We start from the raw sequence: 72,089 nt of genomic DNA, 5'->3' as shown, positions 1-72,089 counted from the left end.
GTTGTAAATAAATTAAAATAAACAGTAAAGAGAATGTCATTTAAATCAGAGAACTTTCTTTGACAGAGCAAACAACTAACTATACCAACTAAGTAAAATAGAGAATATTCAATACTAATATGAGGAATGAAACAAGCACATCAACACTGACCTTACAGAAATAAAAACAGATTACAAGAGACTATAGAACTAACCCTATATACTTTATACAATTAAACAGGGAAGAAGAGTGATAAATAAAATTAAACCAAGCTTGCAGCACATTCCACATTAATCATTGATTAGCCTGCTCTCAGATCTGCTTCCTCATGGTTGTTCACTGCCTACTGCCCCTCTCACCCCCTTAACTTCTTTACAGATAATGATGTAAACATTAGGAAACATTACGTTTTCCATTTGAGATATTTATTCAGGTCCTGCATATCAGTGGGATGTTTCGAAGTCAGATGGTCTGAAGGACTCCCTGAGAAACAGACTCACTAAAGAATGCAGTTTCCACATCCTGATGATTTTATCCCCCTTACTTCAACCAATCAAAGACCCCAATTTTCTAGCACTTTGTCCTCCACAATCCCCTCAAGAATCCCAGCCCAGAACTGCTCAGGAAGATGGATATGAGGGTCTCTTCCCATCCCTTCACTCAACCACCCAGACATCCTTAAACTCTTTCTCTGCTGCACATTCCACTGTCTCAGTATACTGATTTGTTACTACACAGTGGGCATATAAACTTGTGGTGCTATAACAAATACAGTGAATAATTGTATGCCAACATATCAGAGAGCCTAGATGACATAAAAATATATCCTAGAAAAGTAGAAACAATATTAGTCCATTTTCATTGCTTAAATGAACTACCTAAGACTGGGTAATTTATAAGAAAAAGAGGTTTAATTAACTAACAGTTCTTCAGGCTGTACAGGAAGCATGGCTGGAGAGGTCTCAGGAAACTTACAATTATGGTGGAAGGCAAAGGGGAAGCAGGCACGTCTTCACGTGGTGGAGCAGAAGAGAGAGAGAGTGAAGGGGGAAGTGCTACACACTTTTAATCAACCAGATTTAATGATAACTCACTCACTATCACAAAAACAGCAAGGAGGAATTCCACTCCCATGATTCAGTGACCTCCCACTGGGCACCTCCTCCAACACTGGGGATTAAAACTCAACATGAGATTTGAGTGGGGAAACAGAGCCAAACCATATCGGAAACTAATTAGAGAAGAATATAAAATCCAACAGACCCAAAACAACTAAAAATAATTGATAAGCAAAAAAAATTAAACAGAAAGCACATGAACAGATGTTTTCACTGTTTAATTAATTAGTTAATTAATTATTTTAGAGATGGGGGTCTCACTGTGTTGCTCAGGCTGGCATCAAAACCCTGGGCTCAAGGGATGGTCCTACATCAGTCTGCCAAGTAGCTAGGACTACAGGCACATGTCACCATGTCCAGCATGTTTAATTTAATTTCATCAAATGTTTAATTAATTGACACCAATATTTCACAAAATCTTCCAAAGTAGAGAAGAGAAGGAAACACTTCACAGCTTATTTTTTTTAGGTCAATATTGTCTAAATAGCAAAGCCAGACAAAGAAATTACATGAAAAGTAAAATACAGACCAATATCTTTTATGAATATAGATGTCAATATCCTCAACCAGAATAGCTAGTTTAACAACACACAAGAAGTTATATACCATGACAGAGCAGGATTCTTCCCAGCAACACAATGTAGGTTCAACATACAAAAGTCAATCAATGCAATGCACCATATCAGTGGAATAAAGAACAATAAAGCATGTGATCAATAAACACAAAAACTATTTGACAAAATCTATCACTTCTTCATAGTAAATACACTCATGAAAAGGAACTTCCTCATCTGATAAAGGACATCTATGAAAACCCCACAGGAAACATTATACTTTAATGTTTAGTAACTTTAATGATTAATAACTTTAAGCTTTCCTCCCAAAATCTAGAAGACAAGATGACCCACTCTCACATTCTGTATTCACGTTATGCTAAAGGTTGTATTCAGGAAAAAAAAGCAAAACAATGAAATAAAAGCTATTCAGATTAAAAAGTAAGAACTAACACTATTTACTTATGTAGAAAATTATATATTTTTAAAAACTCCTAAGGAATCAACAAGAAAAAATTTTATTAGAGCTAATTAAATTATAAGGTACAAGAACAATATATACCAAATCAGTTTTTTTCTCAACACTCGCAATGCATAATCCAAAAGAAAACAATTCCACCAATGAGATCAGCCTTTTACACTGATCCCTATAAAACATCACTGAAAAAAATTTAAGAGGATATAAGTAAATGGAAAGACATTTTGGTTGGAAAACATAATATTACAATAGCAATACTTGGCTGGGCATGGTCACTCACACCTGTAATCCCAGCCCTTTGGGAGACTGAGGCGGGTGGATCACTTGAGATCAGGAGTTTGAGACCAGCCTGGCCAACATGGTGAAACCTCGTCTCTACTAAAAACACAAAAATTAGCTGGGCATGGTGGCAGGTGCCTGTAATCCCAGCTACTCCGGAGGCTGAGGCAGGAGAATAGCTTGAATCCAGGAGGCGGGGGTTGTGGTGAACTGAGATAGTGACACTGCACTCCAGTCTGGGCAACAGAGTAAGACTCCAACTCAAAAAAAAAAACAAAAGAAAGAAAGAGAAGAAAAAAGAAAAAAAATAGAATGGCAATACTCTGCAAATTTTTCTATAGATTCAATAAACTCTCTTTCAAATTTGTGGCTGCATTTTTACAAAAATTGGCAAGCTGATCCTAAAATTTATACAGAAATACAAGCAACTCAGAACAGCCAAAAAAAAAAAATCTTTAAAAGAACAAAGTTTGAGAATTCATACTTTTCAATTTAAAAATTTAATAGTAAGCTACACTGTATGAAAAGACACATATAAATCAATAAAATGGAATTTAAATTCTAGCAATAAACCAATATATCTGTGGTCAATTGAGTTTCAACTTGTGTGCAAATGTCATTTAATAAAGAAATAAAAGTCTCTTCAACAAATGGTGCTGTGACAACTTAATATTCAAATACAATAGAATGACTTTTTCATTATGTATTACAGGAAATAGAAAAAATAACTCAAAATGAATAAAAAACCTAAATATAAGAGCTGAATCACTGAAACTTGTAGAAGAAAACACACATGTGGTTCTTCATGAACATGGATTAGGCAATGGGTTTTTAGGTATAAAACCCAAAGTACAAAAATATAACAAAATATGGATAAATCACATTTCATCAAAATGAATATTTTTGTACATCAAAGGACACATCAAAGTGAGTGAAAAGGCAAACCCATAGAATGGGAGAAAAAAAATTGCAAGTTATATATCGGATGAGGCTCTATAATCAAGAATAGGTATTTAAAAACATCTTGCAAATCAACAATAAAATGACAACCCAACTTGAAAATAGATAAATTATTCGAATAAACATTTCCCTAAAGAAGATATATAAATGGTTAATACAATATAAATATGCTCAACATCATTGGTTGTTAGGTAGATGTAAATCAAAACGGCAATCAGATACTACTTCATACCAACTAGGATGACTAGACATTTACAAGTGTTGGCCAGGTTGGGAAGAAATTGGTACCATCATATATTGCTCCTGGGAATGCAGAAAGATACAGTCACTTTGGAAAACAGTTTAACAGTTCCGCAAAATGTCAAGTACAGAATTTATATAAGAATTAGCAAGTCCATTTTAAGTATAAACCCAAGAGATTTGAAAAAATATTTTTACACATAATCTGGTACATGAATGTTCATTGTGAATGTTCATAGCAACATTATTCCAAATAACCAAAAAAATAAATAAAACTAATATTCATCAACTGGTGAATAAATAAACAAATGGTGACTTATCCATATAATACAATATTATCCAACCGTAAGAAAAGAATAAAGCACTGTGACATATCACACCATGCATGAATCTTGACAAGGCCATGCTGTGTGAAAGAAAGCAGGTACAAAAGTACAAGTATCATATGGTTCGATTTACTATATGAAATGTGATGGGCAAATACAAAGCTAAAGAAAGTAGATCAATGGTTTGATTTCTGCTAGTCAGTATGAATTTTATATTGGCGTGATGAAAATCTTTTAAAATTATATGGCAGTATTGGTCACACAACTATAAGTATACCAAAAGCTGCTGAATTTTACATTTTAAAAGGGAAACTTTGTGGTATGTGATGTATATCTCATACAACTGTATAAGTACAATATGATGAAAATTGTAGAGTAAAATATGATTAAAACACCTCAAAAAAGGATTTCAACAAAAAAAATAAACTGCAAATAGAACCAGATGGAAAAACTTACTAAACATGATAAAGACAAGATTTGAAATAATAAACAGTGAGTTTGAAATTATGTCAATAAATATTAAATAATATAAAGAACAGAAAAGAGAATAAAGAAAAATGAACAAAATCAAAAAGTCCTGTGGGAATTAATAAGCATATAAACGTCTATGTAATGAGCATTCTGGGAGGAAAAGACAAAGAGGGGAATAAAAAATATGTAAAAAAAAAATGGATAAAAATTTTCCAAATTTTATGAAAAAAATGACATTATAAATCCAAATGAGTGTGTCTTAACAAATTCCAAGTGGGTAACATTAAGAAATTTACCCTTAGATACATCATAATCAAATGATTTGAAGTGAAATAAAAACAGAATCTTAAAAGCAGGGAAAGAAAAACACCTTATTGTGTATAGAAGAACAGTAATGTAATTAACATTCAACTGCTTATCAGAAAAAGAACACAGTAGAATGACATTCAAAGTGCTAAAAGAAAAAATAACAGTCTATTCTCTAAAAAAGGAGATTAAATTAGGAAGTAATAACAAATATATTTAGCAAATATTCAAATGTTGCAAAATTAGACCATATTACTTAACATACACAATAAACAGAACATATAAATTTTTGGACTTCATTGAAAGTGGTCATTAGAGAAAATTTCATGAATTTATTCACTTATATTATGAAAGCAAAAGTTTTTCACATAAAAAATATGAAACAACTTCCTTGCTAAGAAACTAAAATTAAAAGAATAAATTAAACCCAAGGCAAGCAGAAGGAAGCAAATAAAATGATCACAGTGTAAAGTGATGAAACTGAAACAGAAACATCAAAACAAAAGCTGTTTTTTTAACTATCAAAAAAATTCATAAATCATTAGCAATACTGACAAAGAAAAAATGGAGGAGACACAAACTACTGAAACATAGAAAGATAACAAATCATAAATTTCCACTTTAGAGAAACTAAAAAGAGTAGCAGAGAATCATGAAATCTTTTGCCAAAAAAAATTAGGCAACTTAAACTTAAGAACTGGAGATATTCACTGGAAGAGAAAATTAATTTACTGAAACTGAATCAAAAATAAATAGAAAATCTGAATAGACCTATAACAAGAAATTGAATTAATAATTGAAAATCTTCTCAGAAGCAGGCTTGGTGCTGTGCATCTATGGTTCCAGCTACTCAGGAGGCTGAGGCAGGGAATCTCTTGAGCCCAGGACTTCTACATTACTATGAGCCACTGCTCTCTAGCCTGAGTGACAGAATAAGACATTATTGCAGTTAAAAAAACTTTTTTTTAAATCTTCTCAGAAAGGGAAGCCCAGGTTCAGATGGGCTCACTGTAAATTCAATAAAAAATATTAAGAAGAAACTAATACTGATATTCAGCAAATTCTTCCAGAAAATAGAGAAAGAACATTTCTCAGCTCATTCCATGAGGCCAATATTATCCTGATAGTAAAGCCACACATAGATGTCACAACAATGGAAAACTACGTCACTATAAATCAAGTGAGATTTATTAAAGAAATGCAAAACTGATATAATATCCAAAGATCATTTAATGTAACCTACCATATTGACAGAATAAAAAATAAAGATAAAATGATGATCTCAATAGTCACAGAAAAAGTATTTAAAAACTCAGCATTGATTCATCATTAAAACTCACACCAGGGATGGAGCCAAGATGGCCACATAGGAACAGCTCCAGTCTACAGCTCCCAGCATCAGTGAAGCAAAAGATGGGTGATTTCTGCATTTCCAACTGAGGTACCAGGTTCATCTCACAGGCGAGTGCCGGACAGTGGGTGCAGGACAGTGGGTGCAGAGCACCATGTGTGAGCCAAAGCAGGACGAGGCATCACCTCACCCGGGAAGTGCAAGGGGTCAGGGAATTATCTTTCCTAGTCAAAGAAAGGGGTGACAGTCGGCACCTGGAAAATTGGGTCACTCCCACCCTAATACTATGCTATTCCAATGGGCTTAACAAACCGCACACTAGGAGATTATATCCCACACCTGGCTCAGAGGGTCCTATGCCCACAGAGCCTTGCTCATTGCTAGCACAGCAGTCTGAGATCAAACTGCAAGGCCTCAGCAAGGCTGGGGGAGGGACGCCCACCATTGCTGAGGCTTGAGTAGGTAAACAAAGTGGCCGGGAAGCTCGAACTGGGTGAAGCCCACCACAGCTCAAAGAGGCCTGCCTGCCTCTGTAGGCTCCACCTCTGGGGCCAGGGCACAGACAAACAAAAGACCGCAATAACCTCTGCAGTCTTAAATGTCCCTGTCTGACAGCTTTGAAGAGAGTAGTGGTTCTCCCAGCACACAGTTTGAGATCTGAGAACGGGCAGACTGCCTCCTCAAGTGGGTCCCTGACCCCCGAGTAGACTAACTGGGAGGCACCCTCAAGTAGGGATGGACTGACACCTCACAGGGCCAGGTACTCCTCTGAGACAAAACTTCCAGAGGAATGATCAGGCAGCAGTATTTGCCATTCACCAATATCCACTGTTCTGCAGCCACCGCTGCTGTTACCCAGGCAAACAGGGTCTGGAGTGGACCTTCAGTAAACTCCAACAGACCTGCAGCTAAGGGTCCAGACTGTTAGAAAGAAAACTAAAAAACAGAAAGGACATCCACACCAAAAACCCCTCTGTACGTCACCATCATCAAAGACCAGAGGTAGATAAAACCACAAAGATGGGGAAAAAACAAAGCAGAAAAACCGGAAACTCTAAAAATCAGAGTTCTTCTCCTCTTCCAAAGGAGTGCATCTCCTCACCAGCAATGGAACAAAGTTGGACGGAGAATGGCTTTGACGAGTTGAGAGAGGAAGGCTTCAGAAGATCAAACTACTGCGACCTAAAGGAGGAAGTTCAAACCAATGGCAAAGAAGTTAAACATTTTGAAAACAAATTAGATGAATGGATAACTAGAATAACCAACGCAGAGAAGCCCTTAAAGGAACTGATGGAGCTGAAAACCAAGGCACAACAACTACATGATGCATGCACAAGCCTCAGTAATCAATGAGATCAACTGGAAGAAAGGGTATCAGCAATGGAAGACGAAATGAAAGAAATGAAGTGAGAAGAGAAGTTTAGAGAAAAAAGAATAAAAACAAACAAACAAAGCCTCCAAGAAATATGGGACTACATGAAAAGACCAAATCTGCATCTACTTGGTTTACCTGAAAGTGACGGGGAAAATGGAGACAAGTTGGAAAACACTCTGCAGGATATTATCTAGGAGAACTTCCCCAATCTAGCAAGGCAGGCCAACATTCAAATTCAGGAAATACAGAGAATGCCACAAAGATACTCCTCGAGAAGAGCAACTCCAAGTCACATAATTGTCAGATTCACCAAAGTTGAAATGAGGGAAAAAATTTTAAGGGCAGCCAGAGAGAAAGGTCAGGTTACCCACAAAGGGAAGCCAATCAGACTAACAGCTGATCTCTCGGCAGAAACTCTACAAGCCAGAAGAGAATGAGGGCCAATATTCGACATTCTTAAAGAAAAGAATTTTCAACCCAGAATTTCATATCCAGCCAAACTAAACTTCATAAGTGAAGGAGAAATAAAATACTTTACAGACAAGCAAATGCTGAGAGATTTTGTCACCACCATGCCTGCCCTAAAAGAGCTCCTGAAGGAAGCACTAAACATGGAAAGGAACAACTGGTACCTTTCAAGGAACAGTGGTACTGGCCACTGCAAAATCATGCCAAATTGTAAAGACCATCAAGGCTAGGAAGAAACTGCATCAACTAACGACCAAAATAACCAGCTAACATCATAATGACAGGATCAAATACACACATATAAATATTAACCTTAAATGTAAATGGGCTAAATGCTCCAATTAAAAGGCACAGACTGGCAAATTGGATAAACAGCCAAGACCCATCAGTGTGCTGTATTCAGGAAACCCATCTCACATGCAGAGACACAAATAAGCTCAAAATAAAGGGATGGAGGAACATCTACCAAGCAAAAGGAAAACAAAAAAAAGGTAGGGGTTGCAATCCTAGTATGGGATAAAATGGACTTTAAACCAACAAAGATCAAAAGAGACAAAGAAGGCCATTACATAATGGTAAAGGGATCAATTCAACAAGAAGAACTACCTATCCTAAATATATATGCACCCAATACAGGAGCACACAGATTCATAAAGCAAGTCCTTAGTGACCTACAAAGAGACTTAGACTCCCACACAATAATAATGGGAGACTTTAACACCCCACTGTCAACATTAGACAGATCAACGAGACAGAAAGTCAACAAGGATATCCAGGAATTGAACTCAGCTCTACACCAAGCAGACCTAATAGACATCTACAGAACTCTCCACCCCAAATCAACAGAATATACATTCTTTTCAGCACCACGACACACCTATTCCAAAATTGATCACATAGTTGGAAGTAAAACACTCCTCAGCAAAAGTAAAAGAATAGAAATTACAACAAGCTCTCTCTCAGATGACAGAGCAATCAAACTAGAACTCAGGATTAAGAAAATCACTCAAAACCACTCAACTACATGGAAACTGAACAACCTGCTCCTGAATGACTACTGGGTACATAACTAAATGAAGGCAGAAATAAAGATGTTCTTTGAAACCAATGAGAACAAAGACACAACATATCAGAATCTCTGGGACACATTCAAAGCAGTGTGTAGAGGGAAATTTATAGCACCACATGCCCACAAGAGAAAGCAGGAAAGATCTAAAATTGACACCCTAACATCACAATTAAAAGAACTAGAGAAGCAAGAGCAAATACATTCAAAAGCTAGCAGAAGGCAAGAAATAACTAAGATCAGAGCAGAACTGAAGGAAATAGACACAAAAAAACCTTCAAAAAAATTAATGAATCCAGGAGCTGGTTTTTTGAAAAGATCAACAAAATTGATAGACCGCTAGCAAGACTAACAAAGAAGAAAAGAGAGAAGAATCAAATAGATGCAATAAAAAATGACAAAGGGGATATCATCACCAATCCCACAGAAATATAAACTACCATCAGAGAATACTATAAACACCTCTACGCAAATAAACTAGAACATCTAGAAGAAATGGATACATTCCTCGACACATACACTCACCCAAGACTAAACCAGGAAGAAGTTGAATCTCTGAATAGACCAATAACAGGCTCTGAAATTGAGGCAATAATTAATAGCTTGCCAACCAAAAAAAATCCAGGACCGGATGGATTCACAGCCAAATTCTACCAGAGGTACAAGGAGGAGCTGGTACCATTCCTTCTGAAACTATTCCAATCAATAGAAAAAGAGGGAATCCTCCCTAACTCATTTTATGAGGCCAGCATCATCCTGATACCAAAGCCTGGCAGAGACACAACAAAAAAAGAGAATTTTAGACCAATATCCTTGATGAACATTGATGCAAAAATCCTCAATAAAATACTGGCAAACCGAATCCAGTAACACATCAAAAAGCTTAACCACCATGATCAAGTGGGCTTCATCCCTGGGATGCAAGGCTGGTTCAGCATATGAAAATCAATAAACATAATCCAGCATATAAACAGAACCAAAGACAAAAACCACATGATCATCTCAATAGACGCAGAAAAGGCCTTTGACAAAATTAAACAACCCTTCATGCTAAAAACTCTCAATAAATTAGGTATCGATGGAACGTATCTCAAAATAATAAGAGCTATCTATGACAAACCCACAGCCAATATCATACTGAATGGGCAAAAACTGGAAGCATTCCCTTTGAAAACTGGCAAAAGACAGGGATGCCCTCTCTCACCACTCTTATTCAACACAGTGTTGGAAGTTCTGGCCAGGGCAATTAGGCAGGAGAAGGAAATAAAGGGCAATCAATTAGGAAAAGAGGAAGTCAAATTGTCCCTGTCTGCAGATGACATGATTGTATATCTTGAAAACCCCATCATCTCAGCCCAAAATCTCCTTAAGCTGATAAGCAACTTCAGCAAAGTCTCAGGATACAAAATCTATGTGCAAAAATCACAAGCATTCTCATACACCAATAACAGACAGAGAGCCAAATCATAAGTGAACTCCCATTCACAATTGCTTCAAAGAGAATAAAATACCTAGGAATCCAACTTACAAGGGATGTGAAGGACCTCTTCAAGGAGAACTACAAACCACTGCTCAATGAAATAAAAGAGGATACAAACAAATGGAAGAACATTCCATGCTCATGGGTAGGAAGAATCAATATCGTGAAAATGGCCACACTGCCCAAGGTAATTTATAGATTCAATGCCATCCCCATCAAGCTACCAATGACTTTCTTCACAGAATTGGAAAAAACTACTTTGAAGTTCATATGAAACCAAAAAAGAGCCCACATTGCCAAGTCAATCCTAAGCCAAAAGAACAAAGCTGGAGCCATCATGCTACCTGACTTCGAACTATACTACAAAGCTACAGTAACCAAAACAGCATGGTACTTGTACCAAAACAGAGATATAGATCAATGGAACAGAACAGAGCCCTCAGAAATAATGCCACATATCTACAACTATCTGATCTTTGACAAACCTGACAAAAACAAGAAATGGGGAAAGGATTCCCTATCTAATAAATGGTGCTGGGAAAACTGGCTAGCCATATGTAGAAAGCTGAAACTAGATCCCTTCCTTACACCTTATACAAAAGTTAATTCAAGATGGATTAAAGACTTAAATGTTAGACCTAAAACCATAAAAACCCTAGAAGAAAACCTAGGCAATACCATTCAGGACATAGGCATGGGCAAGGACTTCATGTCTAAAACACCAAAAGCAATGGCAACAAAAGCCAAAATTGACAAATGGGATCTAATTAAACTAAAGAGCTTCTGCACAGCAAAAGAAACCACCATCAGAATGAACTGGCAACCTACAGAATGGGAGAAAATTTTTTCAACCTCCTCATCTGACAAAGGGTTAATATCAGGAATCTACAATGAACTCAAACAAATTTACAAGAAAAAAACAAACAACCCCATCAAAAAATGGGCAAAGGATATGAACAGACACTTCTCAAAAGAAGACATTTCCGCAGCCAAAAAACACATGAAAAAATGCTCACCATCACTGGCCATCAGATAAATGCAAATCAAAACCACAATGAGATACCATCTCACACCAGTTAGAAAAGTGATCATTAAAAAGTCAGGAAACAACAGGTGCTGGAGAGGATGTGAAGAAATAGGAACACTTTTACACTGTTGGTGGGACTGTAAACTAGTTTAACCATCGTGGAAGTCAGTGTGGCAATTCCTCAGGGATCTAGAACTAGAAATACCATTTGACCCAGCCATCCCATTACTGGGTATATACCCAAAGGATTATAAATCATGCTGCTATAAAGACACATGCACACCTATGTTTATTGGGGCACTATTCACAATAGCAAAGACTTGGAACCAAGCCAAATGTCCACCAATGATAGACTGGATTAAGAAAATGTGGCACATATGCACCATGGAATACTATGCAGCCATAAAAAATGATGAGTTGATGTCCTTTGTAGGGCCTGTTGTGGGGTTTTTCTCTGTCATTTTGAGACATCCATGTGTCTTCCACAAGCCAGGAACGTCTTTCTTGTGGGAAGGCTAGGGCCGGGGTCTCCCTGTGTCTGCGGGTGGTGGGGGCCTGACTTCCCTAAGGCCAGCTAACTGACACAGCTGGCCCAGCCTCACCCCTTAATGTCCTTCTGTTTTTTCTTTTGGCACACTGCCGGGTCACATGGCCTGCGGTTTTTGTTTTGTGAGTAATGCTTATGTCACACTGGTGTCTTTCCCCTGATGCAGCCACTCTGAATGAAACCTGCCTTACCGCCTTTAGCTAGCATCTGGTTCTGCTTCTCTCTGACATATTGTCTGGTCTTATGAGTGTGTGCTCCACCCTGCCCTGCTCTAAAACGCCCTCAACCTCCTGCTGCCTGACTGACCTCTGCGGGCTCTGGAATATACATCAGAGGAGCCTCTTACTTCAGGAAAATTCAATGACTGATTGAGATTTTGTCCAAGAAGCTAAGATACTGTGAGGGTGGCTATGGGGTGCCTGTGACCTGCAGATCCCAATTTCAAGTCATGTTGTTTGTCTACGTGAGGCCTCTACTGTGGGATCCTCCCACCAGCGCTGCCACCATATTCATGATATTCCTGGAGAGTCTGTCTGACCACGATGAGCACAGCTGCAAAGTGTTTCTGTTTTCAGTATCTTGTTTTGGGAAAGGGGCGGTGGAAGAGCTCTAGGCTCATCCTCAAATGTGTGTCTGGCTGCTGACGTCTGCTCCATCTCATTCAACTGTCTCACTCTATTTGCTACTTTCACATACATCTTTGTCTACCTTTAGATCCACTTTGAACCTTCAACTTCCTGGAAAGCTGAGCAAAGTAAAGAAGAGGAAATGTAGTAGAGGAGCATCCTGCTGTTTTCTGGAAGGTAAATGTGCACATTCTATGGAAGCCGAACTATCAATATAGTCTTTTAGGACTTCAACTAGTTCACCCTGTTCTAATTTTAATTTCCACAAAATTCACAGTTAATACTGAGTTAGACAGAAACAATGCAATAACTATGTGATGTGTCCCTATAGGTCGTAATTCCAAAAAAGGTAAAGGTGACTTTTGTTATATTTAAATCTCAAGAGATGAATGATAACACTGCTCCATCTCAATTTTAACGATGGCATGATTTTTATATAGATCAAAATTTTCATAGGGAACACAGTTCTTTGATATGCTCACTTGCAGCGAGATCTAGATTTTAAGAAGTGAGGTTGCAATTACACAAGTGTTATTCCTCTAACGCTCTGAAGTGGATCATTCATACCCTGAAAAAGAATAATTCGCCAAGAGTCTCCCCATGGATCTGCCTATGTGGAGCTGGATAACAACCATTACCCTACCTCAGAGTAAGTCCTTTTTAAGCAGGAAGTAGAAATTACAAGCGAAAACTGTGCACAGTGTGGAAAGTGAATGATGAAATAAAAATCTCTTTCAAAATATGTGTCTATGTTTTTCCATTATCAGGCTGGTGATGCACATTGGGGTTTTAGAGTAGCTACTTGGAATAGAGAGGGATGCACAGTAAGGCTTGTGGAGCCAGGGCAGAGAGAGCTGCAAATGAGGTATATATTGATATTTTTCAGCAAGCTGGAAACTTAGGATTCAGGAGGGTGTGAAGAGCAGTATATTTTCTGTTGCATTTACACTAGATATGTTTTTCATTCATGCTCAATTTAGAACTGAAGGAAAAAAAAAACTGATGCAAAAACAAACTTCAAAAGCAGCAGAGGACAGGCATGCCTGCATATAAATTGCCAAAACCAATGCAAGCATTGGTGTTACAGAATGTTCCTTTAGTGAGGAAGGCATGTCGAGAGCTGAGATAGGCTGACTTGTGTCAGTTAATCAAGTAGTCAAGGTAACTTCACAAAGGAGAGTTCACAAAGAATTTGCATGGGAAACAGGTCAGAGGGCCACAGAGAGGGTTAGTGAAAGTGACTTACTTTGTTTTAGCTATTGCCTTCTTAGAACTATTACTTAAAGTTTATATTCAATGCATGTAATAATATACATTGCCTCAGAAAGGAGTGCTTGTATGAGTTGCATTTTGTGCTACATATAATTGACTGCATTTAACATGCTGTACAAAAATTTTGTGTATTTACCTACAAATAATGAAGACTGTAAAGAAGTTCATCCCTTCCAGAGATGGTGTTAGAAGGGAGGAGGGTGCAGTGATCAGGAGCCCCCAGATGATGTGATGGTAATGCCCTCCATGACATTTCAGATCATAACTTTCAAAATCTTAATGGCTAGGTGTTTATTTCAGATCTGTATGCATGAAACCATTCCAAACACTATTGAAACTGTATTGTATTATTTCAAAACAAAGCCATTCCAAGGTTTCAGGTGAACATGCTGCTTTTTTTTTGGAAGCCTGGTGGCCCAGACTTGGTGCTGTGTTAATGCTCAGATTTCGGCCTGCACAATGACCATCAGTGTTGGGGATGTCAACTGGGGAGAGCAATTCAGGAGAGTGGATCTGATGAATCACTGACCTAGACTTTTGGGTCTGATGAAATACAACAATGTTCTTTGAACTCAGCATTAGTTGATGAAAATGTTGATTTCCGCTTTTTCAAATGTTCATACATTAACATTATCTATAAAATTACATAGTACTGGAAAACGTGGAATGTATTGGAAAATGTAACATTTAAATGATAGTCTTATTTTTTTAGAAATTATTATAAAAATTCTTTCAAATGACTTGGTATTTGTTCATTCAAAATACATTACTAAAAATATTGGACCAATGACTATAATATTTGTATGGAAACATAACTTGCCAAGCATTTTCCCATGTATTTTTGGAAGCACTCGATTATATTTCTGGATAACTAACACTGGTTAAACTAGCAAGATGATACTTAAGTCTATTTGTCGACATAGAAAAAGCCTTGATCTCGGATCCCTCTCTTTCATCTTCCACTCTCTTCTTTCTTTTCCTGCTCCCCTTTTCTGTTCTAACATTTTCTGAATATCCATATCGTGTATGGAAGCCCTGAGACCATTGTGCAACGTTTAAGAAATATTTGACAATGCCTTTGAACTTAAAGAACATTGGCATAGAACAGGGGCAGTGGTCATCAACTTTGACAATGAGACATTTTTGTTTCACTGGGAATCTTTACATTTATGTTATAATATTTAAGGAGCTTATTTCTAAGCAATTATTAAGTCAGATTTAAGAATGTGGTAATGCATATAGGATGGATTTTCACTTAAGCTAGTTAAACTTTTTATAACCTTTAAATGTTTCGACATGATTATAAATACATAAAGAAAAATGCAAAAATATAAATACAGAGTATAGTGAGTAATTACACAGGAAACATTCAATGGAGGACTCATCCAGGTTAAGAAAAGACATTTCCAGTACTCCAGAAACCTCCAGTTTCTTGTTCAAACACATTCTCCTCCACCTCACTAGATATAACTTATACCTTGAATTTTGTTATAATTAACTTCTAGCTTTACTTATTTTCTCTCCAATGCATATATAATGGTGTTAATTATGACAAAAGTATATATATTGTGTGTGTTCTGACTGCTCTACCTATCAGCTATTCCCCCATCTGTCCTTCTCCTCAGATGCCCTGAGACAATCCCTGAAGAAAAATAATGAAATTAGGCCAACTTATAATAACCCGCCCGTGGCCTCCAAGTGTTCAAGTGAAAGGAAGAGTTGAATGTTTCTCACTTTAAATCAAAAGCTAGAAATATGTATGCCTAGTGAGGAAGGCATGTCGAAAGCTGAGATAGGCTGACTTGTGTCAGTTAACAAAGTAGTCAAGGAAACTTCACAAAGGAGAGTTCTTGAAGGAAATTAAAAGTGCTACTCCATTGAACACATGAATGATAAGAAAGTGAAGCAGGCTTATTGCTGATATGGAGAAAGTTTTAGTGGTCTAGATCAAAGATCAAATCAGCCACAACATTCCAGTAAATCAAAGCCTAATCCAGAGCAATGCCCTCACTCTTTTCAGTTCTATGAAGGCGGAGAGAAGTGAGGAAGCTGTAGAAGAAATGTTCGAAGCTAGCAGAGGTTGATTATGAGGATTAAAGAAAGAAGCCATCTCCATAACACGAAAGTGTGATGTGAAATCGCAAGTGCCGATGTGGAAGCAGCAGCAAGTTACCCGGAGAATCTAGCTAAGATCATCGATGAAGGTAGCTACACTACACAACAGATTTTCGGTGTAAACAAAACGGCCTTCTGTTGAAAGAAGATGCCAAATAGAACATCCATGGCTAAGAAGGAGAAGTCAATGCCTGACTTTAAAACTTGGAAGGAGATGATGACTTTCTTGTTAGGGACTAATGCAGTTGCTGACTTTACATTGAAATCAGTGCTCATTTACCATTCTGAAAATCCCAGCGCCTTAAAGTATTATGCTAAATCTACTATGCCTGTGCTCTAGAAATGGAATAGCAAAGCCTGATGACAGCACATCTGTTTACTGGATGGCTTAATGAGTATTTTCAGTTCACCGTTGAGACCCACTCCTTAGAAAAAAAATATTCTTTTCAAAAGATAACTGCTCATTAACAATGCTCCTGGTCACCCAAGACCTCTGATGGAGACGTACAAGGAGGTTAATGTTTTCATGTTTGCTAAGACAACAACCTTTCTGCAGTTCAGAGATCAAGGGGTAATTTTAAGTCTTATTATTTCAGAAACACATTTTATAAGGCAATAAGTGCCAGACATAGTGATTCCTCTGATGGATCTGAGCAAAGTAAGTTGAAAATCTTCTAGAGATGATTCACTATTCTCAATGTGATTAAGAACACTTACGATTCATCAAATGAGGTAAAAATATCAACATTAACAGGAGTTTGGAAGAAGTTGACTTCAACATTTATGAATGACTTTGAGAGGTTCAAGACTTCAGTGGAGGAAGTACTTGCACAAGTGGTAGAAATAACAAGAAAACTAGAATTAGAAATGGAACCTGAAGACATTGCTGAATTGCTGCAATCTCATAATAAACTTGAACAGATGAGAAGTTGCTCCTTATGAATCAGCAAAGAAAGTGGTTTTTGAGAGGAAATCTACTCCTGGGGAAGATACTGTGAATATTGTTAAAATGACAACAAAGGATTTAGACTATGACATAAACTTAGTTGATAATGCAGCAGCAGTGTTTGAGAGGACTGATTCCAACTTTGAAATAAGTTCTACTGTGGTTAAAATGCTATCAAATATCATTTCATCCTATGGAGTAATCTTTCATAAAAGGAAGAGTTAATTGATACAACAAACTTCATTATTATCTTATTCTGAGAATTTGTCACAGCCACCCCAAGCTTCAGCAGTCACCACCCTGATCAGTCAGTGGCCATCAACATTGAAGGAAGACTCTCCACCAGCAAAAAGATTACAACTTGCTGAAGGCTCAGGGGATCATTAGCATTTTTAGCAACAAAGTATTTAATCATGGTATGTGCATGTATCAAATATGATACTATTTTACACTTAACAGTATAGTGTAAACATAACTTTTATCTGCACTGGGAAATTTAAAAATGTGTTTGACTAATTTTGTTGCAATATTTCCTTTATTGAAGTGGCCTGGGACTGAACCCACAATATTTCCAAAGTATGGCAGTATAATTATTCTTTTCTGTCTTATTCTTTTCACTTTACATTATATATGCAAGAGTTACCCCTATGTTGTGGCTATCACTTATTTTTCCTTATAGCAATATAATATTCCAGTTTATGAATACACCAAAGGTTATTTTTTCTTCCTAGTGTTGATGAACATCTGGGCTTTTTTCTGTTTGGGGCTATTGTAAACAACGTGTTTTTGGAAGATCCATGTATATATTGCCTGGGGCTCATTGCTTAGTCTCCAAAGACCCCAGCCTCTCAGTCTTCACATCTTTGTGTAGTCTGTAGTTCTCTCTCACCATGTATCATATCAAAGTTGGTCTGCATGAGCAGGTGATACAAGTGATGGGACGGCACTTCAAAGATTAGGTATAAAAGTCTTCAGTTCCGTTTTGGGCATTTGCTTCCTTACTCACCAGCTCACCTGCTCTACCTCTCTGTCTGTCTCTGTCTGTTTCTCTGCCTTTATTTTTCTCTCTCCTCCTTCTTTCTTTCTTTTCCTGTCAAATATCTTATTCTGCGGAAAGCAGCTGCCGTGTTGTAAGCAAACCTATGGAGAGACCCATGTGGCAGAGAACGGAGGCCTCTGGGCAACAGCTACTGAGGAGCCAAGCCCCTCCCAACTCAACCCAATAAATACACTAATAGGCTTGGAAGCAGATTTTTTCATTCACCCCTTGACATAAGTGCAGTCCTGGCCTGAAAGCTGGACTGTAACCTCATAGAAAATCTTGAACCAGAACAATGCAACTAAATTTTTCCCAGAGTCCTTCACCATAAGAAACTGTGTGAGATAATCACTGTGTGTTCTTTTAAGCTTCTAGCTTAGGAGATACATTTTATGCAGCAATACATAACTACAACTACTTTTGTTTCTCTCTAACATATTCCCAAGATTGAAATTTAGGGACCATAGGTTTGTGTATCTTAAGCTTGTTAGGTAATGAAAAATTGGGTTTTCAGTAGGTATATATGATAATCCTTTACTCCATACCATCATCATTACTGAGGGTTAGTATTGCCAGACTTTAAATTTTAGACCATCTAGTGACCATGTAATCATGTCTCAGTGTGGCCTAATGTGCATTTATTTCTCTGAATAGTAATGAGATGATACACTTTTCACTATTTTTAGTTACCATTTGGCTTCCCTCTTTGGTTAAGCAATTCCTCGAGTCTCTCGGTCACTTATCTACCCCTCAATATATAAAGATATGCTTCTACATTAATTTTAACTTTTGGACTGTGTTTTTTAGGTTTTTAATCTATATGCAAGTGATTTATGCATACAATATAAGGTATGGATTTTCTTTTTTCTCCGTGTGGACACCCATTTATTGATATATTTCATCTGTTTCTTTTGGATTAGCAAATGGCTTTGGATCACAGCACTTTTGAACCTGGTCTTAAAACTCAGGGACCTGTCTTTCTACAGATTTTGGTCTCATAATTTCTCATTAGCTTGGTAGCTTTTTAGAAGTTTTAAGAAACATTTAATAAGCGTTTTTTTAAGTTATTTATTTATTTTTAATTTTTATTTTAAGTTCCGGCTACAAGTGCAGGTTTGTTACTTGTGCCAGTTTAGGTATACTTGTGCCATGGAGGTGTATTGTACAGATTATTTCATCGGCCAAGTATTAAGCCTAGTACCCATTAGTTGTTTTTCTCGATCCTCTCCCTCCTGTCACCCTATACCATCTACCTTTTAAAAGGCCCCAGTGTGTGTTATTCCCCTCTATGTGTCCATGTGTTCTCATGATTTAGCTTCCACTTATAAGTGAAAACATGAGGTATTTGTCCCTGTGTTAGTTTGCTAAGCATAATGGCCTCCAGTTCCATCCATGTCCCTGCCAAGGATATGATTTCATTCTTTTTTATGGCTGCATAGTATTCCATGGTATATATGTACCAGACTTTCTTTATCCAATCCATCATTGATTCGGATTTAGGCTGATTCCATGTCTTTGCTATTGTAAATAGTGCTGCAATAAACATAAGTGTGCATGTGTGTTTATAACAGAATGATTTCTATTCCTTTGGGTAAATACCCAGTAATGGGATTGCTGGGTCAAATGATATTTCTGTCTTTAGATCTTTGAGGAGTTGCCACACCGTCTTCCACAGTGGCTGAACTAATTTATACTCTCACCAACATTGTATAAATGTTCCTTTTCCTCCACAACCTTGCCAACATCTGCTATTTTTTGACTTTTTAATAATAGCCATTCTACTTGGTGTTAGATATTATCTCATTGTGGTTTTGATTTGCATTTCTCTAATGATCAGTGATGTTGAGCTTTTTTTCGTATGATTGTTGGTTGCATGTATGTCTTCTTTTGAAAAGTGTCTCTTCATGGCCTTTGCCCAGGTTTTAATGAGATTTTTTTCTTGTATAAGGTTTTATCTCTGATTTTATGCAGCATTTTTCATCGTGTTTAACGAGAGGATAGATCTGAATTATTTCAGCTACCATTGCCAGAATAAATTTCTACTCAACTGCTTCAAGTTTTATATTGAAATCTTTTTAAATTAAATATTATGTGGTCTCTCTAATTTCAGGGTATATTAGGTTTAGTGCCCTATCTCATATTAATTGAATAGTAAAAAGAATCTCAAAAATGTCAACTTCTTTGTTGTTGAAAAATCAATAATAATATGTTAGGTACATACATTTGATTAACTGTCAAAATAATTATTTAGGCATTTTAAAAGAATGCATTTTAACTATTGATGCAATTATTTGGATTAAGGAACCAATCCATAACTTTGTCTTAAAATGATAATTATTTACTCTGAACCATATGGCTGGAGATGAGTCTGTCTATGGCCAACTTTGAGCTACAGGGATGGTCTAGAAAGCTCTCTGTGTCTTCATCCTTCATGGACCTGTAGGAACAGTAAGTTAGTGGGAAAATTATTCTTATGGCAATGGCAGAACATTTCAGACACATTTCAGTTTCCGCTTGTGCTACTTCTGTCAACTTCCATTTGGCCAAAGCAAGCCTTGTGAAGTTGGAAGAATTTTCCACCTCTAGTGAGAAGAACTTCAAAGTTAGATGTAAAGGATGTGTATTCAGTGTGGTAAAGAACCAGGCCAATAATTCAATCTGTCACATATTCTACATCCAAAATATATGGACTCATTTGAAAATTGGTGCTGTCTGTAGAATAGAAATGCAGTTCAAGCAACACATGGTCACCTACCAAAATTTGCTAAATTTGAATGATTTTTTGAATTACATTTAGAATATTTGCTTGTTTTTGTAGAGACTACTTGAAGTTGGATAAAAATTATTCTAATAACTCTATATAAAAATACTATGAAAACATAGCATATACTTTAAGGATATTAAATCTCATGAAAAAAATCACTCAAGCTCTACATTGACAGACACATTGAAACCATATCACTGCACACCAAATGACATGACCAAATTAAAGATAGAGAATTTCAGATGTTTCCATATTTAATGTGTATGGTCATTAATCCTGTATTGTGACCCATATTAATTTTTTGGAGAGCTGACACATTTTAAAAACGGAATATTTCTATATTAATAATGTCATAATTCTGTATCCTCCCTTCCCTTTGTCTCTTTTCCTCTTTTCCACTTGATCATGCACGTGGCATTGTTTCCAATTAGAGCATAAGTAAACAGAACCAAAACGTTTTTCCTCCGAAATTCTAACTGTAGAAGTACAGGTCCAAACAGCCAGAGTTATTTCATGAAACTGATCTTTTTCTTTTTGTTTCTTAAGGCAATTAAAAAGTTCCAACTATATCAGCGACAGAGGTATTGATGATACTGAAGTTGTTCTGACAAAACTTTAACTTCAGTTAGCAAGAAGCCCTCATGATATGCAGCAATCGATTTCATATTAAGTGCTATTAGAGAAAGGTGTATAAGCGGACAACATTGGCAGTCTCACTCAGGAAGTTAACAAAAATACATTACAAAAATTATATTAAAATTAACGTAAATATTTATATTATTTTGCTTAATAAAATGTAGGTGACAAAGTCATGATTCTAGCAATGAGCAGGAAAGCTCCTCTTCCAAACATGGAGAGATGCTTGAGATGTATGATGGAGGACACAAGAGAGCTAGGCAATGGCCACAGCCAGAAACCAGGAAGGAGCTGAGGGCTACAGCAGTGAGCACGTGTGCCGACGCTATTACAGGCTGGGATGGGGCTGCAGCCTGACCTGTAGTTTCAAGGAATTTGGCTTTAGTGCCTGTAGAGAAACTTAGGAGTTAAGGTCCATGGCTTGAGAAAAGTGGAGGATGGGAATTCAAACTCTTGCATTAAGCTGCAACTCTAAGGACTAAAAATCATCAGCCACTGGCCCAGGAAGACAACAAAGTGGCTTGTTTCTGCTGGACTCTATGTGTGGGGAATTATTACATAAAAATCTAAAACTTGGGGTTAATTTTTGTTGGAATGCAAATTCTACATTGTATGAGAAACTTCAGTTTAAGAAGTTAACATAAAATATGGTCTCATGTCAGTGATGCCTCGGGGGATCCTCATAGAAAAAATGTTCCCTCCATCACACACATATTTAAGATGAGTTTGCCCTGAAGCATTACAGACTCTTGGGGGAAATAATGCACTTGACCTAAGCTGCTTAAACAACAATGTAAACAGGGATGTAAATAAGTGTTTAATGTGGTTACAAAGATGAAGTTAAACAATCCTTAAAGAAAGAGAAAGACTCAATATTAGAATGCAAAGCAGACTCCAAAAACAAACTCTAACTTTCTAAAATGAAAACCACAGACATTAATATATAAGACCCAATGGGTGGGTCCTAGCCACTGTAGTCTATTAATAAGATACAGAAGGGCAGACACACCTGAAGAGAAAATAACGGAACTGGAAGAAACACAAAGGGAAATTCTTCAGTGCACAGCATGATAAGGAAAGCTTCACAGGCATTAATTCATCCTCATATTAACTATATGAGGAGAGTACTAATATAATCCTCATTTTAAAGATGAGGTAACTGAGGCACAGAAAGCTCCAGAAACTTCCCCTTTTTCATCAAACTAGCACACGTGTGAACCCAAAACATGTGATACAATTCTCAATCTATTCAGAAAGTTTGTTTTGCCATGGTTAAGGACAGGCCCATGACACAGCCTCAGGAAGTCCTGACGACATGTGCCCAAGGTGTTCAGGGCGCAGTTTGGTGTTATGCATTTCAGGCAAACAGGCATCAGTTAAAATGTGTAAGATGTCCATTGGTTCAATTCTGAAAGGCAGGACAACTCAAGGCTGGAGAGGGGGCTTTTAGGTTATAGGTAGATAGGAGACAAGCAGTTGCATTCTTCTGAGTTTGTGATGAGCCTTTCACTGAATACACAATTTACATGTGAGAGAAGGGTAGAGGAATCATCACTTACACCTTAGTGTGGCTTAGTGAAACAATAGGGCAGGGGAAGCCATCAGATATGTGTTTGTCTCCTACGAGTAGAGGGATGACTTTGAGTTCTTTCTCTCCTTTGTCCACAAGGAATTTTCCTGTGGGAAAATTGTTAGGGAGATATACAGCTTTTTTATCTTCATAGCTATCTTATTTAGGAATAAACAGGAGGCAGGTTTGCCTGACATAATTCCCAGCTTGACCTTTCCCTTGGTTTAGTGATTTGAAGGTCCTGAGATTTATTTTCATATTGCACATGAAAGAAGCATTATTCAGACACTAGGGGTTAATGCTATGCCTAGATCTTTGTGGCACAATGCTGCTAAGCTATGGGATATATTTCTGTCCTCTAATAGTTACATCTGAATTTTACATAAACCTTATATGTTTTTTCCAAAAGAGTTGCAGGTATGAATTTTTCTATGTTTCTGCAGAACATATGGTACTTAAGTCAAATACTGTGTGTTCTCACTCATAAGTGGGAGCTAAATAATGTGTACACATGGACACAGAGTGTGGATTAATAGACACAGGGGACTCAGAAGGGTGGGATGGTAGGAGAGGGTGAGGAAAGAGAAATTATGCAATGAGTACAATGTACACAATATGAGTGATGGTTACACTAGATGCCTAGACTTCAGCGCTATGCGATATATCCATGTAACAAACCTGCGCTTGTACCCCCTAAATGCATACAAATTAAAAATTAATTTAAATTAAATTAAAAAAAATAATAAAATAAATAAAAATAGAGTGATTTAACAACCTACTTAAAGTATTCATCAAGTACTAACTCCCTCCATCTTAATATTTCTGGCAACTTTATTTGGACTTTTTTTTTTTTTTTTTTTTTTTTTGTGGGAGGCTGGCTCTGTCGCCCAGGCTGGAGTGCAGTGGCGCAATCTTGGCTCACTGCAAGCCCCGCCTCCCAGGTTCACGCCATTCTCCTGCCTCAGCCTCCTGAGTAGCTGGGACTACAGGCGCCTTGCCACTATGCCTGGCTAATTTTTTTTGTATTTTTAGTAGAGACGGGGTTTCAGTGTGTTAGCCACGATGGTCTCGATCTCCTGACCTCGTGATCCGCCCGCCTTGGCCTCCCAAATGCTGGGATTACAAGCATGAGCCACAGCACTCGGCCTTGGACTTAATTTTTTTAATATTAATTAGTGTAACTTTTTCAGAGTCTGTGGTAAATGTGCATTGACATTTTATCAGTATTGAGTTTTTCAGGGTTTCTTTTCTCTCATAGCTTTCCTATGGATTACCTTCTTTCTTGCTTGGGTATACTACTGAATTATTTAGTGCTTGAGGGTGGTGAAATATCTCTGCCATTGTTTGTTTATAACTATCGCTATTTTCCCCTTAGTCTTGTGCTGTGGTTTGTTTGTGATAAATGTCCAGATTTATTGTTTCTCTGGGCACCCTTGGAAGACAGATAATCCTTCGTCTTCTGGCATCTGCATAACTGGTGAGTAACCTGCTTTCAGCCTTTTATACTCTAAATGTTCCCTCTGCTAGCTTTTAATTTTTCTCTTCATTTTCTATATTCTGCATTTTCACTACAGTGTTGCTAAATTTGAATTATTATTTACCTATATTTCTTGGAAATCAGAAGTCGTTTGGTTAGTTGTTCTTTGTTGGAAGACATCTTTATTTCCAGGAAAATCTCAGCTATGTCTCTCTCATATTTTTTAACATGGAACTCTAAATAGATACAAACTGAAGCGTCTCAACTTACCTTCTATGTCTTGAACTGCCCTTAATGTGTTTATGTTTGCATTTCTTTGTTGTATTCTGGGAATGTCTCATGTATCTGTTGCAGTTTTTCAATTTATTACCTTAACTATGACAAGTACAGATATTTGGCTTATGTAGCAATTTTTTTTAGTTCTCAGAACTATGTTTTTTTAGTTCAAAGATTTCTAATTATTTCTTATGAAGACATTTTTGGTTGTTTTATTTCTGCCTTTTTTAGGGTCACAATCTCTTGCGGTTTTCTTGATATTATTCTTGAATTAATCTTTTTGATGTCTTAGATATGCTTATTCTATAAGTCCTTCTCAAACTATTCCATTAAATGGTTTCATCTGGAATGTTGTCATGTACCTGATGCTGATTTTGTCAACTACTTGTTTTGGTAGTAATTTTTATTTGCATGTGTTCTGAGGCCAGTGTTTTTAGACTGCTGGCAATTGGGTGGACATTTTTTCTTTTGCTCAATTACCCTCTGTGTTTATGCATACCTCTTTAGCAGCTTCCTGTTTCACTGTTCCTAGTCTAGAATCAATTCTCAGAATGATATGCTGGGTTTCCATGGAAATAAAAACAATAACTAACAGTAATTGAGTGCTTCAGAGGGCCAGGTTACCTTGTAAGTGATTTATCTGTATTAACACATTCCAGTCTTACATGTAACTCTCTGAGATAGGCAGCAATTTTATTTCCATTTTACAGATAAGAAACGAAAAGTGCACTTTAATCCCAGCACTTTGGAAGGCCAAGGCAGAAGGATTGCTTAAGGCCAGGAGTTTGAAACCAGCCTAGGCAACATAGTGAGACCCCACCTGTACAAAAAAAATTTAAAAATGAAATGGGCATGATGGCATGCATCTGTAGTCCCAGCTACTTGGGAGGCTGAGGCAGGAGGAGGATCACTGGGCCCCAGAGTTACAGTGACCTATGATTATACCACTATACTCCAGTCTGGGTCACAGAGTGAGACCCTGTCTCAAAAGAAAAGAAAAGAAGAGAAAAAAAAGAAGAGAAAAGCAAAAAAGAAAGAGAAGAGAAGGAAAAGAGAAAAGAAAAGAAAAGAAAGAAAAGAAAAGAAAAGAAAAGAGAAAAGTATAAGTAATCTCCCAAATGTCAAAAGATGGTAAGTTCTGGAGTCAGGATTTTAACACAGACTTTCTTTTCCAAAAGCTCATCTTAATCACTTCAGTGTGGCTTGAAGCTTCAAGAAAATAGCCATCCAATCACTGCACTTGGTTCAGCCCCTGTAGGCAGGGATGAGTCTTGGGCATCCAGCCTTCTGGGCTCATAGTAGGTGTTAGTCTCTGGCTGCAGTTATGTTCTCAGCTCAGGAGCTGGGAAGCTCTGCAAATAACTGGCTTCAATATACATGGATGGATTCCATCCAGCTTTTTGTATGGAGTGCCTTTTTCTTTCCTGGATTCCCTCACTACCCACATCCAGCTCCCTAGCTGGATCTTTCAGCTTCATCTGCATTCAGTATTTGGCATTTTGATTTAACTTCTGCTGAATGGGGCTGTTTGTAAATCTTGTTTTTTTTTTTTTTCTTCCCCCTTGAAGCAAGAGCTTATTGTGCTATTTGGATTGAAAGTCTTCACGATCTCTCTCTCCTAGGCCTTTTCTACACCACCAGAAAATCACCATTTGGAGAACTTCCAGAATCTTTCATTACAGATTTTCTAGTTATACCCTTGTCGTACTATTTTATAGAGCAGAACACAGCAAAAACAAAATTTTTCAATGCCTCAAACAATTTGGCATGCTGGCATTTGTGCTGCAGGGTTTTGTGTTGGGGAAGGACAGTGCCAGGGATTCTATGCTTACTGAGCAGAATGACTTTCTGGAGTTGAACCACCATGATTTTTTTTTTTTTTTTTTTTTTTTTTGCTCTATTTTTGAGGACTCTTCTGAGGATTCTCCTGCAGTTTTTCCCTTGTCCAATGGGTAAAAGGAGACATAACTCAAGTTCTCTCTATGCAGCTTGTCCACAGGGCAGGGCTTTCCTCATCCTTCCTACACCTCTCTGTGGCATTATCCACTAATCAACTTTCATTTCAGGTTCCCATGGAAATATTCCATATGCATTCCAAGTGGCAGTTGGTGCCACATATTGGGTGGAATATCTACCATGATGAGTCACCCCAAACTGCTTGCCATCTTCTGGTAACTCCTTCTCCTTTCCTATTTTAGGGTGAAAGCCTTAGTTTAAGAATGCAGGTGATCTCCTGAATTCCTCTGTCTTTTGGTTGCTTTTCTATTTAACTATCCATTTTTGTGTTTTACAAGAAATAACCTTATAATATTCCTTCAGATCCTTACAATCTACCTTTACATACTTCATTCGTCCCCACTAATCTTAGAAAGATTGTAGCAAGTACTTATAAAATGATGACTGTCTCCAAACATCTTCCATGCCCTTCCCTGTGGGTAGCTCCTTCTCCACCCAAGAGGGTGTCGTTCCAGAATATTCTTCAGGACATAAATACCATCTACTCCCACCAATTTCTTCATCTGGCCTTAAAATTTGGTTCAGTATATAAAGAACCGAATGGGAATCTCATTTGAGACAATCATCATAGGTCTTTGAGACTCACAGATACCTCATGCCAGTCTCCAGGTCATCCTCAGAGACTGTGAGTTTCCCTCAACGTCAGCTACATAAATAGCAGTGCTTTTGAGGTTGCATGCTGTCTCCAAGAATCTCTTGTTCATTGGAGGAGAAGCAGGTCCCTCACTTAAGAGGCTGGTATTTGATTGAGGCTAGAAAGTGCATATCAGTCTGAAATTCAAACAAAGACACCTAGAAGCCCTGTAATTTGGGACAAATCTGAAGTTCTCTTTATTTCTGCACTGTAAAGGCCTTCCCTGGGGGTGCACAGATTTGTTAGCTCTCCAAACACCTGTTCAAAAAGTGCATTACTTATCTTGCTTGAATCAGCCTGCTTGATCAAATCCTCTTGCTTTTCTGGCCTAGGAGTGGTCCTACAGGAGTCTGGCCTGGACAGTAAATAGCTATTATAGCAAATCGTGTTTTCTTGCTTCTTATTTCTTGTTCCTAATATCTTATTGTCATACAAATCTTACATTTTATACCTTATTCCCAGAGGAAAATTTGAAGTCTGGGCATGGGCAGCGGAAACTACAGGGACCTTAGATATTTGGTTTATGGACTAAAGTGTTCGTCCTGACATGATATCTGTCTCACAAAAAAAAAAAAAAAAAAAAAAGAAAAGTACTTGGAAATATTGTTTTATCCCCCCAACTTCTTATCTTAAAAAATAGTTCTGCCCCTTGTGGAGTGAGGATTCTCTATTGGTACACATCTTCTAAGTTGACAGCTTGCCAACAATTACTTCAAAATAAAACTGACTACTCCTCTAGAGGATTATCAATGAACATTCTGGTTTGTGGAAATCTCCTATAATATGTTTGTTATGATGTTATCAAAGTAGATATGTTAATTTTCAGCAAGGGATAATATAAATATGTATACAAGTTGCTGATACTAATTGTATCACTTAAGTTTATTTAATAATCTCACAAATTAAACTATGAGAGCTTTAAATAAATATGTATTTATTTAAAAAACAGAATCATTCTTTTGCTATATGAGGTATCCACACAGTGCCTAAGGGAAAGGGAATAGCTTTATAGAACAGCTTTCTGGAAAGAAAGAATGAAAACAAGACATTGGTGTGAAATAGTTCTTTGAGTCTGCTTTACCTTGCAGTATGATAACTGTGCTGTGCTTGGCTCTCTGCAAATCTTATTTTCATTGAAGGGGCTACAGAAAAGGCAGAGGTGGTGTTTAGACCTACTGTAGTGAATCAGAAAAGCTCTACAGCCAAAAGACCAGAGAACTGAATTGAAAGGTAGCCAAGTCATCAAACTGAAGAGTAGCTAAGTCAAGAACTACAGGAGCAATTTCACTGAATGCTTCCAAAAATGAAGACACCACAGTGGACCAGTGTGAGGCTGCAGAACTAAGTCTGGGAGGCTATATTGCTCTGAGATGCATTCAGGATCTCAGGGATGCTCAGAGCTATTTTGAATAAGCAATTGGCAAACCATAATGGTTTAAAAGCACAAGAAAGAAAATACTTTGAAATAAATTAGATTTGCTTTTTAAACTGAATTTTTTTATTCTTCTGTTTTTTTTCTTCATTCTCAACTTATTCCCTCAATTTCTTCCAAAAAATTGGGAGAATTTTAAAATTCATGTTATATAACACTGAAAAAATTTAAAGACACGACCTTGAAGGGAAAACAAAGGTAGACAAAATTAGGACACAGGGATAAAAATAATACCCTAAATAAGCCAGGTATTTCTGAAAATACTACAATTGACCAATATTTTGGTCTTGTAGTAGTCAATGAGAAGAAGCAAAGATAAAGAGTGATGTGATTCAGAATTTTCCTCAGCAAAAATTAACTGCTGAGAATTTTGAGAAACTAAAATATGAGAGATGGTTCTTCTACAGGTCCCGGTCAGTAGACAAGATTTCCTTTTTATTTTCCAATTATTCAAATCCTACATGTTTTAAAATCTAATAATTGTTGGGGTATTATGAAACCTATGCCCCAAATCATGATTTATACAGCTATCCATTCTCCAGAGAGTGGTACAGTGAAGACTGTCAATACCATTGTCAAATGGCAAACCAATTCATACAAAATGTCCATTCCACCTGGTGTTTTTGAATCACAGATAACTCTGTGTTGACTTGCTCACCAAAGGTAAAGGGTAACAGATGTGATTTCATTTCATTCTTTTATATTATTATTTATTATTCATAACCTTGATAACGAAATGTACATGAATACTACATGACTATGAATGAACATTATAAAGATTCTCTAAAAGTGGTGAGGTTAGTTAAATAACATATAAATAATTGAGGAAGAAGTACTGTTTTAAGTGTAAGATTAGAGCCAGAGGGGGAAAAGATTTGTAATCATGAATTAGCTGTAGTGTGTGTTTTCCCTTCATGCACAAAATGAAATAACAATGTGGCAAAATCAACTGTTTCTATAACTCACGTGTGACAATTACTCCTCTTACTTCTTGGGCAGGGGCTGGTGTATCTATCAATGCGTCCTTCCTCTTCCTGCCTCCACTCTTCCCAGGTTAGAGTCTCCCTGTGGATCCTCACACCACCCTCCTTTCCAGGTGGGAGAAATGAGCCCAGGTTAGAGGAGATCCACAAGGGCACTCTCTCCTGGGGAAGCTCCCGGCTGTTAACTCTGTCACAGGTTCAACCACATTTGGAACCCATCCTCCTTTCTGTCCCAGATGGCCATGCTCTCTGCTAGACTTGGTGTCAGTTTTCTGAGATGAGGGCGCAACACCAAATCTGTGCCTCTCAGGGTCCAGTCTGGTGCACATGGAGAATGAAACCCTTGCTTAATAAGCTGTGGGTTTTACTCTTCATTTGAAAATGTACTCAAAATACGAACTGAATACTGTCCCTGCTAGCTTGCTTCAGCACTAATACCTCATTTTATGAATATAACTTTAAAAAAAAAACTCTATGGTCAGAAAAACTAACTACATAATACCTGCAGTTCTAAACTGGCACCAGTTTACACAGTGAAAGCAACGTTGGACTCAGCAAATTTCTGCATCACAGCACTGACTAGTCAATCTCCTGCATTGAGAATGACCACTCCTTGCCTGGCTCCACCTCACCCCAAGTGAATACAGCAGCCAGAGGTTTCTAGTCTCTTTCAGGACCTGGGCCATCCCAGGAACCCTCCTGTGGATAGGGTCCTATGCAGGCCAGTGAGTCATGGCATCTGTTTATGGTGAATAACTGAACTCTGGATTGCTTTCAACTTCTCTTTATCCCTCTATGTCTTTACAGTTTTAAGAGAGCATTGCAATAAAGGGTAGAACTATTTTTTTGATCTGTGATGACCTTTCTATTTAGAACCATGTGTCCCACAAATTCAACATTTGTCAAGGGATGGTTTTAATCCTGCTAAATGCAGTTTCCCTTTTGAATGCCTTCCCATTCTCTGCAGCTCCAAGATAGGTGAGGCTGGCTTTGCCATGGAGAGGGGACAGATTAACCACTGGGGACCCCAGTGCTGCCTGGGCCCTAACCAGCTGGCAGCTGCATCTCAGCAGCATCCTCGTGCCCCAGTGCTTCTCTCTGCTTCTTCCACAGCAGGGACTTGAACTTCATTTTCTATACCTCACCTTCCCACAGTGATAATAATATAAGGGGCTTGTAAGGGCTTCATTCTCTCATTCTGCCGGGTCCCAGCAAAGACATTTGGTGACTTGGTTTCAGTTGTCTTGAGGAAAGCTTTCAACTTCTCCACATCTCTGTTGGCATAGGCCTCTTGTCAGTCACAGTTATCCTACAAATCAATAAAACTAACTGATCTAAGCAGAAAAGGGGACTTATTAAAGGATATTAGATAGCTCACACAATTTTCAAAAGGGCCTGAAAATCAAATCTAGGAGCTGTTCTGTTAGGACCACACTGTGGAAGTCATCCAATTGATTCTACCGGCCTGTAGGCACTTGGCAAAAATAAGAAACATTTTCTAGAAATGCAAAGACTTGAGCTTGCTTCCAAGAGATGCCAATTTCTTATACTTCATCATAGCCTTAGATCTCTGCTCTTCTACCAGCAGTAACTGCAGCAATGAGGAAGGATTTGGAGGGCTTTATGCACCCTAATACTAACCGGCAGTGCACGGTTTATGAAGTCTGAGCAGAACTTGTGAGGTCTGCTTGCTTCTCTGCACAGTGTACTTACTAATGAACTTCTTAACTTGCTTTCCATATGAAATGATTCCTTGCCTGAATAAAACATGAAAAACACTATCAAGAAGAATTTGTTTTAAGTTTTCTCAACATGTCCTCCCAAGCTAACCATGGCCTAACAAATAGTCATTCCCTGTAACCAATTTTTCCAGCCCATCACATTCTAGCAATGTTATTGTAGAGTGTCCAGAGTTCTCTCTTCTGGTATTCTAGAAAACTTTTGTCTACTGGTAGGGTTCTGAATGACCTGACAGAACAAAGTCAATCAAAGATCTAGGTGAAGAGGATATGCCTTCCGACATATAAATATTTCAAGTACATAGATATACAGAGAAACATCCATAGTATTTGCCCAATAGATGGTGATAATGATGATGATGATGATGATGATGGCATTGAGCAATAGAAAGCAATGTACACATTTTAACAAGATTAGTTGTTCTATGGATGCCATGTGGAAACGTGATGATTCTTATCAAGTAATAGTTACATGTTGCAAATACTATATAGTAAATATGTGGAGATTTTTCAATAGAAAATGGTCCTTAGATAATTTTTTCAAATGATGATACTTGGCAATGAATTATAGGTATGCAGATTTACTAGAGACAGGAAGATGGCATTTTCAATAACTTACAGAGACAGGAAGATGGCATTTTTAATAAATTACATATAGAGTTATGACATTTGAAATGAAAATTGAAGTTCACCTAAATGACTTTATTTTCCATGAAACAGAATAATGTTTCCCAAGTTAGTTTTATAACCTTGTTATGAAGTATGTACTTCATTATGATTTCATAAATTATATTATGGAAATATAGTTGAAACCATGCCTTATATAATACATACATTTTTAGTAGACCTTATTGTTTTTGTGAAGAATTATTCTACTCTATTAAAATCTGTGGTTCCAGAGCTTTACTCTTCTACTTGATATATTAGTTTGGATTCTATAAGACAAGATAAGGTTGCATATATTACATTTCTAATTATTTTTCAAAATCTTTTAATTTAGGGGGAATCCCAGCAGGTTTGCAGATAACTAGTTTCTGACATTTCTCCAACATTAAACTGTAAATCCATTGAGTAAAATTTTCCAGTGTTTTAAAAAATATTATCCTCTCTGTAAAACTGAACATCTAATAAATTATCTAAATTTTTCTTTGCCACTCATCTTCCATAAATACTTAAAAAGAAGATAATTTTACCACATTGTGACCTATGATGACTTACTTTTTCCCATGTTTACATATTACTCTATGTTTAGTGGCGTTGCTTACAATTTACTGTTAAAATGTGTACACGTATGTATATACATATTTCAAAAAAGGCATGAAAAGTTCAATCTTACATTGTGATATCTTAAACATGGAATTAATATTTCTTCCTTCTAGTTTAGAAACTAAAAAAGAATATCTGAGAATGAAATGAGTATCTAAGAATGCCAGAGTATCCCAATAAGACCTTTCATTCCTCCAGTCATTATTTACTCATTTATAATTTTACCGAACCAGCCATTTATTCAAATTTTCCGATTGTGTACATAAGGAGATTGAGATTTTAAAAGATGAAGTGATTTGCTGAAGGCCTTGTGACAAGGGTTTGTGACTTTTCCTTAAATGAATAGGAAGCCTAGAGCTTTCCAGGATGAGCATGGAGCCAAATATTAGGTTACCGTCTTGCCAGGCTTAAAGCTCATTCCATGAAGTAAAAAAAATCAAAGAAGTTGAAAATATGCTCTATGATCATTAGCACTATAGGAGAGTATATATATATATATATATACACACACTCAACTGTATGTTATGTTAATAGTAATACAACTGTATATTATGTTAATATTGAAATATCCACAGAAATACAATTTTAAAGGATTATATAGAATGAATCATTTTGTGTATATAGAATGAATCATTTTGTGTATATTTGAGGGGTGCATCCCTAATGTGGAAACTATTACCATAGGATATGATGAGATATTTATATAGAATTTGTGCACTCAATGTATAGTACAGTGTATGGAGCAAATAATAATTTGTTATTTTGATAACACATAATTTTTTTCAATTCCCTGCCTATGTCTTGAAGAGTAAATGTGCCTAATTATCTTCAAAAGATAATTAAAGCATTCCTGTTGACAAGGTTTACAATGATCACGACAGTCTCAGAAAAAAAGAAAATTCAATGGTAAGAATCATCATACTATGCTCTAATTCTTGTAATGTTGTGTTTTGTTTTTATGATTTCAACCTTTATTTTAGATTCATGGATACATGTGCAAGTTTGCTGCATGAGTATATTACTTAATACTGAACTGAAGTGTAGGGTCTGAATGCTCCCTTCACACAGGTGGTGGGTGTAGGACCCAGTCCGTAAGTTTTCAACTCTTGCCCTCCCCTCTCTCTCTCTGTCTCTCTCCTCCTTCTCTAGTACTCCCCAGTGTTTATTGTTCCCATCTTTATGTCCATGCGTATCCAATATTTAGCTATCACTTTTAAGTGAGAACATACAGTATTTGGTTTTCTGTTCCTGTGTTAATTTTCTTGGATAATGGGCTACAGCTGCATTCATGTTGCTGCAAAGGACATGACTTTGTTCTTTTTTATTCCCTTGTGTATATGTACCACATTGTCTTTGTCCAGTGCTTCCTTGTTAGGCACCTAGGTTGACTCTAAGTCTTTGCTATTGAGCATAGTGTTATGATGAACATACAAGTACACATGTCTTTATGGGAGAGTGATTTGTTTTCCTTTGTGTATATATCTAGTAATGGAATTACTGGGTTGATGATAGTTGTAAGTTTTTTGAGAAATCTCCAAACTGCTTTCCACATGGCTGCGCTAATAAACACTCTCACCAACAGTGTATACACATTCCCTTTTCTCCACAGTTTTACTAGCATTTGTTGTCTTTCAACTTTTTAGTAACAGCCATTCTGACTGCTGACTGATATGAAATGGTATCTCATTGTGGTTTTGATTTGCATTTCTCTAATTATTAGTGATGTTAGCATTTTTCATATGTTTGTTAGCCACTTGTATGTCTTCTTTTGAGAAGTGTCTGTTCATGTACCTTGCCCATTTTTTATAAGGATTATTATTATTATTCATTAAATTGTTTACATTCCTTATTGATTCTAGCTATTAGACCTTTGCCAGATGCATATTTTGCAAACATTTTCTCCATTCTATAGTTTGTCTATTTACTCTTTTTATGGTTTCTTTTGCTGTGCTAATTTTTGTTTTTATTGCAATTGTTTTTGAGGAGTTAGCCATCTATCCTTTGCCAAGGCCAATACTGAGAATATTTGCCAGATTTCTTCTAGCATTTTTATAGTTTGAGGTTTTACATTTAAATCTTTAATCCATATTGGTTAATTTTTGTATATGGTGATAGGTAGGGGCCCATTTTCATTCTTCTATGTATGGCTAGCTGGTTATCCTGGCATCATTTGTTGAATAGGGAGTCCTTTCTCCATTGCTTTTTTTTATCAACTTTGTTGAAGATCAGATGGTTTCAGGTGTTTGGCTTTATTTCTGGGTTCTCTATTCTGTTCCATTAATCTATGTGTCTGTTTTTGTACCAATACCATGCTGCTTTGTCTACCACAGCCTTGGGGTATAGTTTGAAGTCAGGTAACGTGATGCCTCCAGCTTTGTTCTTTTTGATTAGGATTTCTTTGGCTATTCAGGCTCTTTTTTCTTTTTTATATTAATTTTAGAATACTTTTTTTTTTTGAGATGGAGTCTTGCTCTGTCGCCCAGTCCGCAGTGCAATGGCACCATCTCGACTCACTGCAACCTCCACCTCCCGAGTTCAAGTGATTCTCCTGCCTCAGCCTCCTGAGCAGTGGGAACTATGGGCACATGCCACTATGCCCAGCTAATTTTTGTATTTTTATTAGAGATGGGGTTTCACCATGTTGGCCAGGCTGGTCTCAAACTCCTGACCTCAGATGATCTGGCCGCCTCAGTCTCCTGAAGTGCTGGGATTACAGGCATGAGCCACTGCACCCAGCCAGAATACTTTTTACTAATTCTATGATAAATGATATTCATAGTTTGATAGGAATATTGTTGAATCTATAGCTTTGTTATTTTGCTTAGGATTTCTTTGGCTATTTGGGCTCTTTTTTGGTTCTATATTAATTTTACAGTAACTTTTTCTAATTCTATGAGAAATGTAGTTGGCAGTTTGACAGGAATAGTGTTGAGTCTATAGATGCCTTTTGGCGGTATAGCCATTTTAATAATATTAATTCTTCCAATCCAAAAGCATGGAATATTTTTTCCATTTGTTTGTGTTATCTCTGATTTTTTCCACAGTGTTTTCTAATTCTTCTTGTAGAGATTTTTTACATCCTTGATTAATGGTATTCCTAGGTATTTTATTTTTGTGTGTATGAGGCTATTGTAAGTGAGATTTTATTCTTGATTTGGCTCTCAGATTGCATGTTGTTGGTGCATTTCTATACTGGTATTTTTGTACAGTGATTTTGTATTCTGAAACATGACTGAAATCATTTATCATTTCTGGGAGGTTTTGGTGTAGTTTTTAGGATTTTCTAGGTATGGAATCTTATTGTCTACAAAGAGAGTTACTTTGACTTCCTATTTTCCTATCTGGATGCCTTTTATTTCTTTCTTTTGCCTAATTTCTCTGGCTAGAATTTCAAGTACCATGTTGAATAGTAGCAGAGAAAGTGGGCATCCTTATCTTGTTTCAGTTTTCGAGAAGAATCATTTCAAATTTTTCCTATTCAGTATGATGTTGACTGTGTGTCTGCCATAGATGACTCTTATTATTTTGAGGTATGTGCCTTCGACGTCTGGTTTGTTGAGAGTTTTTATCACAAACTTTATCACAAACAAATAAAAGTTATTTTATTAAATAACTTTTCTTCATTTATTGAGATGATCATATGGTTTTTCTTTTGAATTCTGTTGTGGTGAATCACATTTATTAATTTGCATATATTGAACCAACCTTGCATCCAGAAATAAAGTTTACTTTATTGTAGTGAATTAATTTTTCAATTAACTTTTAAATTAATTAGTTAACTAATTAGCTACTGAATTCAGTTAGCTAATAATGGTTGAGGATTTTTGTGTCTGTGTTCAGTAGAGATATTAGCCTGTAGTTTTCTTTTTCTGTTGTGTTCTTGCCAGATTTGGGTATCAGGGTGATGTTGGCTTAATAAAATGAGTTAGGGAGGAGTCCTTCCTTCTCAGTTTTTTGAAGAGTTTCAGTAGAATTGGTATCAGTTCTTTGTACATTTGGTAGAATTTGTCTGTGAATTCATCTGTTCCAGGGCCTTTTTTGTTGGCGTTTTTTTACAGATTCAATTTTGGTGTTTGATATTTGTTTCTTCCTGATTCAATCTTGGGAGGTTCTGTCTTTGCAAAAATTTATTTATTTCCTCTAGATTTTCTACTTTGTGTGCATACAGATGTTCATACTAGTCTCTGAGGATCTTTAATATTTCTGTGGGATCAATTGTAATGTCACCATTGTCATTTCTGATTGTGCTTATTTTGATCTTCTTTCATTTTTTATTTGTTAATCTAGCTAGTGGTCTGTTGATCTTGTTTACCATTCCAAAAACTAACTTTTGGTTCACTGATCTTTTGTATGGATTCCTGAGTCTCAGTTTCATTCAGTTCTGCTTTGATGTTAGCTATTTTTTTCTTCTGATAGCTTTGAAGTTAGTTTGTTCTTGTTTTTCTGTGTTTTTTAGGTATGATGGTAGGTTGTTGATTTGAGATCTTTCTACCTACTTCATGTAGGCATTTTGTGAAATAAATTTTCCTCTTAACACTGTTTTTGCTGTATCCCAGATATTTTGGTATGCTCTGTATCTGTTTTCATTTATTTCAAATAATTTTTTATTTCTACCTTAATTTACTTGTTTATCCTAAAGTCATTCAGAAGCCAGTTGTTTAATTTTCTTATAATTATGTGGTTTTGAGAGATCTTCTTGGTATTGATTTATATTTTTATTTTACTTGGGTCTAAGTTGGTATGATTTTGATATTTTGAATTTCTGAGACTTGCTTTATGGCTAAGCATGAGTCAATCTTAGATGTTTCATGTGTAGATGAGAAGAATATATATTCTGTGGTTGATGGGTAGAGTATGCCCATTAGATCTAACTGGTCAAGTGTCAAACTTAAGTCCAGAGTATCATAGTTAGTTGTTTTTTTTCCCCCTATCTGTCTAATACTGTCAGAGGGGTGTTAAAGTACCCTACTATTATTATATGACTGTCTAAGTCTTTTTGTAGGTCTTGAAGTACATGTTTTATGAGTGTGCGTGCTCTGATGTTGGGTACATATATATTTAGGATAGTTAAGTCTTCTTGTTGAATTGAAACCTTTCCGTTATTGTAATTTTCAAATGGCGAGCCAAGTCTATGTAAGCAAAATTATACAATAATTTTGTGTAATTTACAATAGTGTAAAGGCAATATGTTTTGACATATTTAATGAGAACTTCAGCTTCTTAACAAAATTTCTTATAAAATAAATTGGTTCACTGATTTTTCAGCAAATTTGGAATGCAAAATTATAAAATATTACCAAATTATTCTAGAAAATCAATCAGCAAAATTATTGAAAAATTTGGCAATACATGTTTTTCTCTTAAATGCATTTAAACTCTAACTCCTTACTTAGGTCCCAGTGATTTAAAAACAACAAAACAACAACTACAAATCTATAGGTTTCTCAGATCTAACATCTACTAGGGAGCAGTTGATTTCTTCTCCCAAACTTGTCCTACTGTGGCCTTTTGTGGTCCTCCCCAGGAACACACCAACATCTGTGTAGTTAATGAAGCCAAAACCTCTACCTCAGTCTTGGTTCTTCTCTTTCCTTAAATCTATTCTAAATACATCCTCTGATTTATACTTCTAGTCCTGGCTCAGTAATAATTACCTCATTTTACTTTAAAAGGATTGTGGTTTGGAGACTAAATTATATGATGGCTCTTGCTGTCTCCTAAATCATTTTTTTTCATCAAAACCTGTAAGAGCAAACTACAAAATATACATCTGAATAATCCAGTCTTCCTTCTCCATTTGTCACTACCATGGCTCAAGCCTTTGTTGTCTTGAACTTGAAGCACTTCCACCTACCATTCTCTCTGCATCCAATCTTGTTTCCATCACCCGTTCTGGAAAGTAGCATCTAAAATGGTCTTTATCAAATGGAACCACTTCCCTTAAAGCATTCTATTCCACATGGGAAGGCTAAGCTTTTGGCTAAGGCTGCATCTCCACACACTTTGTTCTTAGCCATAGGTTCAGAAACCCATGCGTTCTTTCTGCCCCAGTTAATTTTCACTAATTCCCAGGAGCCTCTGCATCCCAGAGTCTCTGGCTTCTGTGTGACTAGCTTCTTCTCAACATTGATGTCTTAGAAGAAATGCCAGTTCTTCAGAGAGACTTTCCTCACTACTCAGCAAAAATAGCCTACCAGCCACTCACCAGTCTCTATTATATGGTACTCATCATCTCCCTTCATAACATTCATCATCTTCAACTAAAGTTATTGTGATCATTCATCTGCCTATCTTCTTCAAATTATAATTAGTACCTGTGCCTCTTGTCCATGGCTGTAATTTTGATGCCTCTAACAATGTCCAGTACATTCCATAGTACACACATTATAAATATTCGTTAATGAAAGATTAAAGTTGATTTTCATGTAATCATATTTAAAGGTTATTATTATTCATTTAAAAATGTCTCCGTCTGGTATGAAATAGTCCAAAATATGTCTTCCAAATCAGAGTATAGTTTACAAAAGCTATTAAAAAATTAAGCTTCAACATTCCTCCCAATATTCAGGATTTGAAATAATATTCACTGCATTTCATAAAGTGATTATAATAAAAATGTTAATGTTCTAATAAAATAATAAGTAATGTAACCAGCATGATGTATTCTTCAGAAACTTGAATGTAGGAGAAAGGACTCCATTTTCTCTACATCAAAATAAATCAGATTTCATGCCAACAGATTTCTGTAATTTCAGATGCAATCATTTTTAAACAACCTGTCCCTCGTAAATGTTGCACAGTTTATCTGAGTGGGGAGTTAGGGGGTTTTGCAGGAGCTCAGAACACAAGGGTATGGGTTCTAATCCATTGTGGTCACCACTGGCATTGTTTACGGCCAAGTCCACACAGTTCTTTGAAGTTGCAGGCTACTTTGTGGCATGTCAAGCTGTGTTCATCAGCCTTACTGATCCTGAGAGCCCCACTGCCCAGGTGACTCCCTTCTCCATGCACCTCATGATCCAGAGCCCCCAGAGGCCCTTCCCACCACCTGGAGAGTCGGTTAGCAAGGTCTTCTCCCTGCTGTGTGCAGCCGTTTCTTTTCCCATCCTGTTACCATCTCTACTTTAGGATAATCTCCTCAGAAATCTCAGAGTTTCAAGAAGCTGAAATAGGAAGGCAGCCTCTACTTTCTGCTCTGCCACTGAAAATGCTGCACTGACAAAGGCTCTTAAACTTTGCCAATGTTCCTTTGGCAGTGTGTACCTATGATCCCTGTCTCAGAAGAATGATTAAAATATATATAATCACAAAGGAAACAAATTATATTGAAATTCAATTTAAAAAGTGCTTCTTTTATTAACCACATTGAGATCTAACTATGAAGGATTAGTAAGTACCATGATTTAATAAGGACTACTTACTTTTTAAGATACCATAATTATAGTGATAAGCAAAACAAAAATTTGATGTATCCATAGTAACTGCATATAAATGTTAAAGTATTTAAAATTTTATGAGTTTTCTTGGTATGTCCAAAGCTACTGTGTTTTAAAATTTACATTCATATTTGAAAAAAGTACCAAATTTCAATTAGAAGTTACTAAAGCTGAAGGCATACATATTTTTTTCTTATCCAAGTTCACAGATGACCCCGCATTAAGAACCTAACTTAATGATCATTATAACATCTGTAGTGTGATAAATAGTTTATCCCACTAAAAACAAATCTGACTGATGCTTGAAGACCCAGGTTTGGGTATAATACAGCATAGCTTTATCTCCAGGTGTGTATTCTCATTCCACGCCCATCACTGAGAAAACTCACCTCCCCTCTTTACCTCACTAGTAATAATGATCCCCTCCACCAGTCCTGGCAAACACAGTATTTCTTCTAATTTGATGATTACACTCCTAAGTACAGGTTCAGATTATATATAGGAATGTGAACCCTCTCCGGCAACCCAATTTTTTATAACCTCTGAGCACAGTTAAATGCTCACCACATCCTGTGAGCTGAGCATAAGTCGGCCATGACACACTCCCCTTAGATACGTGGGTAAGACGAGGTGCAATGATATTATCTGAGTGACAGAAAGTCTGAGACCTAGGGAAAGTCAGAGCTGGAGCAATAATCTCTGTTGGTCAGCTCTGTCCTTTGCCTCATGGTGCCTTCCTTCTATGTTATGAGAAGTGCTACAAAGCACACATTTTGAAAGCAGAAGCCAAAGTTAGGCAGTCTGTGTATACACACACACACACTCCCACACACACACTACACGCAGATAGCAAATATTTGTTTCTCTTTGGTAGTCTGCCTTCTGTCTACGTACTATACATTTCTAAACAGAGTTGTTCCCTGAATTGCATTAAACACAAGTGAATTTGTTTGATTTAAAGTTCTACTTTAAGGGAGAGTCGACATTTTATCCTGCATTTCTCTGAGCACTTTTTTGTCTTTCATGCTATTATTAGCATATGATATTACCAGTTGATAATAATTTTAAATTTTGATTCTAGCACCTTTTCAGAATTTTAGAATTACTAAAGTGGCTGAATTTTTGCAGAAAACATTCTGTTATTGATAAAACTGACTGAACTATCATGAAATGATAGATATCTAACCACATTCTAAGTTGTGGTTAGCATGGTAGTAGATAGTAAATTGAAGTTGGTATTTCCACTTTAGAAGAATAGATAGATAATAGTAGATAATAGATTTAATTTGGTATTTCCACATTAACATCTAAAAATACAGTCATTGGAGTAGCCACATTTTGAAACAGAGGTGTCATTTTTAATATAGAATAATTTGTACATTAATTTTTTTAAATAGAGGACTCAATGTTTGCTGTCAAATGTATAACTCATATGGATTCCATAGGGTTTCCTTCTTGTGTTAGTATGCTACTCTGTGATGTTGCTATATATACACGTACACATTCTTTTAATTCTGAAAAAGTATAAACATGCAAATTCCAAAGAAGGAAGCTATATTTAATCATGGATAATTAAATATTTCAAGCTTTGCATGGGTAATCAATCTTGTCAGCAAAGGCACAAACAACTTGCCCAGGTACTGAGCATGGTTCAGTTGTCCTGATTGATACAGAATATGTATAATGTCAATAAAACACACCAGAGAATTAGAAGTCTCAGCATTGGGGTGATGGCTTTTGCTAAGTGGCTTTAGTGATCGCCAAGACACTGCCATAAAAGCACGTCAAATATTTCATTGATTAACATAAAATAAAAAATGAAACTTTTGTATATTCAGTAGAAAAAATGCAATCTTCAAATATCTAATAATTTGATTTAACCATTAATATTACCCCATTAAATGGTTTATGAGGCCTGCATTTTTCATGACCAAGCTTAAAACTAAAATGTTATAGGTAGTCTTTAAGTTAGATAATTTACAATAAATAAAATGTATTTATGATTCATTATTTTATGTAACAGGTAGTTTTCACTTTCATGTGTAAATAACTTAAGAATTGAGTTTCTGTATCCCTTGGGAACAGTGCTAATCTCACGCATTTGAGGAAATAAGTAGACCCAGTGCGTGGTGCTACCTTGCTCCTGAAGACAGCAGACTTACTCTGGCAGTCAGTGTCTCAGCAGGAGCCAGAAACAGGGCTTTTCTGCCTGTCTCCTCTCCGGTTAGAGATCCACAGTAGCAGAGAAGAGGACACCGATTGTTTCAGGAAGATGCGCCTCTGTGCCCCTTTCCTCCTTGTCCTCAGCTGGCTTAGTTCTGCATGCAACAGGTCTGGCTGTACCCCATGGTGCTCTCTCTCATTCTCCGCATGACAGCTCTCTCTCTGGAGAGAAGCAGAATGGGAAGGAGAGAGAAGAATTATTAAAGTTGGAGAGGCAATGCAAGTTTAACACTTCAACTGATGGATTATTTTACATGTTTCCTATTTGAAGTTTAAGTTATTAATATATTTTACTGTACATATCTTACGTTTTTAAAAATGTTTGAGGGCACTGCCAATTTTAGAGTTTGAAGTGATATTAATAGTCATTCGGTTCAAAACTTTTTCCCAAAGACAAAACATGTGAATTGCAACGAAGCCAAAGCATTTGTGAAACAGCTTCTTTTCTTTTCCAAAACCTATTCTTTCCCAGGATATCTGAAGGAATGTAGAGAGGAGAAAATAGAAGAAAATAAATTTCCTGCCTTATGCCTTCAATATAAGAAATGGCAAAATTATGGTTCTTTTATCTTCAAGAATTATGTTACTTTCTTTTGAGTACTCATTAATTGACACCCATCAGTTCATTTTTCAAACCCTTTCATGAGTAGGAGAAACCCAAAGAGGGACTGCCCATAGCCACTTGGCCTGAAGACACAACACAGGTCATCAGCCCCCTGCTTGGAGACATGCCTACCTTCTTATTTTGCAAAATTCTCACTGTCCTTTTCTGTTAAGGTGTGGGCAAAGGGAGCTAAAAGACAGCATTCATTACCCACTTCGCTGTGTACTTGGTGTAAATTTCCTGCACTTAAATGCCCAACAGCCAGTGGTTTGGTCTGTAAAAGACACAGGAAGCAAAGTGCTTGCTCAGCCTATAGGGATGCCATAAACCCTGTTTCTAGAAGGAGCTTAGAAGCCCAGCAGTCTATGAATTATGTGAGAATCACTCAGCAAATGGTCGCTGTGGCATATTAATAGAGAATGGGTATTGATTCACCTAAAATTAGAACACACCTCAATATACTTCTATTGCCACAAGTCTTTGACTTTCAAGGCATTGTCAGCAGAGTCCAGAATCTGTATAATGTGAGAATGTAAGAGTGGAGGTGAAAATCTCCTATGTTCATCAGACCTATCAGAGGACAGAGTAGAGGCAACATTTTAGAAGAGTTTCTAAAGCTGTGGCTATCTGGGATAATTTCAATTTTCAGAAAAGTCTGCCCTGAGCTGCAGGGGCTCTTTACAATCTCTTCTTTATGACATTACTTTCTGTTTCAAGGAATATACAAGATAAGCTTGAAGCATCCCATAGTGACAGAAAGAAAAGAAAATGCTCAAACACATGCCTGCATGTGCACACACAAAATACACACACACACACAAACACACACACACACACACACGATGGAACTATGCCAAAGAGACACAGGAATCAACTGGAAGGGCTCCCAATGGACAAACCTGGGACAATCTGATCAAACAACATAAATAAAATACTTTTAGATCATAACTAAAACTATAACATAAAAGGCTGTGAGTACATAGCGATATAAATAATGATTGAATAAATACATAAGTAGGGGAGAAGAGGCACATCTCCAGTGCAGAGGATTCAAAATAATTTATGTATATATTCTGCCCTCAAATAGGTGAAGCAGGATATTTCCCTGACCTCTTCACAGGACTCACAATAGGGGTGCCTCGTTTACCCAGCCCACAGCTTTCAACTCCTCTTGGGAGGGAGCATATAAGCAAATGAGGCGGGAACTAGAGTGCATGCATACTGGAACCAGCTGATTGCTTTGGTAAGGCAGGGGCAAACTCCACTCACTCAGACCCGCTGCATTCCACCCCTTGTAGGGGGGAGCACACACATGAACAGGTGCAGGAGCCAGGGCGAGAACTTCTGGGTGCTGGTAGGAGCAAACTCCGTGTGGGCCTTGCGGCAGCATCTTGGGGGGTGCCCATGATCCCTGAAGTGCCATAGGGCATGTTAAAGTACTCTTTTAGCTCGGCCATCTGCAGATGGCTTGAATGTTAACAACTCAGTGGGCCTTCTACCTTTTCATGTGCAGCGGTTGCCTTCTGCCAGCAAGGGTAAAAGGCAAGTGTGACAGCCTTTTGCATCTGTACTCGTGGCTCCCAAGCTCTTGTCTGGCATCCAGGAGAAATGAGTTCACATGAATGAATTGAAAAATGGTAAATGCAGTGATTTTATTGCCAATAAAAGTGGCTCTCAGCAGCAAGGGGAGCTGAAAAGGGGACAGGACGGGAAGGTAATCTTCTCCTGAAGTCTGGTCGTCTCCAGCCAAATTCTTCCCTGAAGTTACACCGTCAAGCTGTCCCTCTGAAATCAAGCTGCTTCTCTCTTACTTCCAGCTGTTTCTCTTCTCTGCCAGTTGAATATGGGGTTTTTATAGGCACAGGATGGGAGTGGTGAGACAGGGCCATAAGTGGTTTTTGAAAAGGCAACATTCAAGCAGGAAAACAGGGATGTCAGTTCTCACTTTGGGCCATGGTGTGAGGCTTTTCAGCTTGAAGGTGGGGCTTTGCCAGGGACCTGCCACTGTCTACCTAGAATTTCTCTGTCTCCTGTTGCTATCATAGGTATAGCATGACTTCCCACTCCTGAAGTGTAGGCTGCACATTGTGACCTCCGTCAAAGAATACAATATAGAAAAGGAGGGGAAAGAGTAACTTTGCAGCACAGAATCTTAGCAAACATTACCTCAGCCAGGTGGTCAAGGTCAGTATCAACAGAGATCAGTCATGTTGATGGTGTATACCCTTGGTAGGATGGATGAAAATCAAGCTTCACCTATTCAAAAACCCATAACCCATAACCCCAGTATGAAATGGAAAAACAGATAAATCCTAACAGAGGAACACTTTATGAATTTCTTGATCAGTATTCCTCAAAACTGTCAAGGTCATTAAAAATAAGGGATATGTGAGAAAGTGGTGCCACCAAGAGGAACCTGGAAGTCACGGTAACTAAATCAAATGCAGAATCCTGGATGGGGCCCTAGAACAAGAAAAGACATTGAGTACAAACTAAGGAAATCTTAATAGATTATGGACTTTACTTAATAACAATGTATCAAAATTGATTTGAATGTTAGACATACAGAAACTTTCTGTATATCTAGTATAGATATACTAGGTATATCTCTATATACTAGATAGAGATACTAGATATACTAGATATATATCGAACCTTCTCAACTTTTCTATTAAAAAAACTCTTATAAAATTAAAAGTTTCTAAAAAGGATACTCAATGAATTCATTACTTATAAGGAAAAACACAGGAATCTTTTAACATATAAAAATTAGAATCATATTAAACATAGGATATGAACAATTTTTAATTGAATTTGGTTTATCCACATGGTTGAATGTTATGCAGCTATTATGAATAACTTTAAAATGCTTATGTAAAAAATAGAAAATAGTTATGTTAAAATATCTAACAAAGCAATAAGAAAATTTTTAAAAAGTATGATCGTATCTGTATCAAATATCCAATATCCACCATAAGCCCAGCTCCTCCCTAAGTTAAAAAGAAAAACAAAAACCAGAGGATAGGAGACAAGCAGTATGTAGAAGCTATATCCCTACTAGTATATACATATTTAACTAAATATTTAATTATAGAAAAGTATAATTCTCTTTTTACTCGTTTGATAAAAATTACTGTGGTTTGTATTATTAAATTACTATGGTTTATGTGATAAAAAATAATATATTTTCCTAGGGAAGAGCTACATATCATAATTTTAGAGTATTCTCGATTCCAACATTAAGAATCTCTAAAAAAGAGAAGCCATATAATAAGTGGTTTGAGCTGAGTTGTAAAATTACACACGCCTAGGTTTACATATTATTTCCAACCCTTAATACCTACATGAACTTTGAAATATTATTCAATTTCTAAGTCTTGGTTTCTTCATACAAAAGGGAGAATAATTATATCTACCAAAGAATTTATTGCAGTGTTTGAATCATGGTTAATGCTAAGTAAATTCTATAAGAGATATTTCACTAGAATAAATTAAAAATACATATTAGTCTGAATTCTCCTGAAGAAAGATGAGAGAAGATGAAGAAATTCAAAGAAACTAATGGACAACATTAAGTTATACCAGTTTCCTTTGAATTCAGGTCCCTGAAGAAGGATCATAGGTAGACAGGAACATCATTCATGATAATTGGGAAAAGAGAGTTAATAGGATTCCAAGGGTGAAAGACGAAATTCCAAGGAAACTCTGAAGGGAATGAATAAATCAATACAAACCTAGAACCAGGTCAGCAAAAAGCAGAGCACAGATCCTGAGCCTCAAGAACAGATAAGACTAGAGAAACGATGTCAATATTCAATGCAAATATTTAAAAATAATGATTGCATCATTTGCTTGAGAAAACATTTGAAGATGTTCAGAAACGTGAGCTAGTGACACTGTTGTTTCATTAGCCTGGGGAGATATGTTTCCACGTAATTCATGTCTTCCATACCACAACACTACTGTACACACACATTTTTGTATAAGATGTAAATTTGTGAAGCATTAAAATAGTTGCTTCGAAAATCGACATTTGTAATCTCAGAAAAGAGAGCTCGAGAAGCGATGCGGTTCCCAAGATAACACAGGACCTGAGGGCTGCTCAGCTTCAGTTTGGCTAGGAAGACAGGACCATGACAAGAGGAAACATGTCGTGTTAGTGAGACGACAACTAGGATTTTGGGTAAGAATTTGGGTCTACAAGGAACATGGAATTGGGGTAACATAATCAAGGAATAATTTAATTAAAAACCTGCATAGTGAGAGTATGCCAATGAGGAGCCTCACTAGAAGTAGCAGAAAGAGACTCCATGAGGTTTCACTGAAGGAGATTGTAATTACTTTAACAGTTGTTTTTAATTCACACTTCTTTGCATATAGAAATCTTTAGAGTCCAACACCATTAAATGTACTGATTGGAACTTTTTATGTTTCAATTATAGTAAAAGCCATTGAGCAATGTTCATAGGGACTCTGTAGTCCAGCATTTATGCAAAAGTTATTAATTTTTAAAACTAGAATGACTTGGGATAAATATATTTGGTAGTTTCTGAAATCACTTAGGAGTATTTTGTATCATGAAAGTTAATAAATCTGGATAAAATATAAAAACTCAATCATTATTAATCAAGCAATTTTTTAAAAGTCTTTAATGACTGACTTTTCTTTTTTCAATGTTTCAAGCACACTGTCAATATACTTTTTTTATTCTCATTTATTATATATTTCTTTTCATCCAAAATTGTCATTCTATGAATGTATTTATGAGCAAATTTGAAGGGATGATTGACCTCAATTGTAATCTTCCCTGTTAAGAATGAATTGCTATGGGTATCATGCTGTGGAGAAAGTAGGAATTGATTCTGAATCTCACATACACACATGCCCACACACACACATGTCCTTTCCCCAACACACAAGCATGGAGCTGAAAATAAACACAGTTTAATTCAGATGAAAATCAACCACTTTCAAAATAGCATTAGAAACCAATCATTTGTACCTTGCTTTGTGAAAACAAAGGCAAAAACAGAACCCATGCTGTGCATCCAATTACAATAGTAGGCGCACCATGACAAGTTTCACAGCCATTTTCAGATAAGGCCTAAATATGAGCGCAGATTGAAATTAGCAAACAACAACACAAAGGAAGTAAAGAGAACAGAGAAGAATTGTGTGAGGAAAAGGAGAAGAGAGGCTCATCAGTAGCGAGGCAAGAGTTTGACAGAGGGAAGGTGAGGAAGGCAGGTGAACCTGTCACTGATGCACTCAGAAAACAGGGGTCGCCCATCACTCCTTCACCTCCATACTGCTGCAGGTCACAATCAGCATTAAGGGGACACATAGGCTCTTACTTTTTTCTTTTCTTTTTCTTTTTTTTTTTTTTTTTGAGACAAAGTCTCACTCTTTCGCCCAGGCTGGAGTGCAGTGGCATGATCTTGGCTCACTGCAACCTCTGCCTCCCAGGTTCCAGCATCACCTGCCTCAGCCTCCCAAAGTGCTAGGATTACAGGCGTGAGCCACTGCACCAAGCCGGCTCTTTAAGAATACATCCTTGTCCATTTCATGCACAGGTGAGAGTTCTGTGACTATTTTCTTGGATTATCTCAGAACAATGTCTATCCACTCAGCTCGCCAAACTTTTGAAGGGTAGCAGAATATGCCACTCAAAATATGCCAGTTTGGCATGAGAATTATTTTGAGCTGAAGGCAACTGAGAAGCAGACAAACTCTTGGCCCTCTCCCATCTGTCTAAAAGCAAAAAATGAGCAAAGATACAAGCTGTCATTTCACAGAAGAGCAAATATAAGTGGCTCAAAATTACATAAAGATACATATATCATTAATAATTATTACTGGAAGGCAGACCTTGAGTGTGAGCTGTCCAGGTCCCTGGAATGTTGAACAAAGAATTGGACAAAACACGCAAACAGATTAACAAAGGGACAAAACACAGGAATGAAACAGTGAAAGCAAGGATTTATAAAAGCAAGAAAGCACTCCACAGGGTGTGAGTGGGTCCGGGGCAAATAGCTCAAGGGCCCAGTTACAAGTTTTTCTGGACTTTTAAGTACTCCATTTGAGGTTCCTATCGGTTACTCCTTATCTGAATGAAGGATTTGGTTCATGGCTAATTCAGGGCTGAGCTGAATTGGCGGCCTATGCAGATGAAGGGATGGTCCCTGCTTGGCCCACAGCCAATCCAGGGCACTCTCCCTTTCCATCTGAGACCTGGTGGAAGGGAGAGGGTTTAGGGAGAGTAGCCTGTGATCCTTTATTACTCAGCATGGAGAGATGGGGTTTCTCCTTTGGAGTAGCTTTAGGAAGTTTGTGTTAATTGGCCTTGGGGTCTCCGCCCCATATGCAAGTGTTTTCCTTTTGAACCACCTTTGGGAAGTCAGCAACAATTGACCTTAGACTTCCTGCTTCCCCCAGACCTTGGTGTTTTTCCTTGACTCAGCATGAATTGGCCTTAAGTTTCCTGCCTCCTGACCCTATTCTCCTGCCTCATAATCACAAAAATGTAAATTAACATCAAAATGAGATGCCATTGCATATGCACCTAATTGGTGAAATGACAAATCAGATTAAGACAAATGTACATTAAAATGTGAGGCAATAGCAACTCAGCCATGGCTGATAAAAATATAAATCACAACAACTTTGGAAAAAAAAGTTGGCATTACCTATTAAAATTAAAATGTGCACATTTTTTTGGCCTAGCCATTTTGCTCTTAGATATTAGCTTAAAGAAACTTTTGCATATGTGGCATTAAGTGGCAAAATATAGGACTGTTCATGTTATAGAACCAAACTATGATCTACTCGCCCAGGACAGTAAAACCAGATATCCACACCAAGGTTTTGTAGCAGGAGAAAGGAAAGTATTTATTTGCAAGGCACCAAGCAAAGGGACTCAGGCAACTATGGTTAAACTCTGACCTCCTCAATGGCTTTAAAGTAAGACTTTTAAAAGACAGGAGTAAATTTTGGGAAAGCAGAAATTAAAGGCAAAATCATAAATAAATACATGGAGGTTACACATTGCTTTTCACCTAAAAGGGCAGGATATCTTGAACCAGGATTCATAGGGAGGTTCAAAGATTTTCTGATTTGCAATTGGCTAAGGAGGAAGCTTTGTTTAAAAATTTTGGGCCAGCAGAAAAGACTGTTAGCTCTGGTTTCTGCATGTGACTCCCTCCAGGCACCTCAGGAGGAAATTTAGAACAAGGAATGGTGGTCAGAGTTCAGTCTTCAATTCCCATTATCTGAAGTGTACTGCCATGGAATCTGTTCAGTGGAGCTTGGTGTTTCAAATAAACAAGTCAGGAACATTTTTAAAGATGTTACATTTAGTTTCTATAGAGAACCAAACATCTCCTGACTATAATTTCCTTGGCTATTGTTTTAAGCTACTATTACCTTCCTTCTTTCTTATTAAGTTGCTTATTTACATTTCAGGGCTAGCTAGGTGTCTGGAATTTCCCTTGAAGAAACTTAAATTTTCATTTATTTCCATGTTTATGGGGTCCAAGAGGCCTCTAAAAGGGAGTCCCTCCTCTGTCTCGCTCATAGAACCATTTAAAAAAGAGGAAACTAGCTGAACATTTAATAGAAGTAAAATGTACACATATATTTTGGTGCATTTATATTATGGAATACTACATATTCTCACAAATTAATGAACTACATGTAGTTGTTGCAACTACATGCAACAACATCGACACATTTCAAAAACTTTGCAATAAGAGAAAGTAGCAACTGAAAGAAGATATTTAGAATACAAAAATTGTTAAAAATAATAAAAACTAAATGATATATTATATAGATGTACATATTTTGGAAATAAAACTATTTTTATAAAGAGATTGTCATTACACAAAATTTAGAAAGTTGATTAATCCTGAGGGAGCAGAAGAAGCTATGATTGTGGGGTACAACAGAGAATCCAAGATACTGATATTGTACTCTTTCTTAATCTAGGTAATAGGACACTGATGCTAATCTTGTTACTGAAACACCAGGGATTTGGTCTAGGTCCTGCTGCTTGCTTCACAGAAAGCCAATCACTGAGACAACAAGTATTGCCGAAGAAGAAGGCTTTCATTGAGTGCTGCAGGCAAGGAGATGGAACCTCAGTCTCAAGTTCATCTCCCTGACTTCTAATTAGAGGCTTATATAGCAGGGACAAAAATGTAGTAATGTGTAAACAAAACAGGAACTAGGGAGGGGCAGGGAAGCAACATGATGAATGAGAAATTCAGAGCCCCATTGTCAGGATGTGGTAATCTGGTGAGTTTCAGTTTTTCCATATGTTTTTTGAGAGCCTGAAAGTCCTTTTCTGAGGAAGGAACTCAGATAAAACAAATATAAGTTTCATGCCTTAAGACCAGAAAGATCAATTTCTATGTTCATCTAAAAGAACGATCTATGGGATTACTGGGTTGGTTTCAGTTCCCCCTTTCTGTTTTGTTTATAAATTCCTTAATCATGAAAGGCTGTCAGTCTTTCTGGCTGCTTCATGATGAAGAGGGGTGCCACAGTCAGCTCCATACTATGGGTGACCATGTAGCCACCTAGGAATCAAAGGTTACTCTTATAGAGTTTCCTTCTGACATACAATATTTCTCTCTCCAGTCTCCCACTTCCAAAGACAAAACAGAGTAGGACCAATCTACCTGCAAAATATGTTTCAGTCCCATATACTTGGCCTGATTACCCACATGAAGTGCAGCAAGAATTATTGTCCGCATAGGCTCTCCTAAATTGGCTTTGGCAGAACCTCTCATATGGCCATTTCAGTCAGAGCCCTGAGAAAATAACCATTACAAAAGAAAACTTGTGGTTATTAAATGTATGCAAACAGACACATTGCCGTTAATTAGAATATTCACAAATAGCTTACAAATTCTGGAGAAATTAGGCAGACCAAGAAATGACTCAAATTCTGTTTACAAAAGTATACTCTACTCAATATACATAAAGTATATTTCAATACTATAAGTAGCTCAAAAGGAAAAAACTCTCCAGACTCTGAAAAGCAAAACAAAAACAATCCACAATATTTCAAACCAAAGCACCATAAAAAATCATTTCTGTTCTCCATTAGTTCAGTCCATGCATGTCAACACCTTCTCTGCTTCATATTGGGTTAGTAATCTCTATGAACACAGCAATCTTTCAATTAATGCCCTGCAAATTTTCTCTCTAACCAAGGGCACAATCTCCAAATTTATCAGAAACTTGCATTCAATAGTCCTTTTCATGAACTCCTCCAAAGAAGCAAACCCTGGACTGTAGCTGATTATAAGTCACTTTTTCTGAGAAGAATCAAAGCAAAACATCAATTGTGGATGACAAAAGTCTTAACACAGCCATAGTTAAAGACACGGTTGACAAGGAAATTTGGTTATTTATGTGGCATACAACAATTTAACATAATAATTACAACATACATTAAGAATTTTAGGAATGTCATACTATCCTGGACCACATATGAACAATACATCTGTATAAATATAACCCAAAGGAAGGTAAACACCACCTCAGATTTTACAATATTTCCACTAACATAACAAATAAACCTAATAAGCCTAATATGTCTCTCTTGGACTTCAGGGAACCTCATATCAAAAAAGGTAGTTTAAGATCAAAAAGACTAAATTTAGAACCTGGAATTTTGTTGAAAGTCTGTCAAGTATCAAGGTTTTAAGAAACTTGATATGATAAAGTAGGATCACTGATTACCATAAAACAGTCATTCATTTATCCATAATGATAAAACAAAAACTTTTACCTTTTGATAGAGGAGACTCAGTTTCCCAAACAATAAGACCTAATACAGACAGCATGAGGCCAGCTATATCTGTCTCTCCTTCCTCCATCTTCTCCCTGCAGTTTGCTCAGAAGGTAAACAAAATATTTTCTCTCAAAATTACACAAACATTTTGTTCAAAAGAGAAAAAGTTTGCCTTTACATGGTGTATAATAAATGTGAAAATTGATTTTAATAAAACCTCGTAAACAAATCTGCCTACTTTTAATCAGTTTGACCATAAGATTTCCATAAACTTTTTATAACATTTTCCAATTTTCTATTAAATACCAGGTCAATGGTCCAAGAAAACCCTGTTATTCCAACACATGGGCCCAGATGCTGGCCTTGTATCAGAGTGCCTTTGATATTAATGTTTAATTTATAGAAAAACTCTGAACTAATCTTATCCCGCAAAATCGGCGCTTATAATTGTAAGCACCCATCTCTTCCACAATAGTCTCTGGTCTTAGAGAATTACATAGTTTTAATTCCTGGCCCTATGTCTCACAAAAGCAATACATTTTGATTGTCACCTTCTCCCTAGTCTAGTGATGATGCTTCAACTGGTGTCAATGCTCAAAATGTAGCAGGGGTTGGTGCTTTCTTTAGACCCAAAAGTCAAAGCCCTGTAACTTAACAGCACAGGCCTTAGTTAATAGGATATTTATGCTGCAGAAAAATCCTATCATTTTCTCTAACATGTTACAAATTAAAACACTGTGATTTGGTGTTTGGGAATTACTGCCTGCAGTACTTCAAACCACTGTATTAAAGTAGTTAGGTATTCTTTGCATATATCTAATTGCCAGCATTCTGGCAATTATGACCGAACACATCAAAAATGTCGTAGGTCCTATGCGAAACTTACCAGAGTAAGACAACTAACTTTTTTCTTCATCATTAAAAAATGATAAATGCAAATATCAGATTTGGAAATTCAATGAGAAATACTCTCCTCTCACTTAAATACTATATGACAAAACAAGAACAAAGTAAGAATAAGCAAATGATAATTTCCTTATAATTTTTAAAGAGCATCACCACGTATTTCCAAGATTGCTTTCTAGATATAGTACCGACAACTGATTATGTTACCGGTGGAGGGTGTACAGATTCTTGGTATTTTTAACAAAGAATTGGACAAAAAGCACAAAGCAAGGAAATAATGAAGCAACAAAAGCAGAGCTTTATTGAAAATGAAAGGACACTCCACATGGGGGGAGCAGGCCCAAGCAAGCAGCTCAAAGGCTCTGTTACAAAATTGTCTTGGGTTTAAATATCCTCTAGATGTTTCCCATTGGTTACTTGCTGTATGCCCTATGGAAATGAAGAGGCTGAAGTAAAGTTATAAAGTCATTTACTTGATGCACACCCTGTGTACAAATGAAGAGGATATTTCCTGTTACAGCTGAAGTAGAGTTACAAAGTTATTTACTTGATCATAGGAAGTTGGAGTTTTTTTATTTGATTTAGTTCTAGGAAGTCCTTAGGTTCCCTGCCCCCAGACCCTGTTCTCCTACCTCAATTAGATAACTCTCATCACCAAAATCTTCAAACCAGTGCAACAGCTGCAAATATTTTAAGTACAACATGAAGGCCCATCACTGATAAATGGCTTGAGATAAAAAATCACTAGAAAGTCTCACCCTTTTTTATATTACTACTTAATCCAAGTGTTCACTGTTTCGTTTATCAAAATGAAAAGATGAAATTTGAAATCTGGTTAGGCTAAATGTTAGGGCTCTTTGTTTTTGGGGTTTGGCAGAAATGTTTTTGAGTGCTATAACCAGAAGTGGGGGGAGGAGGGGGATTTGTGGAAATTTTTTATTGTAGTGTTGGTGTGAAGAACGGTTGCGTGTTCATTCGTTGGCTATTGTTATGTCCAACAAGCATGAATTAATTAACGCATTATGGTAGTTATGCTCGGCTGTAATATTGAACGTAGGTGCGATAAATAATGGAATGGGGCAGGAATCAAAGACAGATACTGCGACATAGGGTGCTCCGGGGCCAGCATTTCGCAATGCTATCGCGTGCACACCCGCCAGACGAAAATACCAAATGCATGGAGAGCTCCCGTGACTGGTTAATAGGGTGATAGACCTGTGATCCATCGTGATGTCTTATTTAAGGGGAACGTGTGGGACTTTTTAGATGTTATGGCCCTGAGGTAGGAACCAGATGCTGGATACAGTTCACTTTAGCTACCCCCAAGTGTTATGGGCCCGGAGCGAGGAGATTAGCACTCTTGTGAGGGATATTGATTTCACGGAGGATGGTGATTAAGGGATTCCTATCTGAGGGGGGCATCCGTGGGGGCAAGGAGGGATTTGACTGTAATGCGCTATGTACGATGGACGGTTTTATGTACTATGTACTGTTAAGGATGTATAGGTCTGTTGATATTCTAAGGGTTGAGGATTGCCTTTGGAGGAGGGGTTGATGTTCGGTAGTTGTGGGGGTTAGTTACTGTTCGTGCTTGTAAGCATGGGGGGGAGGTTTTAATGTGGGGTGAGTTTTGTATGCACTATGGACGTTCAAGTATTTGTAGTACTATATAATATTCATGGTGGCTGGCAGTAATGCACGATATACATGGCGGTTGTTGGTGGGTTAGCCAATACTTGGGTGGTACCCAAATTTGCTTCCCCATGAAAGAACAGAGAATAGTTTAAATTAGAATCTTAGCTTTAGGTGCTGATGGTGAAGTCAAGAACTTTTTCTCTGATTTGTCCTTGGAAGGAGGTCTTCGTCTCTGGTTTACAAGACCGGTGTATTAGGTTATACTACAAGGGCAGGTTCATTTGAGTATTTTGTTTTCGATTAGGGAGATGGCTGGTATTAGGATTAGAATTGTTGTGAAGTATAGTACGGACGCTACTTGTCCAATGATGATGAAGGGGTAGCTTACTGGTTGTCCTCCGATTCAGGTTAGGGTGAGGAGGTCTGCGGCTAGGAATCAATAAAGTAATTGACTCAATGGGCGGAATATTATGCTTTGTTGTTTGGACATGTGGAGAATAGGTACTACTGTTAGGATAAGGGTAGATAGCAGTAGGGCTAGGACGCCTCCTAGTTTGTTAGGGATAAATCGGAGAATTGTGTAGGCAAATAGGAAGTATCATTCGGGTTTGATGTGGGGTGGGGTGTTTAGGGGGTTAGCTAGGGTGTAGTTGTCTGGATCACCCAGGAGGTCTGGTGAGAATAGTGCTAGTGTCATTAGGGTGAGAAGAAAAAGGAATAGGCCTAGGATGTCTTTGATTGTGTAGTAGGGGTGGAAGGTAATTTTGTCGGAGTGGGAGGGGATGCCTAGGGGGTTATTTGATCCTGTTTCGTGTAGGAAGAGAAGGTGGAGGGCTGTTAAGGCTGTGATAATGAAGGGCAAGGTGAAGTGAAAGGTAAAGAATCGTGTGAGGGTGGGGCTATCTACTGAGTAGCTGCCTCAAACTCACTGGACTAGGTCTGTTCCAATGTATGGGATGGCAGATAGTAAGTTTGTGATTACTGTGGCTCCTCAAAAGGATATTTGGCCTCATGGGAGGACATAGCCTATGAAGGCTGTTGCCATGGTTGTGAGTAGGAGGATGATGCCAATGTTTCAGGTTTCTAGGTAGAGAAATGAGCCGTAATACAAGCCTCGGCCGATGTGTAGGAAGAGACAGATGAAGAACATTGAGGCGCCGTTAGCGTGAAGGTAGCAGATGATTCAGCCATAGTTTACGTCTCGGGTGATGTGGGCGATCGACGAGAAGGCGGTTGAAGCGTCTGGTGAGTAGTGTATGGCTAGGAATAACCCTGTGGTGATTTGAAGGATTAGGTAGGCACCAAGAAGTGAGCCGAAGTTTCATCATGTGGAGATGTTGGATGGGGTGGGGAGGTCAATAAATGAGTGGTTGATTAGTTTTACTAGTGGGTTAATTTTGCGTATCAGGGTCATTAGTGTTCTTGTAGTTGAAATACAACGATGGTTTTTCATATCATTGGTCGCGGTTGTAGTCCGTGCGAGAATAATGACATATGCTTTGTTTTTATTGAGTGTGGGTTTAGTAATAGGGTTTGTGGGGTTTTCTTGTAAGCCTTCCCCTATTTATGGGGGTTTAGTGTTGATTGTTAGTGGTATGATTGGGTGTGTTATTATTTTAAATTATGGGGGAGGTTATATAGGTTTAATAGTCTTTTTAATTTATTTGGGGGGGATGATGGTTGTCTTTGGGTATACTACAGCAATAGCTATTGAGGAGTATCCTGAGGCATGGGGGTCAGGGGTTGAGGTCTTGGTAAGTGTCTTAGTGGGGTTAGCGATGGAGGTGGGGTTAGTGTTATGGGTGAAAGAGTATGATGGGGTGGTGGTTGTGGTAAATTTTAATAGTGTGGGAAGTTGAATGATTTATGAAGGGGAGGGGCCAGGATTGATTCGGGAAGATCCTATTGGTGCGGGGGCTTTGTATGACTATGGGCGTTGATTGGTAGTGGTTACTGGTTGAACATTGTTTGTTAGTGTGTGTATTGTAATTGAGATTGCTCGGGGTAATAGATTATGTAATTAGAAGAAGAGTTATGAGAAGTGGGAAGAAGAAGGAGAGGAAATATAGTTTGATTCTGCCTTTTTGGGTTGAGGTAGTGATGGAGGCAGAGATTTGGTATTGTGAGATTGTTTTAGATAATAGTTTTTCTAGTCAAATTAGGTCTAGAAGGAGTAGGGGTAGATTTTGGCTTGTAAGAAGGCCTAGGTAGGGGATTGTGTGGTGTATAATATTGGGGTAGAATCCGAGCATGTTGGAGAAGTAAAATGTATATAGTGGGGATTTTATTTTGAGCTTGTTGGTTAGGTAGTTGAGGTCTAGGGCTGTTAGAAGTCCTAGGGAAGTGATGCCTAGGGCTGTGAGTTTTAAGTAAAGTGGGATTGTCATTTGGGGGATAGATGTGGGGAGAATATTGTTGGTGATGAGAAACCCTGCGAACAGGCTTCTGATTGTCAGGCGTTTAATGGGATTTAATAGGGCGGGGTTGTTTTCGTTGATGTTGGTAAGGGTTGGGAAGTGAGGTTGACCCGTTAGGGTGAGAAGAATTATTCGAGTGCTATAGGCGCTCGTTAGGGAGGTGGCTATGACAGTAATAGATAGGGCTCAGGCGTTTGTGTATGATATGTTTGCGGTTTCGATGATGAGGTCTTTGGAGTAGAAACCTGTAAGAAAGGGTATTCGTGCTAGTGCCAGGCTGCCAATGGTGAGGGAAGTTGAAGTGAGGGGTATGGTTTTGAGTAGACCTCCTATTTTTCGGATGTCTTGTTCATTGTTGAGGTTGTGGATGATGGATCCAGAGCATATAAATAGCATGGCTTTGAAGAAAGCGTGGGTGCAGATGTGTAGGAATGCTAGGTATGGTTGGTTGATGCCAATTGTGACTATTATGAGTCCTAGTTGGCTTGAAGTAGAGAAGGCTACGATTTTTTTTATGTCATTTTGTGTGAGAGCACAGACTGCTGCGAACAGAGTAGTGATAGCGCCTAGACATACTGTAAGAGTCTGAGTTGGTGGGCTATTTTCTGCTAGGGGGTGGAAGCGGATGAGTAGGAAGACTCCTGCTACAACTATAGTGCTTGAGTGGAGTAGGGCTGAGACAGGGGTAGGGCCTTCCATGGCTGAGGGGAGTCAGGGGTGAAGGCCTAATTGAGCCGATTTGCCTGCTGCTGCTAGGAGGAAGCCTAGTAGCGGGATAAGGCTAGGGTTGGCACTTAAGAGAGATATTTGTTGTGGGTCTCATGAGTTGGAGTGTAGGAGAAATCATGCTAGGGCTAGGATGAAACCGATGTCGCCAATACGGTTGTATAGGATTGCTTGGATGGCTGCTGTGTTGGCGTCTGCTCGAGCATATCACCAGCCAATGAGTAAAAAGGATATGATCCCCACGCCTTCTCCGCCGATGAAGAGTTGGAATAGGTTGTTAGCGGTGACTAGGATTAGCATGGTGATTAGGAAAATAAGCAGATATTTGAAGAATTGATTAATGTTTGGGTCTGAGTTTATATATCATAGTGAGAATTCTATGATGGATCACGTGACAAACAGTGCTACAGGGATAAATATTATGGAGAAATAATCTAGTTTAAAGCTTAGGGAGAGCTGAATTCTTTGGGTTGTTGCTCAGTGTCAGTTTGAGATAATAACTTCTTGATCTAGGCATATGAATATTGTTGTGGGGAAGAGGCTAATAACAAAGGTGGATGCGATAATGGATTTTACATAGTGGGGATATGAATTTTTTTTGTTAGGATTAATGAAGGTGGTAAGGATGGGGGGAATTAAGGAAGTTAGGGCTAGGGTGGTTATGGTAGTGTACATGATTATTACTTTTATTTGGAGTTGCACCAAAATTTTTGGGGCCTAAGACCAACGGATGGCTGTTATCCTTTAAAAGTTGAGAAAGCCATGTTGTTAGACATGGGACTATGAGTTAGCCGTTCTTATGAGCTTTCTCGGTAAATAAGGGGTTATGAGCCTCTGTTGTCAGATTCACGATCTGATGTTTTGGTTAAACTATATTTACAAGAGGTAAATCCAGTAATAATATCAGGGTTGAGGGATAGAAGGAGGATGGGGGATAGGTGTATAAATATGAGAGTGTTTTCTCGTGTAAGTGAGGGTTTTATGTTGCTAATGTGATGTGTGAGTGAGCCTCACTGTGTTGTGGTAAATATATAGAGGGAGTATAGCGCTGTGATTGACATGTTAAGTCCTGTAAGTAGGAGGGTGATATTTGATCAGGAGAATGTGGTTACTAGTATGGAGAGTTCTCCTAGTAGGTTAATGGTGGGGGGCAAGGCGAGGTTAGCAAGGCTCGCTATAAGTCATCAAAAGGTTCTTAGAGGGAGTAGGGTTTGAAGTCCTTGAGAGAGAATTATGATGTGGCTGTGGGTTCGTTCGTAGTTTGAGTTTGCTAGGCAGAATAATAATGAGGATGTAAGTCCGTGGGCAATTATGAGAATAACTGCGCCGGTGAAGCTTCAGGGGGTTTGGATAAGAATGGCTGTTACTACAAGGGCTATGTGGCTAATTGAAGAGTATGCAATGAGTGATTTTAAATCCGTTTGTCGCAGGCAGATGGAGCTTGTTATGATTATGCCTAACAGAGACAGGGCGAGGAAAGGGTAAGCTATATGTTTTGTCAGGGGGTTGAGAATGAGTGTGAGGCGTATTATGCCATAGCCACCTAATTTTAAGATTACTGCAGCAAGTACTATTGAGCCAGCAATGGGGGCTTCAACATGGGCTTTAGGGAGTCACAGGTGGAGCCCGTAAAGGGGTATTTTTACTATGAAGGCTATTGTGTATGCCAGTCATATTAAGTTATTAGCTCAGGAGTTCGATAGTTCTTGGGCAGTAAGGGTGAGTAGTAAAATATTTAGTGAGCCCAGGGTGTTGTGGGTGTGGATTAATGTGATGAGTAGGGGGAGGGAGCCTACTAGGGTGTAGAATAGGAAATATGTACCTGCGTTCAGACGTTCTGGTTGGTTGCCTCATCGGGTTATGATAGCTAGGGTGGGGATAAGTGTGGCTTCGAAGAAGATATAGAATATGATTATCTCTGTGGCTGTGAATGTTATAATCAAGGAGGTTTGGAGGGAGATTAGTATAGAGAGGTAGAGTTTTTTTGTGATAGTGGTTTGTTGGATAGGTGGCGTTGGCTTGCTATGATTGTGAGGGGTAGAAGTCAGGTAGTCAGTATTAGGAGGGGGGTCGTTAGGGGGTCGGAGGAGAAAGATAGGGAGCAGCTAAATAGATTGTTGTTGATTTGGTTGAAAAATAGTAGGGGGATGATGCTGATAATTAGGCTGTGGGTGGTTGTGTTGATTCAAATTATATGTTTTTTGGAGAATCATGTTAGTGGTAGTAATATGATTGTTGGGACAATTAGTTTTAGCATTGGAGTAGGTTTAGGTTTTGTACGTAGTCTAGGCCGTATGTGTTAGAGATTGAGACTAGTAGGGCTAGGCCTACTGCTGCCTCGCAGGCAGCAAAGACCAACATGGTGATAGGTACGATATTGGCTAAGAGGGAGTGGGTATTAAGGGTTGTGAGAGTAGCTATAATAAATAGTGATAATATTATTCCTTCTAGGCATAGTAGGGAGGATATCAGGTGTGAGCGGTATACTAGTATTCCTAGAAGTGAGATGGTAAATGCTAGTATAATGTTTATATAAATAAGGGGCATTTGGTAAATATGATTATCATAATTTAATGAGTCAAAATCATTCGTTTTATTTAAACTATATACCAATTCGGCTCAGTCTAACCCTTTTTGCAATCATTCGTAGGCCAGGCTTAGGGTTAGGATAATGATTAGTAAGAGGGATGATATGACTATTAGTGGTATGTTGGTTGTTTGTAGGGCCCATGGTAAGGGCAATAGGAGAGCAATTTCTAGGTCAAATAATAGGAAGGTGATGGCTCCTAGGAAAAATTTCATGGAGAATGGAATGCGGGCGGGGGATATGGGGTCGAAGCCACATTCGTAAGGGTTAGATTTTTCTATGTAATTGTTGAGTTGTGGTAATCAGAATGTAATAATTATTAGTAGTAGGGCTAGAAGGGTATTGACTATTAAAATTAGGGTGAAGTTTATTACTCTTTTTTGAGTATTATCAAAACTAGTTAATTGGAAGTTAACGGTACTGCTTATACTAAAAGAGTAGGACCCTCATCAGTAGATGGAGACGTATAGAAATAGTCAGACTACATCTACGAAGTGCCAGTATCAGGTGGCGGCTTCAAAGCCGAAGTGATATTTAGATGTAAAGTGAAATATTAGTTGGCGGATGAGGCAGATAGTGAGGAAAGTTGATCCAATGATGACGTGGAGTCCGTGAAAGCCTGTGGCTACAAAAAATGTTGAGCCATAGACGCCATCGGAGATGGTAAAAGGGGTTTTGAAGTACTCTGAGGCTTGTAGGAGGGTGAAGTAGAGGCCCAGTAAAATTGTAATAAGTAGTGCTTGAATTATTTGGTTTCGGTTATTTTCTATTAGGCTGTGGTGGGCTCAAGTGATTGAGACTCCTGATGCGAGTAATGCGGATGTGTTTAAAAGTGGGACTTCTAGGGGGTTCAGTGGGGTGATGCCTGTTGGAGGTCAGTGCCCTCCTAGTTGAGGGGTAGGGGCCAGGCTGGAATGGTAGAAAGCTCAGAAAAATCCTGTGAAGAAAAGATTTCTGAGGTGATAAACAGGATTATCCCATATCGGAGATCTTTTTGGACGGGTGGTGTGTGGTGGCCTTGGTATGTGCTTTCTCGCATTACATCACGTCATCATTGGTATATGGTTAGTGCGTTGGTTAGTAGGCCTAGTGTGAGCAGGGTTGTGGAATAGAAGTGGAATCATATGGCTAAGCCAGAGGTTATTAGGAGGGCTGAGAGGGCCCCCGTTAGGGGTCATGGGCTGGGTTTTACTATATGATAGGCATGTGATTGGTGGGCCATTATGTGTTGTCGTGCAGGTAGAGGCTCACTAGAAGTGTAAAAACGTAGGCTTGGATTAGGGCGACGGCGATTTCCAGGATAGTTAATAAAATTAGAACTGTGAAGATGATGAGTGTTGAGGGAAGATTAATAACTGATATTGCTAATGTGACGCTTCCGATTAAGTGCATAAGTAGGTGACCTGCAGTGATATTAGCGGTCAGGCGTACAGCCAGGGCTATTGGTTGGATAAGTAGGCTGATGGTTTCAATAATGATTAGTATGGGGATAAGGGGTGTAGGTGTGCCTTGTGGTAAGAGATGGGCTAGGGCATTTTTAGTTTTGGAGCAAAAGCCTATAATTACTGCGCCTGCTCACAGGGGGATGGCCATGGCTAGGTTTATAGATAGTTGGGTGGTTGGTGTAAATGAGTGGGGCAGGAGCCCGAAGAGATTGGTTGTGGCAATAAAAATGATTAAGGATATTAGTATAAGAGATCAGGTTCATCCTTTGGTATTATGTATAGCTATTATTTGTTTTGAGGTCAGTTGAATTAGCCACTGTTGGGTGGTAATTAGTCAGTTGTTGATGAGGTATTTGGAGGTGGGGACCAGTAAAGGGGGAAATAGAATAATCAGTACTGCGGCGGGCAGGCCTAGGATTGTGGGGGCAATGAATGAAGCAAATAGATTTTCGTTCATTTTGATTCTCAGGGTTTATTGTAGTTTTTTATTTTTATAGTTTTTGGTAAGGGGGGTAGGTGGTAATTTGTATTAAATATTTTTAGTTGGGTGATGAGAAATAGTGTGAGGAGTATTGGGGCAATTATGGTGGGTCATACAGTGGTATTTAGCTGGGGCATTTCACTGTAAAGAGGTGTTGGTTCTCTTAATCTTTAACTTAAAAGGTTAATGCTAGGTTAGCTTTACAGTGAGCTTTGGAGAGGGGTGAGAGGGGTACTATAGGGTGAATACAGGTCCTATTTCAAAGATTTTTAGGGGGATTAATTCTAGGACGATGGGCATAAAACTGTGGTTTGCTCCACAGATTTCTGAGCATTGGCCGTAGTATACCCCTGGTCGTGTGGCGGTGAATGTGGTTTGGTTTAGGCGTCCGGGAATTGCGTCTGTTTTTAGGCCTAATGTGGGAACAGCTCATGAGTGTAAGACATCTTGTGACGTAATTATTATACGAACGGGGGCTTCAACTGGGAGGACCACCCGACTGTCAACGTCAAGGAGTCGTAGGTCACCTGGCTCTAGGAATAATGGAGGGAGTATATAGGAGTTGAAGATTAGTCCACCGTAGTCGGTGTATTCGTAGGTTCAATATCATTGATGGCCGATTGATTTGATAGTAAAGGAGGGGTCGTTGACTTCATCTGTTATGTAGAGGATATAAGATAATAGCGGGCAGGATAGTTCAGACGGTTTCTATCTCTTGGGCGTCTGAGATACTAGTATTAGTTAGTTTTGTTGTGAGTGTTAGGAAAAGGGTGTACAGGACTAGGAAGCAGATGAGAAAAATGATTATGAGGGCATGATCATGAAAGATTATTAGTTCTTCTATGATAGGAGAAGTAGCGTCTTGTAGACCTACTTGCGCTGCATGTGCCATTAAGATATACGGGGTTTAACCTGTAATTTAACTTTGACAAAGTTATGAAATGGTTTTTCTAATATCTTTTTGAAAAAGTCATGGAGGCCATGGGGTTGGCTTGAAACCAGCTTTGGGAGGTTCGATTCCTTCCTTTTTTGTCTAGATTTTATGTATACGGGTTCTTCGAATGTATGATAGGGTAGGGGGCATCCATATAGCCACTCCAGGTTTGTGGAGGGTTCTTCGATTATTAGGACTTTTCGTTTTGAAGCGAAGGCTTCTCAAATTATAAAAATTATTAATATTACTGCTGTTAGGGAAATAAATGAGCCCACAGATGATAGAATGTTTCATGTGTTGTATGCATCGGGGTAGTCCGAGTAACGTCGGGGTATTCCAGACAAGCCAAGAAAGTGTTGTGGGAAGAAGGTTAGATTTACGCCAATGAACATGATGGCAAAATGGATTTTGGCATAGGTTTGGTCCAGAGTGTAGCCTGAGAATAAGGGAAATCAGTGGATAAAACCCCCTATGATGGCGAATACAGCCCCTATTGATAGGACATAATGGAAGTGAGCTACGACGTAATATGTATCGTGCAGTATGATATCTATTGATGAGTTTGCTAGTACGATGCCGGTTAGGCCACCTACAGTGAAGAGAAAAATGAACCCTAGGGCTCAGAGTACTGCAGCAGATCATTTGGTATTGCTTCCATGGAGTGTAGCGAGTCAGCTAAATACTTTGACGCCGGTGGGAATAGCGATGATTATGGTAGCGGAGGTGAAGTAGGCTCGTGTGTCTACGTCTATTCCTACTGTAAACATATGGTGCGCTCACACAATAAACCCTAGGAAACCAATTGATATTATAGCCCAGACCATACCTATGTACCCGAATGGCTCTTTTTTTCCGGAGTAGTAAGTTACAATGTGGGAAATTATTCCAAAGCCGGGCAGGATAAGAATATAAACTTCGGGGTGACCAAAAAATCAGAATAGGTGTTGGTATAGAATAGGGTCTCCTCCTCCAGCTGGGTCGAAGAAGGTGGTATTGAGGTTACGGTCTGTTAACAACATTGTAATGCCAGCAGCTAGGACTGGGAGGGATAGAAGAAGCAAGACTGCTGTGATTAGGACGGATCAGATGAAAAGGGGTGTTTGGTATTGGGTTATGGCAGGGGGTTTTATATTGATGATTGTTGTAATGAAGTTGATGGCCCCTAGGATAGAGGAGATGCCTGCTAGGTGCAGGGAGAAAATGGTTAGATCTACAGAAGCTCCAGGATGAGAGTAATTTCCTGCCAAGGGAGGGTAGACTGTCCAACATGTTCGTTATCAAAAGTGAGTGTCACTTTAAATTAGTTTTAAAGAAATTCTAATTAATATAATTTCCTTAAGGACAAAGCCAATCTTTCCTGAACATTAAAACTGTACTCATTTCACAATTTTTTTCCTCAAAGGAAAGATCTGAAACCAATCCAAAGTGTTGATTCAATTGAGTCACCCTGGAAACAAACATCACTCAAATATTTTTGCACTCATCCACCTCTCCAAACAACAAAACATATAATGTACTATTTCTGTTCAGAATTTATAAAAATAGGTCTTTTACTTATTTAGCTGTCTAGATCATCAGAAGCAAGCAAAACCAATGAAATTCCAAGTGGCTGGTGTGCTCCATCAATTCCTGCAAGCCCCACCAAAGGCAACCTAGGAATTCCAGATAAATAGAACAGATGATGACTTGCTAGAAATGCATAGGAAACAAAATATTCACAGAACTAAACAGAAGCCTTCGACTGGAAGGTAAAAAATGTCTGTAGTTTTATATATGATTATATATGTATGCATACACAAGTAAAACCCAAAGGAGAAGAAACAGCAAAACAAATGAAAATTAGAAGCAAAAACAAATAAACAGGAAACCAGTCCTAAATTTCTCAGTTTACCTTAGAGGTCAAAGTGTTACCTAGAGTCTACAAACCCCATATAATGAATATTTTATTTTGATACACAATTCAATATCCTTAAGTCCACCAATATCACCATACATCCTGTGCAATTAAGAAATTCGCTCTAGGCACATGACGAGTAAGGACTCTAGTGTCAGCACTATCCATGCAAAATAGCATACATAGTGTGAAGCAATGCAAGCATGTACACTAAATCCAGCTTCATTCTTAACTATATAAAAAGAAAAATTGCCACCAGCCTGGCCAATATGGCAAAACTCCATCTCTACTAAAAAAAATTAGCCGGGCATGGTGGTGTGTGCCTGTAATTCCAGCAACTCAGGAGGCTGAGACAAGAGAATTGCTTGAATCTGGGAGGCGGAGGTTGCAGTGAGCCAAGATTGAGCCACTGCACTCCAGCCTAGGTGAAAGAGGAAGACCCTGTCTTCAAAAATAAATAAATAAATAGATAAATAAATAAATAAATAAATATCGCCAAACTGCCAATGCATTTCTTTACAATATTTCTTATTTTGCTTTAATCAAGACTAAGAGCTTTAACTATGAAAATGTTAATGAGACAAATTTCTTCAATTCTCTATCAGATTTTAAAGAATATTTTATTATCTAAACATTATCAACTTTTTATTCTCTCTGTATGTGAAAAGGAAGAGGAAAAACTACATATGACTTATACAGACCATCCACAGCATCCTGGGGTTTCCATTCAGCCCCAGATTTTCTCCTTCCCCTTCTCCTTCTCCTTCTCCTTCTTCTCCTCCTCCTGCACATGCCCTCCCCTTCTTCCTCCTCCTCCATCTCCTCCTTCTACTTCTCCTTCTCCTTCCTTCTTTCTTCTTCCCATTTTACTTCAGGACAAAAAATGTACCATACAAGATCCTTCCTCAAAATCATTACCTTTTCTTTATAACTTTCCTTACCAAAAACAAATAATCATATATATATGTATATATAACTTTTTCCACATCTTTCTCCCCTACTTACTGGTTCTTTACTACATTCTTTTATAAATAACCATTTTAAATCTGTAATTTGAACTAACTTTTAAATAATTTCTGAATTAGAGAAAAGTATTCTTTTTCTCACTAACAACACAAACTTTTTGGAACATTTTGTATACAGAATTATGTATTGACTAGAATTCTTATCCTTAGTAACCTAAAACTTTAGTGAAACCCTAAAAAGCAAGAAATCCTAAACTATCAGATAAAAGCATTTTATACATAAGAACAATTCCATAATTTTTAGAAACATTTCTCCATATCATAACCTTTTCTTAGTTGGAAATGACCCAGATATTTAATGAACATAAAAAATAATTTTAATATTTTCAGTTACTCAAAAAGTTGACCTAAAACATTTATCTCATTTACATGTACTCAATTCTTTCATTTTTAACAATTTATCTACATTACTCCTATAAACTGAGATATTAGACACTATAAAGCTAGTTATATCCTTGTTAACCACTTTTAAAATAACCATTTTTTAATAGCCAGCAAACATCAGATGCTCACCTAAAGAACAGCTTCAAAGTTAAACACATAGGTATTTTTTGCCAATAACTCAGAAAATTCAGCTAACAACATTAAATTAGTCTAATTTTTCAAAGAAGGCACACAAACCAAGATCATTTTATTTTGGCTGGGTAAATAGCTTTATAACCATCTATGCCAAACACAGACATCTCAAAATATCTGTCAAAGACAGATATAAAATGCAGACAACAATGTATGCTGACAATTCTGAAGACATTTTATTTTTATTTTACCAATAATTTTAAAGCCAGCTTGTTTAGTAATGATTTACTTAAGTCAGGTGAACTTGAAAATTGCTTGGATTTATTTACTTAATTTATGAGCACTTTTTAATTTATAAGCCAATTTGGTAGACACAGTATATAACTTAATAAATGTACATACAAGTAAACACATCTAGACATTTATACATACACACACACACACACACACACACACAGATCCACTAGCTTTTACCTTGGAACGCTAGCCATGAGATAGCAATACAAACTCACTGGTTTTACATGGTTACACTTTGTCCCAATAGATAAATATGTGCTATATATTTATCATATTTTTAATTTTTTGCTAGCGAAATTAAATTTCTCCATATATTTACCAGCAATTGAATTTATTATTCTGTAAATTAGCTCTTCATAAATTTCACTCAATTTCCACTATAGTCCTCAACTTTTCTTACTGGTTTTTTTAAATGCTCATTCTTGAAAAAGCTAGTAATTTTTATCTTATGATATTCAACTATTTTTACAGTTTTTCATTTAGTCTTGACTTTACTTATGCTCTATTTGTAATACATAGACTTTTAAATTGTTATGTACTTAATTCTGTTTATCCTTTTTTCCATTTTCACTTTAGGTATCATACAGAAAAAACATCCCCTCCTTAAATGTACTCTTTCGTATTTTATGGTTTAATTTTTATATATAAATCTTTATTCCGGTTGGAAATTATTTTGGTGACATGAGACAATACTCTAACTATATGTTTCTAAATATTTAACCAATTACATATTAACATTTTATGAATAATTTATTTCTTCAGTTAACAGATGCAACAGTTTTATCATATTTCTATTTAAAATATTTCAATATTTTAAATATTTAAAATATTTCTATTTTACTAATAGAAAAATATGTAAAATTAATTTTAATCAAATTCATTCTTGTATATGGTTGAAAATCAAAGAGTGCGGAAAATTCTGTAAGGCTTAAAACAGTTCTCTACCTCTCCATCCCCTGCCTGCTTCTCACAAATTACAGCCATGGCATCTTAGAGATGCAATATTGGTCACATGAAGGAAATGGAAAACATAAGAACAAATAAACTAACTCACCAGGGAGACAGTAAAATTTTGTGGCCAAATGGTAGCGAAACTTATGTTTGAACACAAAATTATATTTTTCTAGTAAAAACTGAACTGACAATTCGATCTTCAGTGAAAACACAGAGCATACCACTTCTTCCATAATGTAGAAGTCTTGTCACTAGGATTTTGTGAAGCATCCTACATTCTAGGGTATCTTTACCTAAATAGGAAATATCATTTCATCCCAGGATAGGGCTGTTCATATTCCTATGCCAAATGTATCTTCTGGTCACGTTATAATCCAGTTCATCCACTCCACTCCACTCCACTTCATTATTCATACGCAATAACATCCTCACATTGTATTGATTGATGTATAAGAAAGTCCTGCGTTTGGAAAATTTGGATCTGAAGTAGAGGAGAAAGAGACTATGAAGGCAGTTTGTTTTATTTCCCCAACAGTAAAGTTCCCTTGTAGAAAACGTAAAAAGTTGCGAGCATGAAATTTAAAATAATTCCACATTTTATTGCTTTGGAAAGCAGAGCTATCTTTAGCTACCAAGGAGACTAAGGAAACACAATGTGTCAAAACACTATGGAGACAAAGAAATAAGGAAGAAATTATCAGAATACGAAAGAAGTTCCCTTTGCTGCTAAGAAGTTATTTTAACATGACAGGAAAGGGGATCCTTTGGAATAGTAGCATGCTTCTCAGAACATTACAAATACTCTGCTCTTAAAAAAGTGTGATTTAGTAGGTTTAAAACACAGCAAGTCTTACGCATCCTGATTCCACTTCAGATATGAAACAGAGGAAACAACAGAAATTGTCCAGGGATCTATACAAGTGCCAGATATTTTCTTTTTCAAATTTATCAAGGGACTTAAAAACTTTTTGAATATATCTGAAATAATAAATACCCGTAGTTTCCCATTGTTATACATATATATTTGGATCAGTCATATACTAAATGATAATTACTACATTTTCTCTGGGCGGAAAAACAATGTACTCATTCAAGAAAAATATCTGCGGCCGGGCATAGTGGCTCACGCCTGTAATCCCAGCACTTTGGGAGGCCGAGGCGGGCGGATCACGAGGTCAGGAGATCGAGACCATCCTGGCTAACACGGTGAAACCCCGTCTCTACTAAAAATACAAAAAATTAGCCGGGCATGATGGCGGGCGCCTGTAGCCACAGCTACTCGGGAGGCTGAAGCAGAAGAATGGCGTGAATCCGGGAGGTGGAGCTTGCAGTGACCCGAGATCGCACCACTGCACTCCAGCTCGGGGGTCAGAGCGAGACTCCGTCTCAAAAAAAAAAAAAAAAAAAAAAAAAAGACAGCTGCACAATTTATGAAATATTTTAATATGTGAAACATAAAAGTTCAAAATTGAAAAATAAAATTATTGTTAATAAGTTAGTTGTCTGGTGTTATACTAGGAGAATGAGTAGTCCTTGCTAATTACAGAGAACTGAGGATCATTTATAATTAGATACATATATTTTCACATTGGGTGTCTTGCTAGGATAGACATTATGATTTAAGGGACCCAGTCAAATTATAAAAATTTTTAACATTTGCAATAATTTCAGAACTAATTGAGTTACTGAACCATTCCTTTGTTCGTCTTGTTGTTTATTTGCTTGTTTCAGTTTAAGGCTTATTAGAAAGAAATAAAGGAAGGAAGGAAAAGAAAAAGAAACAGGAGGGAATAGACCAAGGGCAGAAAATATTAAGGAGGTCAAGAAGCGTAGGAAAGACGACTCCAACAACTGAAACCAGGGATAGTAAGAATAGGACCCCTGGGGATACTGAATAGTGGGCAAAGGCCCTTCTTGCCCTGTACTACCCAACGATGTTGCATCACTGTGAACATCTAGGCTTGGTACAAGCTCTCAAAAAGAGCTTGGCACTGGCAGACTGAGCTGGTCCCTTCCTCTTACAGGAAAACAGCATGAGAGTAAGATACTTTCTTTATAGCTTTCACTTTCTTGAAAATATATCTGTGCATACTGCATAGAGTTTGTTCTGCTGCAGTTGGAATTAGCTCATTAGGCATGAGTAAATACAGAAGTGGTATCAACAAAAAGGAAAAGAGTAAAGACTCATATTTTTTCAGACAATGCTAACATTTTGAAGTGGAAAGGGGAAAACTGTCACACAATTAAGAAAAAGCTTTACCAATATACGAAGATCAGTTTGTTTTTCCTGGCTGCAGATTTTGAAACAGACCCTGATAAGCCTGGGAAGTACCTTCCTTTGGTGTAATAACTGATTTAGTGTCTTCGGAAACATCTACATTTTTTACCGTCAAGTTATACAGAGAAGTGACAAGTGAAGATTAAGACCCTGCAAATACATTGCACTGTGTATTAATAATAATGGTTAATGAATACGGCTCAGCATAACTTACAATTTTAAGTTTGATAAAATGGTTTCAGTTAATAGAGAATTTCTTCAAAGCCTATATCCCAAAGGAGAAAACACAAGCCCCAAAAAGGTGTTGAAAATGTTGAAAAATGATAATTCTGGATACAGTTGTCTTTGTCTATATAACAGTGCTAGTATTTTTAAAATTATTATTGTTTCACTGGAACTCCAAAGGGATTTTCACTGTTTTTATCCAACCCTAGTTTTCTCACAAACCTTATTATTTTTAGTGTGTGATTTTTGTAGAAATTTTTTGGCATTTTTTAGGAATGTATATAAGGCTTTAAAGTAGAAACTTCTACATCTTTATTTGACAAGAGAAGAAGGCTGACTCTCAGCACTGTGAACAAGAAAGGGAAAATTCTGAATATTAAAATGAAAACGGAGGCTGATTTTCCCAAGGGAGTAAATTAGTTACCAAATTGTATCCAAAAAACTTGACCATACCTACCTCTTTTTATTTTAGCTACTTAGTCACTTATTTTAGCTATTTTAGCTTATTTTAGCCATTTAGCTTTTTAGCTTATTTAGCTAAATAGCTATTTAGCTTATTTTAGCTATTTAGTCACTGCTAGTGAATGATGGTAGGAATAAGCTGGGTTTCTCTGGGGATGGGAAGGCATTCCAGTTCAGATCAGAACTTTTAAAGAAATTCTAAAAGAGGACCTTCACCAGGAAAAAAATATCTTGAAGCTTTAATATTTATTTTACTGGTTTATAAGACAATATTTTTATTTCCAGTCTGGCAAGGAGAGACAATTGCTCAAGTATCATTATTAGTCCAAACTTTTCTTAAAACAGGCAAGTTGGAGTTTTAAAAATTTATGTCTTCAACATATGAGATTGACATTTATTTAGTAGAGATTGATTAAAAATAAATTGTA

General features: G+C 37.5%; 2 pseudogenes; both read right to left on the bottom strand.

The window, feature by feature from the left end:
* Positions 1 to 57,432: 57,432 nt before the first annotated feature.
* LOC117981391 (NADH-ubiquinone oxidoreductase chain 5-like) lies at positions 57,433 to 59,336 on the bottom strand (annotated as a pseudogene).
* Positions 59,337 to 62,371: 3,035 nt separating this feature from the next.
* LOC117981394 (cytochrome c oxidase subunit 2-like) lies at positions 62,372 to 63,983 on the bottom strand (annotated as a pseudogene).
* Between the last annotated feature and the right edge of the window lie 8,106 nt (positions 63,984 to 72,089).

Source organism: Pan paniscus, chromosome 7 (genome assembly GCF_029289425.2).
Source record: "Pan paniscus chromosome 7, NHGRI_mPanPan1-v2.0_pri, whole genome shotgun sequence".
NCBI classification, from domain to species: domain Eukaryota; kingdom Metazoa; phylum Chordata; class Mammalia; order Primates; family Hominidae; genus Pan; species Pan paniscus.
The sequence above is the reverse complement of the archived record's forward strand: the minus strand, read 5'-3'. Positions and strand labels throughout refer to the sequence as shown.